Source organism: Culex pipiens, chromosome 3, assembly GCF_016801865.2.
Source record: "Culex pipiens pallens isolate TS chromosome 3, TS_CPP_V2, whole genome shotgun sequence".
NCBI classification, from domain to species: domain Eukaryota; kingdom Metazoa; phylum Arthropoda; class Insecta; order Diptera; family Culicidae; genus Culex; species Culex pipiens.
Window position 1 is genome coordinate 123,322,430 of NC_068939.1, and position 72,089 is coordinate 123,394,518.

The window sequence follows — 72,089 nt, forward strand, 5'->3', positions numbered from 1 at the left end:
TGAAGTGGAGATTTTCAAACATTTGGGTAGTTTTCGAGCAATTTTAACAAAAATATTAGAAAAATGATTTTTCGAGAGGTCATTTTTGGCCAAAAACGTACCCCAACTTTAGACATCTGCCAAAATAACAGGATTTGTTCTAGGAACGAGATTTTTTCAGCGAAGTCATCATAAGATGTCCCCTACACAACCCCTTTAACAGAATTCAGTTTCATTGAGAATAACCTGAAAAATGGTAAAATCCGTAAAAAATCACTTTGACCCAATCTCACCCCCCAGACCCAATGTCACCCCCATTGACGGTATATTAACTTTGGATACTGTCACTTTATTTTTTAACAGCTTTTAAATTTTTGCAGGACGTAGTTACATGAGTATTAAAAAGTGTACATTCAATAACAGGCTCAAAGTATTGATATGAATCTGCCGAAATATATACTTCAATATTGAATTGGAAAATATTATGACATTGAAATATAAGTAATAATTTTAAACACAATAATTGTATGGTTTTGAAGTGAAACAAAAAATGTATGCATGTAAGTAAATTCAAAGCGCGTATTTTTTGGTTTTTTTAAAGAAAAGATTTTTTTTAAATGCCACGTGGTCAGCCGTCGACCCCCCCCCCTCCCCCCCATGGCTTTTCATGGTTTTTTTCGGTCGGATTTCGGACTCCCTCCCCCCCCCCTAAGGAGACCACGTGGTTTATGCACGACCCCAACACCGTGAGGTTTTTCGGTGGACATGTTTTCGGTTACACCGGAAGGTTAAAATACTTTGTCCAACACCGTGAGGTTTTTCGGTGGACATGTTTTCGGTTACACCGGAAGGAAAATACTTTGTCCAACACCGTGAGGTTTTTTCGGTGGACATGTTTTCGGTTACACCGGAAGGAAAATACTTTGTCCAACACCGTGAGGTTTTCGGTGGACATGTTTTCGGTTACACCGGAAGGTTAAAATACTTTGTCCAACACCGTGAGGTTTTTCGGTGGACATGTTTACACCGGAAGGTAAAAATACTTTGTCCAACACCGTGAGGTCTTTCGGTGGACATGCTTTCGGTTACACCGGAAGGAAAATACTTTGTCCAACACCGTGAGGTTTTTTCGGTGGACATGTTTTCGGTTACACCGGAAGGAAAATACTTTGTCCAACACCGTGAGGTTTTTTCGGTGGACATGTTTTCGGTTACACCGGAAGGAAAATACTTTGTCCAATACCGTGAGGTTTTTCGGTGGACATGTTTTCGGTTACACCGGAAGGAAAATACTTTGTCCAACACCGTGAGGTTTTTCGGTGGACATGTTTTCGGTTACACCGGAAGGAAAATACTTTGTCCAACACCGTGAGGTTTTTTCGGTGGACATGTTTTCGGTTACACCGGAAGGAAAATACTTTGTCCAACACCGTGAGGTTTTTCGGTGGACATGTTTTCGGTTACACCGGAAGGAAAATACTTTGTCCAACACCGTGAGGTTTTTTCGGTGGACATGTTTTCGGTTACACCGGAAGGAAAATACTTTGTCCAACACCGTGAGGTTTTCGGTGGACATGTTTTCGGTTACACCGGAAGGTTAAAATACTTTGTCCAACACCGTGAGGTTTTTCGGTGGACATGTTTACACCGGAAGGTAAAAATACTTTGTCCAACACCGTGAGGTCTTTCGGTGGACATGCTTTCGGTTACACCGGAAGGAAAATACTTTGTCCAACACCGTGAGGTTTTTCGGTGGACATGTTTTCGGTTACACCGGAAGGAAAATACTTTGTCCAACACCGTGAGGTTTTTTCGGTGGACATGTTTTCGGTTACACCGGAAGGAAAATACTTTGTCCAATACCGTGAGGTTTTTCGGTGGACATGTTTTCGGTTACACCGGAAGGAAAATACTTTGTCCAACACCGTGAGGTTTTTCGGTGGACATGTTTTCGGTTACACCGGAAGGAAAATACTTTGTCCAACACCGTGAGGTTTTTTCGGTGGACATGTTTTCGGTTACACCGGAAGGAAAATACTTTGTCCAACACCGTGAGGTTTTTCGGTGGACATGTTTTCGGTTACACCGGAAGGAAAATACTTTGTCCAACACCGTGAGGTTTTTCGGTGGACATGTTTTCGGTTACACCGGAAGGAAAATACTTTGTCCAACACCGTGAGGTTTTTCGGTGGACATGTTTTCGGTTACACCGGAAGGAAAATACTTTGTCCAATACCGTGAGGTTTTTCGGTGGACATGTTTTCGGTTACACCGGAAGGAAAATACTTTGTCCAACACCGTGAGGTTTTTCGGTGGACATGTTTTCGGTTACACCGGAAGGAAAATACTTTGTCCAACACCGTGAGGTTTTTCGGTGGACATGTTTTCGGTTACACCGGAAGGAAAATACTTTGTCCAACACCGTGAGGTTTTTTCGGTGGACATGTTTTCGGTTACACCGGAAGGAAAATACTTTGTCCAACACCGTGAGGTTTTTCGGTGGACATGTTTTCGGTTACACCGGAAGAAAAATACTTTGTCCAACACCGTGAGGTTTTTCGGTGGACATGTTATCGGTTACACCGGAAGGTTAAAATACTTTGTCCAACACCGTGAGGTTTTTCGGTGGACATGTTTTCGGTTACACCGGAAGGAAAATACTTTGTCCAACACCGTGAGGTTTTTTCGGTGGACATGTTATCGGTTACACCGGAAGGTTAAAATACTTTGTCCAACACCGTGAGGTTTTTCGGTGGACATGTTTTCGGTTACACCGGAAGGAAAATACTTTGTCCAACACCGTGAGGTTTTTTCGGTGGACATGTTATCGGTTACACCGGAAGGTTAAAATACTTTGTCCAACACCGTGAGGTTTTTCGGTGGACATGTTTTCGGTTACACCGGAAGGAAAATACTTTGTCCAACACCGTGAGGTTTTTTCGGTGGACATGTTTTCGGTTACACCGGAAGGAAAATACTTTGTCCAACACCGTGAGGTTTTTCGGTGGACATGTTATCGGTTACACCGGAAGGTTAAAATACTTTGTCCAACACCGTGAGGTTTTTTCGGTGGACATGTTTTCGGTTACACCGGAAGGAAAATACTTTGTCCAACACCGTGAGGTTTTTCGGTGGACATGTTTTCGGTTACACCGGAAGGAAAATACTTTGTCCAATACCGTGAGGTTTTTCGGTGGACATGTTTTCGGTTACACCGGAAGGAAAATACTTTGTCCAACACCGTGAGGTTTTTCGGTGGACATGTTTTCGGTTACACCGGAAGGAAAATACTTTGTCCAACACCGTGAGGTTTTTCGGTGGACATGTTTTCGGTTACACCGGAAGGAAAATACTTTGTCCAACACCGTGAGGTTTTTTCGGTGGACATGTTTTCGGTTACACCGGAAGGAAAATACTTTGTCCAACACCGTGAGGTTTTTTCGGTGGACATGTTTTCGGTTACACCGGAAGGAAAATACTTTGTCCAACACCGTGAGGTTTTTCGGTGGACATGTTTTCGGTTACACCGGAAGAAAAATACTTTGTCCAACACCGTGAGGTTTTTCGGTGGACATGTTTTCGGTTACACCGGAAGGAAAATACTTTGTCCAATACCGTGAGGTTTTTCGGTGGACATGTTTTCGGTTACACCGGAAGGAAAATACTTTGTCCAACACCGTGAGGTTTTTCGGTGGACATGTTTTCGGTTACACCGGAAGGAAAATACTTTGTCCAACACCGTGAGGTTTTTCGGTGGACATGTTTTCGGTTACACCGGAAGGAAAATACTTTGTCCAACACCGTGAGGTTTTTCGGTGGACATGTTTTCGGTTACACCGGAAGGAAAATACTTTGTCTAACACCGTGAGGTTTTCGGTGGACATGTTTTCGGTTACACCGGAAGGTTAAAATACTTTGTCCAACACCGTGAGGTTTTTCGGTGGACATGTTTACACCGGAAGGTAAAAATACTTTGTCCAACACCGTGAGGTCTTTCGGTGGACATGCTTTCGGTTACACCGGAAGAAAAATACTTTGTCCAACACCGTGAGGTTTTTCGGTGGACATGTTTTCGGTTACACCGGAAGGAAAATACTTTGTCCAACACCGTGAGGTTTTTCGGTGGACATGTTTTCGGTTACACCGGAAGGAAAATACTTTGTCCAATACCGTGAGGTTTTTCGGTGGACATGTTTTCGGTTACACCGGAAGGAAAATACTTTGTCCAACACCGTGAGGTTTTTCGGTGGACATGTTTTCGGTTACACCGGAAGGAAAATACTTTGTCCAACACCGTGAGGTTTTTCGGTGGACATGTTTTCGGTTACACCGGAAGGAAAATACTTTGTCCAACACCGTGAGGTTTTTTCGGTGGACATGTTTTCGGTTACACCGGAAGGAAAATACTTTGTCCAACACCGTGAGGTTTTTTCGGTGGACATGTTTTCGGTTACACCGGAAGGAAAATACTTTGTCCAACACCGTGAGGTTTTTCGGTGGACATGTTTTCGGTTACACCGGAAGAAAAATACTTTGTCCAACACCGTGAGGTTTTTCGGTGGACATGTTTTCGGTTACACCGGAAGGAAAATACTTTGTCCAACACCGTGAGGTTTTTCGGTGGACATGTTTTCGGTTACACCGGAAGGAAAATACTTTGTCCAACACCGTGAGGTTTTTCGGTGGACATGTTTTCGGTTACACCGGAAGGAAAATACTTTGTCCAACACCGTGAGGTTTTTCGGTGGACATGTTTTCGGGCATTTCAGAATTTGAAAATTGAAAAAAATAAATAAATAAAGGAGAAGTCTAACATTTTGCTATTTACACAGGATGGAAAACAGCCGAATCAAACCGTTTGACGTGAACATCGAGGCAAGTCTACTGCCGGCTGAGTGGGACACCTGGAGACAAGACTTGGAATCGTACTTCGTCGTACATAAGATCAAAACCCAGCGAGACAAACGGGCGTATCTTGTCTATTTGGGTGGTCCTGGTTTGCAAGGTCTGCTCAAGTTGTTGCCAGCAGCGGACAAGGTACCGCACGTGAGCCGTGACCCACCTTTCTACGATGTGGCCGTCCAGGTTCTTACGGATCACTTTGAACCGTTTCGGCGTAAAACTTACGAACGCCATCTTTCCCATAAACTGGAACAAAAACCTGGCGAACGGTTTGCTGATTTTGTAATGCGACTTCGGAAGCAGATTGCACGGTGCGGCTACTCGGCAAAACATGCAGACGAACTTATCGCCGACCGGATTACTGCTGGATGCCACTCAGATGATCTGCGCAATAAATTGTTGCAGCAGGATCGGTCGTTGAAGGAAATCCTTGCTATGGGAAGCAGCACCGAAGAGGTTGGCAAGCATTCGAAGAAATGGACAAATGAGGTACGGCCGGCTGTGGTTCCTGACGTCTTCAAAATCGGCGCGCGGCCGTTGGGAAGGGAGAAGTTTCAGCAGAAGTCGTTCCGCGAACGGAACGCATCGGCGCCACGACCAGAACACCAACGATACCTGCAGGGACCGGGCCACGGGCAAAATACTTCACGACCAGGACAACAACGCCTCCAGCAAGTTCCGGGACAACAACGAATTCCGCAGGGTCCGGCCCACTGGCAGAACGTTTCGCACCCCAACCGGATGGCTCAACCGACGTGCCATCGCTGTGGCTATTTTGGACATACGCGTGGGGACGAACAGTGCCCGGCTTTCAATGATACGTGCGGCCTCTGCGGAAGAGTAGGGCACTGGGCAGTTCGTTGTTTCAGTCGAACTCGAGCTAAGAAACGGAGTCATGAGGAAGCAAGCGACCGGGCGGACACCAAACGGATTCGTGCAGTTACTGATGAGACAGAGAACCGTGAATCAAAGGATTACGTTTTCTACGCTATGGGCCGGAACGTTTTCACCTTCCAAGTGGGCGGAGTCGAGATTCCGATGATCATCGATTCTGGTGCCGATGCCAACATAATTTCGCAGACGGTTTGGGAGCAGATGAAGAAAGCTGACGTCAACGCGCTGAACGAAACCATCGAAGTCGACCGCATGCTGACCAGCTATGCCGTGAAGGAGCCGATGGACATAATTGGAATGTTCAGTGCGGAGATCGTGGCAGGACCGAACCGATCTTTTGCCAAGTTTTACGTCGTGAAGGGTGGACAACAGTGCCTCCTCGGAGACTACACGGCTAAAGACTTGAAGGTTCTTAAGGTGGGCTTTGATGTTGGCGCAGTCGAAGGAACTCAAGGCAAAGCTTTTCCCAAAATGCGAGATGTGTTGGTGGAGATTCCTATTGACCCAAACGTACAACCGGTGCAACAGCCGTATCGCAGGCCGCCAATTGCACTGGAGGAGAAAATCGAGGCAAAGCTGAAGTCACTCCTGGACAAGGACATCATCGAGCCAGTTAAGGGTCCATCATCATGGGTGTCTCCAATAGTGCCCGTGATCAAAGACAACGGGGACATACGTCTGTGTGTCGACATGAGGCGAGCTAACCAGGCTGTCATCCGGGAAACTCACCCACTACCACTGGTGGACGAACTTCTGGCTTCGGTAGATGGGGCAGTGCGGTTTTCTAAAATTGATATTAAAGACGCCTACCACCAGATCGAGATATCGGAGCGATCGCGTCCGATTACAACGTTCTTGACCAAAAAGGGACTCTACAGGTAGACAATTTGTATGACTCTGATTGATAATCAATAAAGACTAAATTCTGGCCAGTTTGGGTGCTTCAATAAATCAATGACTAGTGTAATTTTAGCCAGTAAAGTTTTCTAATACAAATTATTTTATCTTGTTAAACATAGGTACAAACGGTTGATGTTTGGCATTAGTGCTGCCCCAGAGTTGTTCCAGAAAATAATGGAGGCTTTGGTAGCCGGCTTGGATGGCGTCATAGTCTACCTTGACGATGTGGTTGTGTTTGGGACGACACAAGATGAGCATGACAAGCGTTTGACCGCCCTGTTGGAGCGTTTGGAAGAGCATGACGTTCTTCTCAATAAGGAGAAATGCCTTTTCAACGTTGAGACGCTTGAGTTCCTGGGACACGAGTTGTCTACCAAAGGGGTTCGACCGACAGAATCCAGAATCGAGGCAATTCAGAAGTTCCGAGAACCACAAAACACGGCTGAGCTACGGAGTTTTCTGGGGTTAGTCGGTTACGTGGGTCGGTTTATCCCGAATCTGGCAGGCAAGACGGAACCGCTTCGGCAGTTGCTACGACTACATGTGACATTCAGGTGGACCGACATAGAACGAGCAGCATTCAACGGGATCAAACAAGCGATGTGCAACGTTGATTATCTGGGGTTTTTCAATACAAAGGATCGTACTAAGCTCATCACGGACGCCAGTCCAGTCGGATTGGGAGCGATTTTACTGCAAGAAGATCAACAAGGCAAATCCCGGGTTATCGCGTACGCTAGCAAAGCACTGACAGAACTGGAAAAGAAGTACTTTCAGACCGAGCGTGAGGCATTGTCATTGGTGTGGGGAGTCGAGAAATTCCGCCACTACTTGCTGGGGATCAAGTTTCTGCTGCTGACGGATTGCAAGGCGTTGAAGTTTCTATTCAGTCCACGATCTCGGCCATGTGCCCGCATTGAGCGATGGGTCTTGAGGTTACAGGTGTACACATATGAAATCGATCACATTTCGGGCTCAGCAAACCTGGCAGATGTTTTGTCTCGAATGTCAATCTCTGATGATCCGCAGTTTGATAACGATACGGAGAATTACATACGTTTCGTAAGCATCCAGGCCGTACCGGAAGCCCTTACCTTCAAGGACGTCGTGAACGCAACAATCGATGACGAGAGCATCCAGCAAGCGCTTGAGTCACTACGTGGAAACCAACGGGAAACCATGCCGGCCGAGTTTAAACCATTTATGGACGAACTGTGCTCGGCTAACGGTGTGTTGCTTCGAGGAAATCGTTTGGTGGTCCCACAAACGTTGTGGAGCAAGGTGATCCAAATTGCGCATGAGGCTCATCCAGGGATTGAATCGATGAAACGGAGGCTGAGACAAAAGGTTTGGTGGCCAACAATGGATAAACAAGTGGCAACTGCAGTTAAACGGTGTAAATCGTGTATACTAGTTTCCAACCTTGGCTCGCCAGAACCATTGCAGCGTTCCAGGATGCCAGAGAAGGCCTGGACGGATGTGGCCATCGATTTCATGGGGCCGCTGCCCTCCGGCCATTCGCTCCTGGTTCTTGTTGACTATTTTAGTCGATTCACTGAAGTCGTGGTTATGAAGCAGATCACCGCAAAGCGTACTGTCGAAGTCTTGCACGAAATCTTCTGTAGATTTGGGATTCCAGAGTCGATCAAGGCGGACAATGGGCCACAATTCATAAGTGAGGAGATGAGCAGATTCTGTTCGGAGTATGGCATCGAGTTACGACGAACAACGCCATACTGGCCTCAGGCGAACGGTGAGGTGGAAAGGGCCAACAAGTCAATACTCAAGAATCTCAAGATTAGCCAAGAGTCGGGTGTGGGAGACTGGATTTGGGAGCTGCGGTCATTCTTGCTGATGTACAACTCAACACCACATACCACGACGGGAGTGGCACCGTCGTTCTTGATGTTCGGTCGAATACTTCGAGATAAGCTGCCCAGCATCAGCAACCAAACAGCGACGGCGAACGAGGAATCTGTCCGTGATCAGGATTGGTCGAAGAAACTCAAGGAGGCAGAGTACACCAACACAAAACGACGCGCCAAACCTACGGAACTCAAAGAAGGTGCGGTGGTGGTGGCTAAGCGAACAGTAAAGGAGAACAAGCTATCAACTACATTTGCACCAGAGGAGTTTATCATCACGGAGTTGAAGGGTTCAGACGCAACATTAAAATCAAATACAACAGGACGGATTCTGCACCGGAACGTGGCACATCTGAAACCATTGCTGGACCAGGACCAGGCGGAACCAGATAACGGGAACTCGGTGGAAACGAACTCTGTGGCGGAAGATGGACCAGATAATGGATATCCTGCGGACACGATATCTATGGCGGGAGATGAATCATCACCGGGTCGATCCCGGCCGTCTAGGCGGGCACGCAAGCCCGAGTATCTGCGAGACTACGAAACCTAGCTGATCACATTAAAGTAAGGGGGGAATGTAGAGATCTGTACTGGGAGTTTTGGCAACACGGAAAGGGGCACGGGAGAGAAAGACACCACGCGAGGCCGAGGTCGGACGTGTGTAGTGCGAGTGCGTGTCGAGTGCGACGAGTGCGGACAGAAGAAAGCTCGGAATAAAGAAGTGTTAAATATTAGTATACTGTGTTCATCATTACAACGAGAGAAACATAACACTTACCAAATTTCGATAAGTTTTTACCGGTTTCGGTCATTTTCAGTTTACCAATCTGTTCAACAGTTGAAGAGCGGCCGTGGCTGACTGGTTACGGTGTTCGCTTTGTAAGCGAATGGTCCTGGGTTCGATTCCCATCTGCTCCCAACGAGAAAGTATTGGAATTATAAATCTTGAAACTCTAAACATGAACGAAAAATCAAACTCGCTCGAGTCGGGGTTCGATCCCCCGTCCTTTGGATTGGTAAGCAAAAATGCTAACCACTAGGCCATCACGGCTTGGTGAGATATGACTGGAATTAGGAATACTGTTACTATCAACTATATACGCGCTGGGTCCTTGTCCATTTGGCAAGGGTTCGGAAGTTCTAAATAACGTTTGAACCCGATTGGTGCAAACGTTCTTCAGGGCGGGGCTTGTCGATAAAGCTGAAGTACCTCGCGCTCGGCAAGCCAGCGTAGAAATGGGTCACCGAAGCTCGGCAGAGCTAACACCTTCCAAATGCCTATGCGAGTTATTTGCATGTATAGAGTGTAGATCTAAAAATACATGGAAACAACTCAATTTGTAAGAAGTGACCGCGTGGTCCCGTTTGGTTGGTTGCACACACACACACACACACACCAATCTGTTCAACAGTTGAAAAATCAGTAAACTTTACCGAATGCGATAAAAAATCTACAGTATGTAAAAAAAGTATTTACACCCCTTGGGCACTATGCACATTTTGTGATGAAACATGTAAAAAATTTAAAGTTTGACAGGAACCTAGTACTACGTTTTGTTCAAAAACTCATGCCAAACATTTTGCTACAAAAATCTCATGAAAAGATGATTTCTATAAAAAGTTATATAACAAATACTATTACGAAAATAAAAAAGGTGCAAAAAAAGTATGTACACCTTTCGAAAAATTAACATAAATAATATTATTTGTTGACAAATCACCATAAATCCAGTCTCCCAACTCCAAATAGGCATCCTTGACTGATTAAAAAAAGAATTTGGATTGAATATAAAGTTTACTAACTACTTAGTATTTTTTTTTTTTATTGGGTTTAGAACCACTGCGACCATAGAGTTGATCTATTGCGGTGTACCCATTTTATTATCGCATATTTCAGGATGACACGTTACCATTGAGGGTAGCTGTCATTGGCTGATAATGCGGTATCTCCCAGTTTGGTGAGATTTCCAGAATGAAATCAACAACCTTGCTGGGGTTTTCATGCCAGATCTCAGCAGGACTTAAAATTGCCTGACTACTTAGTATAAAAGTTTATATAACTCTGGAAATTCTATATAAAACTTATCTAAACTTAATTTTGCAAACTTTTAATTCAACTAAATGTCAATATATTACCATATAATTGCTAAATAAACATTTTGGACTGGGTATAACACCGTTTTGGGGGTATTTGTATCGATAGAATAGAGTTTTTGTTGGAATTTCGTACCAACCCGGAATTACGTCGTAGGAAAATCCGCCGGCATCCGAACCGGTCCACGATTCACAAGTCAACCTATGTGGAATCGGAATGGGCATAAAATTTCCGATCTTTTGATACCCAAACATCTAGGTTTTCTTTAAAACCTACGTTTTTAAATACCTGGGCAAAAAGTAAGTTTGATCCACGAGAACAAAAATTACGAAATTCCATACATTTTTGGCAGGTTGCTCAAACGAAACCATAACAACGTTTTTGCTTAGGTATTTAAAAACGTAGGTTTTAAAGAAAACCTAGATGTATGGGTATCAAAAGATCGGAAATTTTATGCCCTTTCCGATTCCACATAGGTTGACTTGTGAATCGTGGACCGGTTCGGATGCCGGCGGATTTTCCTACGACGTAATTCCGGGTTGGTACGAAATTCCAACAAAAACTCTATTCTATCGATACAAATACCCCCAAAACGGTGTTATACCCAGTCCAAAATGTTTATTTAGCAATTATATGGTAATATATTGACATTTAGTTGAATTAAAAGTTTGCAAAATTAAGTTTAGATAAGTTTTATATAGAATTTCCAGAGTTATATAAACTTTTATACTAAGTAGTTAGTAAACTTTATATTCAATCCAAATTCTTTTTTTAATCAGTCAAGGGTGCCTATTTGGAGTTGGGAGACTGGATTTATGGTGATATGTCAACAAATAACATTATTTATGTTAATTTTTCGAATGGTGTGCAAACTTTTTTTGCACCTTTTTTATTTTCGTAATAGTATTTGTTATATAACTTTTTATAGAAATCATCTTTTCATGAGCTTTTTGCAGCAAAATTGCTTGAGTTTCTGAACAAAACGTAGTACTAGGTTCCCGCCAAACTTTAAATTTTTTACATGTTTCATCACAAAATGTGCATAGTGCCCAAGGGGTGTAAATACTTTTTTTACATACTGTAAGTGTGTATGTTTAGTATGTTTACTTGAAGTCTAGGATGTCAAATTAAGAAGTTAATTTTTTGAGTGATTTTATAACCTTTCCTTATTGAGGTGAGAAAGGCAAAAAGCATTCAATCAAATGTCTGCTGAATTTCATTAATCTGTAAGACAAAATTGACAATAAAAAAAATAAACACACCATAAGGCTCGTACAAATTTTATTTCAAGTTAATGTTCCCCCCCCCCCCTTCAAAATTTGGGCGAAAAATCAGGGGGCAAACATAATATTTTTTTCAAAACACTTCATAATTTCAATGGAAATTTAACTGCAATCATCTAAAATCAATTTAAAATGCATTCCCCTGCGTTTAGAATCACTTTTAAAATGTTTGGGTTAATTAAAAAACTTTTGAAGTTTTGAAAATTTTTGCTGTTTGGTACCACTTTTCGCTAAAACTTATGTTTTCATCAAATCTTACATTCTTTGAAAACTAATGATTGCAAAACAACTGAACTAGTGTAAAATGCATTTTAAAGCGCTTTTTCATTCAAATGTTGAAACTATGGGAACAAAAACTTTGAAAAATATTTGCATCAGCCTAATGAATAAAATAATAAATAAAACATTCAGAATTTATCAATTATTGTTTATTGCTTCAGGAAACGTTGGACAATATTTTTAATCCAATTAACATAATCATGTTTTTTGCTTTTTTTAAATTTTGTTTTTTCTTCTTTTCTTGTAGTAGGAAATTTATTCACTAGGGATGAATAAATGTGCAGTTTTTGGAGTTTTATGTCTTGAAAACACGTTTTGCCCAAAGCAAACGAATATAGTGAAACTCTTGAGTTAGGGATAAATTTAAAAAAAAACCCACAAAAAAAAACTTCATTTAAAACATAGAAAATTATACCGGTATCAAAATGTGATTGATAAAGTTTATTTGAAAACACTTTTAATGTTTAATTTATCTCAGTTTTAATACATGGAATAAAATGCTTTGCATCGTAGCAACTTATATTCTGATTCTCAAAGTCAAAATTTGAAAATTGTTGATAAATTCCTTAGCTATTTGTATTTTTTTTTTCAGATGTATTAGTATATCAACAAAGAAACTGTTTAAAAAAAATTAAAGTACTTGATCGATTTTAAATTTAGTTTACTCATGAAAACCATGTTTATAAACTTTTATGAACTTAATTTTCAATTTATTTGAGATTTTACAACTTTTTCAAATTTGTAAAGCTATGTGAAAGAAAAATCAATCTTATCATAAGCACAAAATTTACCTCTTTGGTCCCCTAAATCTTATAAAAAAGTTCAAATAATCCAAATGATCACATTGAACTTTATGAAAGATTATTCAAATCGATTAGGAAATTCCTTCCCAAGAAAATAATATTAAGTACCAGTTTTGTATGGATAGCTGCCAAAATTGTATGGGACTTGTAAAGGCAAACTAATGACGCAAAATGGCTTCCTTGGTTATAGGTATTACATTACTTCTTTTAAAAAAAGATCTGCTCATAAAATGAACATTTCATATTAGTAGGAAAAAATATCTAAATATTTTAAATCTTTCGACAGAATGAAATGACGGTCATCTGAGCGGTTCTCTAAATTTTCCAGTATTGACTTTTCATTGGGCAAAACAATATTATATCGTATTTTTCATTTTTGCATCATTAACATCAATTTTGAGTTCTTCGACCCATTTTGAATGTCACTCAAGTATCGGACTTACATTCCCATCCACTTCCCCGTGTCTTACCACTGGTCGTGGCTGGCGTTTGGTATTGATCAGCATGATAGGAACCTTTGAAAATTACGAAGGGGTGATGATTGGTTCCTACTTTACATCTGCGGTCCACGGAGCAATTTTTGGGGGTCCTGGTCAATAACGAAGTAGCAGCTACGGGTAGAAACCAATGCTATGCTATGTTATGCCATTTCGAATGTCAAATTTGTTTCAGATGCTGATGTATGGTCTGGACTATGAAAAGAGAATGAAATTTCGGATACAGTTGGCAACGTGTGTGGGCTTTCCCATTTTTATGGATTTTTTTTTCTCATGGTAGGTTAATCAAACAGCTCTTACTAAAGAAACAAATTATAAATCTTGATGAAAATTTAGGAGTATGTTGTTCGCGGGAAATGCAATCTTTGGGATATTAACACGATTTGCAAACGTCTGATCTCGACCCTATTTTCAATAAATTCGCTGAAAATCATCCCAAGTAGGGGAACAGCATCTAATTCCAGCGTGCCTCTAATGTTGGCAGGTCAGAACTTTGACATTCAATTAAAGCTAATTAAAAGCGTTTTCAACTGAAATCGAGTGATAAATAGCTCAATGAGAAGTGAGCAAGCAAGTTTCTATCAAAAGTTTTGCAAAATTAGTTGTTTAAATAGTGAAAATCAGCAAATTGGATGGAGTTAGGAGCGAGTGCTTAACCTGCCAAACATACGAGAATTTCCCCTACTCAAAAAAAAAAAATGAAAAGAAAAAAAAACACAACTTGGAAATATGGTAGCTGAGATCCAGGCGACACAAAATTTTACTTATTTTTACCACACACGGACATCACTTGATTTTCACGGGAAAAATAATCTAAAAATTCGAGAGATTTTTGCGACAAATTTGTCTTGATAAAATATTTTATTTACGTAAGTAGATGTTATGTCCAAGTCAAAAGTTGTCATTAAACATAAAAAAATGTCATCAAATGAAAATGTTTATTTATTATTTTTGCTTTATTTGACTTCTGACAATTACCAAAAAAAAACACACCAAAGTTTTGATTTAATTTATCTAAAAATTACTATAAATTCAGATGAACAAATTCGTTAAATATGAATCAAAATTTGTTCAGCTTGATTTCTCGAAAAAAGCTAAAAAATTGAAGTCAATTGGCATAACTGAGACTAATCGGATTCAAAACTTATCCTGCTGGAAAATCCTAAATGAAAATTTAATTTTAATTATTTTATACAAATATGAACCCACCTTATCCAACGGTACGACTCGCAGCTTAGAACGAAGTAAAAACCGGTAGCGTTTTACAAGATTTTGATCCGCAGATAAAAATCGCTCGAGGCTGCTGGGCTTCGGTGGCTGGTGCGGCATCAGGAATTTCGGACCGTTTTCATCCCGAGTCCATCCTCGGGAGATTATATAAATATTGATGCGATTTGTCTGCGCGCACATCTTAGTCGTTGCAGCTGCAGACACGGTGATTGACGGAGTCTGGTAAGGATCTCTGGTCTGTGGTTGGGGAGCAACAGACCGATATTGGCTGCGGAATATGAGTTCGACTCTTGATATTTTTTGTGGCGGATTTCGTATTAGAAATGGATCAACAGAATCTAAGAGTTAATCGTCAGAAGAAGAAGAAAATCCAGACTGAAATTAACACCAATAGCAATTAGTCTCTCAACGGCTTAATTGATCGAACTGCAGTCCAAACTCAGTCATTTCCGTTCCGTGAACTGCAAACCTGCAAACTGACCTTGGACCGGATCCATAAAATTTTACCACTGGAAAAAAAAAAGTTCTCAAACAACTCAAGTTCTGAAACAGAATCAGTTTGAAAAAATATCGTAATGAATGACCATGCCGCTGGCGAAACTTTCTTCCATTAGCGCAGGAGCGCCACCAAACCATTCACTCTTGTGGCCTGCCCGGATCGCTAATTGTCCGTCTTGGCCAAGTTCCCGACCACCGCCGCCGCCGAGAGGGCGTTTTTACGAGCGAAACATTTCATTAACTCATCTTCGCCTTCACGACGAGCAGCAACTACGTTGATGAGGATTCTCGGAGCGAACTTGGTTTAGGGGAGGAGGGCTTGTGTTGGGAAAACGAGGAAAACAAGAAGACGAGTGGATAAGAAGACAACAAGACAACAAGACAACAAGACAACAAGACAACAAGACAACAAGACAACAAGACAACAAGACAACAAGACAACAAGACAACAAGACAACAAGACAACAAGACAACAAGACAACAAGACAACAAGACAACAAGACAACAAGACAACAAGACAACAAGACAACAAGACAACAAGACAACAAGACAACAAGACAACAAGACAACAAGACAACAAGACAACAAGACAACAAGACAACAAGACAACAAGACAACAAGACAACAAGACAACAAGACAACAAGACAACAAGACAACAAAAACAAAAACAAAAACAAAAACAAAAACAAAAACAAAAACAAAAACAAAAACAAAAACAAAAACAAAAACAAAAACAAAAACAAAAACAAAAACAAAAACAAAAACAAAAACAAAAACAAAAACAAAAACAAAAACAAAAACAAAAACAAAAACAAAAACAAAAACAAAAACAAAAACAAAAACAAAAACAAAAACAAAAACAAAAACAAAAACAAAAACAAAAAACAAAAACAAAAACAAAAACAAAAACAAAAACAAAAACAAAAACAAAAACAAAAACAAAAACAAAAACAAAAACAAAAACAAAAACAAAAACAAAAACAAAAACAAAAACAAAAACAAAAACAAAAACAAAAACAAAAACAAAAACAAAAACAAAAACAAAAACAAAAAAACAAAAAAAAACAAAAACAAAAACAAAAACAAAAACAAAAACAAAAACAAAAACAAAAACAAAACAAAAACAAAAACAAAAACAAAAACAAAAACAAAAACAAAAACAAAAACAAAAACAAAAACAAAAACAAAAACAAAAACAAAAACAAAAACAAAAACAAAAACAAAAACAAAAACAAAAACAAAAACAAAAACAAAAACAAAAACAAAAACAAAAACAAAAACAAAAACAAAAACAAAAACAAAAACAAAAACAAAAACAAAAACAAAAACAAAAACAAAAACAAAAACAAAAACAAAAACAAAAACAAAAACAAAAACAAAAACAAAAACAAAAACAAAAACAAAAACAAAAACAAAAACAAAAACAAAAACAAAAACAAAAACAAAAACAAAAACAAAAACAAAAACAAAAACAAAAACAAAAACAAAAACAAAAACAAAAACAAAAACAAAAACAAAAACAAAAACAAAAACAAAAACAAAAACAAAAACAAAAACAAAAACAAAAACAAAAACAAAAACAAAAACAAAAACAAAAACAAAAACAAAAACAAAAACAAAAACAAAAACAAAAACAAAAACAAAAACAAAAACAAAAACAAAAACAAAAACAAAAACAAAAACAAAAACAAAAACAAAAACAAAAACAAAAACAAAAACAAAAACAAAAACAAAAACAAAAACAAAAACAAAAACAAAAACAAAAACAAAAACAAAAACAAAAACAAAAACAAAAACAAAAACAAAAACAAAAACAAAAACAAAAACAAAAACAAAAACAAAAACAAAAACAAAAACAAAAACAAAAACAAAAACAAAAACAAAAACAAAAACAAAAACAAAAACAAAAACAAAAACAAAAACAAAAACAAAAACAAAAACAAAAACAAAAACAAAAACAAAAACAAAAACAAAAACAAAAACAAAAACAAAAACAAAAACAAAAACAAAAACAAAAACAAAAACAAAAACAAAAACAAAAACAAAAACAAAAACAAAAACAAAACAAAAACAAAAACAAAAACAAAAACAAAAACAAAAACAAAAACAAAAACAAAAACAAAAACAAAAACAAAAACAAAAACAAAAACAAAAACAAAAACAAAAACAAAAACAAAAACAAAAACAAAAACAAAAACAAAAACAAAAACAAAAACAAAAACAAAAACAAAAACAAAAACAAAAACAAAAACAAAAACAAAAACAAAAACAAAAACAAGACATTGAAGACATTGAAGACATTGAAGACATTGAAGACATTGAAGACATTGAAGACATTGAAGACATTGAAGACATTGAAGACATTGAAGACATTGAAGACATTGAAGACATTGAAGACATTGAAGACATTGAAGACATTGAAGACATTGAAGACATTGAAGACATTGAAGACATTGAAGACATTGCAGACGTTGAAGATGTTGAAGACATTGCAGACGTTGAAGACATTGAAGTAATTGAAAACATTGATGACATTTTTTAAGTTTTTTAAGGGTTTTTGAAAGACTTTGAAGACAAAAGTGCCACTTCTGACTACTCTCCCCTACCCTGAACCGTGTCCGTGTCGTTTTTCGGAAGCCAAGCGAAAGGAACCAAATTTGCGCGAGTTCATTGCCTGAGGGATTTAATTGTTTCTCACCACATCGCGTGGCTTCTTTTGCGCGATGATGATGACCTTTCCTCCTCCTTACATTTTCCTGTTCCTGTTCGTTTTCTAATGTATGTTTCTCTAATTTGCTGCGCTTCGGTGGATGGAGTTTTGCACTGCCCGGGAAGTTTCGGCATGAGCTGATGGTGTGATGAAAAGTTTGAGGGGAAAACGGTTTTCATTGGTGTTTCAGTCTTTACTTTTGTTGAGTCACTGGAGTCGATGATCCGCGGATGAGTTGAAGTTGTGGTGGAAGTTTGTTGGTGACTATTGAGTTAGAAACTGTATTTGTTGAATTTTGTTACGTAGTTCAAAAAAAATTTTTTTTTTCATTGGTCCATTGAACTCTTCCAGGTCTGATATTTTCCAAAAACAACTCCATAAAAAAATCCCCAAAACTCAAAAGAAACCAACCAAATGAAGCTACCCTGCGTGATCCAGCATAGATCTTAGAAAAGTGATAGTGTCATTCTAACTTTCCTTTCCCCAAAAATCCTAACCGAACCCTGAAGTCTATCTATGGGTTCAACTATCTTTCCCGCGCCACCATCCCCCGAAAATCGTGCCGCAAACCACCAACTGTGCCAGTATCATTTTCCCGATGATTTGGTATTTTTAATGCCAAAAATTTGTCTTTAATAAGAAACGATATATCATTGCCGCTGGCAGTTTCGTTCCTTCCTCCCGTTTGGTGGCGTATAAATAATTTAGGTCGTCGTCTTTCCGCTTCATTTTCCGTTCTGCAAACGGATTTTCACCCTCTTCTTAGAGGTTGAGGGGGAAGGGAAACGCAGGAGAAAACTATCTTTGCCAGCCTCCCGCCGTGAATGAGCTGTGAAGTTTTCCGGAATTCTTTCGGATTCGTTGGGGGGAGCGAATTTTTCGTAACTTTAAGTAGTTATTGCGCCACTGTCGCGTGGCGCAAAAAGTTTTTCCTCCAAACTGACACCGGCAGCAGTCAGTGTTTGAGGGCTCTTTGGGGACTTGTAAAGTGGATATAAAATCGATTGCATTGAAGATGGCATGAAAAAAGTCAATTCGTTTGACGGAAAATCACACTTTAATTTGTTGGGGGTGGCACGTCGTTATGGTATCCTAAGAAGAAATGTTTGTGTGATTTGCTGAATGTTAAGGGGTTACATACATGTAGAAAATCAAAAAATTTCATATTACCGAAAATTTGTTAAATCCATTTGAGCAGTTCTCTACGGAATCGGTCTTTTTTCTTTAATTTTTTTTTTTGTATTTTTTAATCCAGCTGAAACTTTTTCGGTGCCTTCGGTATGCCCAAAGAAGCCATTTTGCATCATTAGTTTGTCCATATAATTTTCCATACAAATTTGGCAGCTGTCCATACAAAAATGATATGTGAATATTCAAAAATCTGTATCTTTTGAAGGAATTTTTTGATCGATTTGGTGTCTTCGGCAAAGTTGTAGGTATGGATATGGACTACACTGTAAAAAAATTATACACGGTAAAAAATTTTTGGTGATTTTTTGTTTAACTTTTTGTCACTAAAATTTGATTTGCAAAAAAACACTATTTTAATTTTTTTTTATTTTTTTATATGTTTTAGAGCACATAAAATGCCAACTTTTCAAAAATTTCCAGAATGGGCAAAAAATCTTTGACCGAGTTATGATTTTTTGAATCAATACAGATTTTTTCAAAAAATCGAAATATTGGTTGCAAAAATTTTTCAGCTTCATTTTTCGATGTAAAATCGAATTTGCAATCAAAACGTGCTTCAGTGAATTTTTGATAAAGTGCACCGTTTTCAAGTTATAACCATTTTTATGTAACTATTTTGAAAATAGTCTCAGTTTTTCATTTTTTAAAAATAGTGCCCATGTGTGCCCACTTTTGAAAAAAATATTTTTTAAAAGCTGAGAAAATTCTCTATATTTTGCTTTATTGGACTTTGTTGATACGACCCATAGTTGCTGAGATATTTGCCATGCAAAGGCTAAAAAACAGGAAAATTAATGTTTTCTAATTCTCACCCAAACAACCCGCTATTTTCTAATGTCGATATCTCAGCAACTATAAATCCGATTTACAATGTTAAAACATAAAACATTCGTAAAATTTTCCGATCTTTTCGAAAACAATATTTTTAAAAATTTAAAATCAAGACTAACATTTCAAACGGGCCAAACATTCAATATTAGGCTCAAATCGATCAAAAAATTCCTTCAAAAGATACAGATTTTTGAATATTCACATATCATTTTTGTATCGACAGCTGCCAAATTTGTATGGAAAATTATATGGACAAACTAATGATGCAAAATGGCTTCTTTGAGCATACCGAAGGCATCAAAAAAGTTTCAGCCGGATTAAAAAATACAAAAAAAATCGCATGACCGAAATCTCAGAGAATTGCTCATTTAAAAGATTAATTTCAATCACTCCTGAAAGTTTCATGAAGATATTTCATGATTTGACTGAGTTAGAGACGATTTAGGCTCAGAATTTTGCCATGCGCAAAGCAAACTGTCAAACTTTGTAACCGTTTTTTTCTAAACACTGAGTTGATTAACGGGTGCCACGATATCTCGACATGGGATGGACCAAATTGGCTGAAATTTTGGGTGAAGACTCCCAAGACATATCCCGTGTGCATGTCGAAGCACGATTTTGAAATTTTTAATTTTCAAAAAATACAAAAATCAAAAACTGTCCATTTATATAAGAAAAACAGAAAAATATTTTTATCTTTTTTTTAAATAAACTTTTTGAAAATCGGCCTTCGTCATGCACACGGGACCGGTTTAACGAGTCTTCACCAACATTTTGAATCGATTTGGTCAAAGCTATGTTGAGATATCGTGGCACCCGTTTTTTGATACTGCTTACTTCAAATAGCTATATCTCGGCAATGATACAACCAAATGTCTTCAAATTTGTTTTGTTAATAGATGAAAATGTATATTTTAATGCCCTGAAAACAGATTTTGGAAAAAGTTTTAGTGTGTGCTAAAACCAACCTCTGACATTTTTTTCCGTTTTACATGTTTTGTAACCCCTTAAGTTGCTTGATTTTAAGGGTAAAATCACTTAAAAAAGTTTGATTTTATGAAAAGATTGTTTCATAGAAAATATGATTATTTAGGAAAACATGACATCAATTTTTGTCCGAATTGCTGATTTCTCTTTTCAAACCATCTATTTTTCTTTTTGTCAACCATTTTGCATCATTGGTTTCTTTAAAGATGTATCCTAATAAAAATGATAAGCAAATATTTTATAATTTGTGCCTTGTGATGTGACTTTGTGATCTATTTGATGTCTTCGACAAAATTGTTAGTTTTTTTTTATGAGGAACCGAAGTTGACTTATAGCTGTCGGCCATTGTTGCTAGTACTAATCACTAGTGTCTTCCTGTTTACTGTAAGGAGATTTATAAAGTTTTGTTCTACCGGCCTGAAGCAGAATCTAAATAAATTGAAATATTCTAACGAGGAGTATTTCGTTTTATTTTCTAAAATTTTTGGACGGATTTTAAGCTGACAAAGCCTTGTAAGCGAATTGATCTTTAATGTGCCTTACGCTCATCAATATTGTGGGTCAGCTTTTCAATCTACTGTACTCATTGGAAAGGTATTTTGTTTACGCATCTAACGATGAGTCGCATGATTGATCCGGATATAATTTTCATTAATATATCTGGCTAAAAAAAGTGTACTATTGATTTTTAATAGCAATGACCATAATAGATTCGGACAACGTTTTCATCAAAATATTTGAGATCCGGCAAAAAAAAATTATAAATAACCCTTTAGTGCATATACCTTTTGATAGGGTTGTCAGAACCTCAATGTTATGGACTTGTTACGGATTTCCTTACAAAAATCATGCTTTTTACAATCTTACTTTACAAAATTTCATAATTTTCAATGGCAACTTATGGAATCTCAAGACGGATCGATTGAGTCCAAAACGGACAGAATCGGTTCAGCGAGTCCCGAGATAATCGAGTGCAATTATTTTAATCAACATCCCACCACACACACAGACATTTGCTCAGAACTTGATTCTGAGTCGATATGTATACGTGAAGGTGGGTCTAGGAGGTCTAATTAAGAAGTTCATTTTTCAAGTGATGTTATAGCCTTTATTCAGTTTGGCAGAAACATTTGTTATAACATATTTGAAGAGTAAATTCTTACCTTTAAAACAATTTTTGTAATGTGAAAATCCGTGTTGATTGTCGAATAAATTGCAATTTTGACACAATCATATTAAGGCTAATTTTTTTAATTACATACATGGTCTTAGAGGATCATGGTCTCTCGAAGTTCGCCAAAAAATAGATATTTTTATGATTATTTATTATAACGGGTTTACGAACTTTAAACAGGTTTTAAAGGTTAAAAAAATATCTACAAATCTGTTATAACAAATTATTTTTACGATCGCCAGGCCAGATAAATATTTGTGCAAAAAATCGATATATTTTAATAAATGTAATTTTATTGATAATTTTTTTTATATATACAGCTCCTAATTCAAGCCGATAAACACGACATTTTAAAATCAAAATTCTGTTTGAAGGAAAATAAATGTCCCTTCTGGTTTATTGCAGAATTGAATGGTACTTTAAATTTTCTATAAAATGACATTTCCCAATTTTTTGCCGATTTTAGCGTGACAGTTTAGTGTAATGTTCCGCAAAATGCCGCTTTAAATAATCTCTATTTTTATTTCATCAAACACTGGCATCTGGGGCAAATGAGGACAATGTGACTAATTAAGACAGCTATTCGAGCCAAATTTTTAGCATAATGTTTTGAATGACTTTGGTTTGAACAGAAACAGAAGAAAACAATTAAAACTAGATTTCCAAATTTATTGCTTTTAAAATCTCCTGCACCTGTTCAGACTGTAGACCCGATTTTCCCCAGTTGGCGGTAGTAACTCAAAGATGTTGTCGCTTATAAAATATGTTTGATATAATACAAGAAATACAAAACTTATCTAAAATTATACATTGGCTGGTATAATTTTATTTGCTGTCGCTTCTGTTTTTTAGCATTAATAATTGGACGCCTTAGGCTGCATATTATTGAAAAACACGTATTTTACGCATGATCAACCCTTTTTCATGAGATATCAAAAAATGGACCTCGGATTCATGATCAATAGGGTGGTTCAAATCCAGGCTTCCAGGGGCTACCCCTTGAAATCAAAGATTGACCCATTATTAGGCTAAATTCCAAATTTGAGCTCATTCCCTCCCTCTTATCGCTTGAAAAATCGTCAAAATGTATGGAGAAAAGCAACTGTTTTAGTTTTTTACTTGTGGAGGGCGCAATAGTTATCCAATTCTTACAATTTCTCGTATGTAGAACATTCATCAAATTTGGAAAAAAGATTCCCGAACACACCATATTTTCAGTATTTTTAGCTAAAAAAATATTATCAACCGAAAATGAACATTCCTGCACGGCCGGCTATAAGGGGCTACCTAGAAGCAATTGTGTTTTTAATCACGTGCGTGCTCACTAAGTATTGCCTGGCTGGTCGGCCGTCGAAAAAAAAAAAAATAAAAAAAATGGTATCTTCGGAAATTTAATGAAGATCTAAGTTCCAAGAAATGGTATGATTTGGATATCTGTTGCACCCTCCACAGGTAAAATCATTTGCAAGCTTTATACTTTGTCAGTTATTGGTGGAAGATTTCTAATTTGGAACCTTTAATTTTACCTCTAACTATATGTAAATTTGTATTTACTTATAAAACCAGTAAGTGTACTTAAAAGTTTGAAGTTGACTCTTCAAAAATCATTTCACCATCCATCACAAACCCAGTTTTCATCCCTGCAACTTTGATTCACGCCCTCGCGAAATATTTAATTGTTTATTAATGGGTCTTCCACAGCTGGCACCGTTCCCCGGCCCACCACCTCCACCTTCGCGAATTTCGCCCTCCCCTACTGACTGGCTGATAATGATGCTGCCGAAAAGGCCCGGGCATCATAATTCGCGCCCAGATTTGTTGCTCCCTAATTGGTTGGAAGGGGGAGGACGGTCTGGAAGAGGCAAATTTTGCGGTGAATGAAATGGCAATTTAATTGAAACGCGGACGTAATAATTTGAATTTGATTTGGGTATTGGGTGATGAGCGGTTTGTTCGCGGTAAGGTTGATTAGCCACTTTGACGCGGGCAACGAGAAGCAGATAAGAGGAGTGTTTGATTGAGTTCAGCGAATTGAGCAATATAACGATAATATGCTTAACTCAATCAAAGATAAGATTGAACCAGTTTCGTTTGAATTATGGGGCATTTTCTTATCAATGTTTGAAGAGATGTATTCAATTTAGCTTATTATCAACAAACTGTGTCGTTCTCATTTTTTTGTTCGGATTTTCTTGTATACTTTTTGATCTAATGGTCTAGACACAGAGTAAGACAGAGTTCCCACTGCTTCTTGATTTTTGGTTCAACTTGGTGGTAAATCGCAGGTCATCGCACGCCTGCTACCAGCTAAACCTTATGGAGCCAAAAAATTAAATTACATTTCTTCAGACTGGTCACTCTGGGTTACTCTGTGGTCTAGATAAGATAAGCTATCGAATATTTCCAGAGTACTTTTTCAAAACATTGAATGCGCCATGGGATTCCTATGTACATTGGACCATTTGAAAAAGTAAGCGAGATTTGAAAATGAGCTAGTTTTAAACAACCGAACTACTTCCCGAACAAACGTTATACAAAATTATTTAGGAATAAAGTCCTATTGTAAAAGTGAATCAGCGCATTTTCCTCTTCAACTGGGCGGTTTTACAAAAAAGTCAGATAAAATGGAAACCTTATGAGCAACTTTCATGAAAAAGTTCATTTTATTTTTTTTATTATGAACATTTTGTTGTTCAGTTTCTAGGTGATGTCTACATACCACAATAGTTTTCCATTAAACTAAAATTAGATTTATTCATTACTGTTTTTTTCTTGATTGAATAGAAATGTGTAGATACCATACACTACAGCTTTGTCAAGATTTTCTTGCTCTTTGGAAACATCAAACGAATTATGAATCTTAAATACAATCGCAAACCTTTTTTTAATATTTTTAATTTTCATTTGAAAATGTACCCGTATATTGACAACTTGAATAATATTATTAAACTGAAACTATTCCTATATTTCCAACCTAAACTCTGCTGTAAAACTCGACCGTTCGGCTATGCTTCTCGTTTGCTTTTTTAACGTTTACATCCCTTTCATCGTAATTTCTCAAATTCAGCACAGTTCTAGCATCACTTAACTGGCGATAAGTAACACCGGACTCAAAACGGTTAATGTTAAGCTTCATCTTGACCAGATCATCGTAGCAAAGCACCATCTCGTAGCTTCCCCGATTGTCCTTCCTGGCGGTTCGCCCCTTGATCTGCGTCTCCTCCTTGATGTCCAGGGAGTAGAAGGTTTGAATGACGTGAACTCCGCCGTTCTTTTCCACCGCCACACTCGACTTGTAATCAACGCCACGACCCATCTCGCGAGTAGCCAGCGTAATGGTTCTGCTAACGCCCGATTCGGTGATGAACTTTTCCTTTTCGTCCGGGTGTGTGTTGATGGTTAGGACGTTCAGCCGATCAAACTGAGCCGCAAACTGCTGCCGGAAGGTGTTGATCGTTTCCTCCGTATCGAAAATCACCAGCACGGACCGTTTGCTTTTGATAATCGTGTTGATCTGGCTGAAGATGGTGTTCAACCAGTCGGTTGCAGTTTTGCAACATGTGACGTCCTTGCTTTCGTCGAACACAAGGTTGGAAGTTCCGAAGAAGGATGGCATCACTGAAAAGTAAGTTATTTTGTAGTACTCTTTGATCACCTTATTCTCGTATTGACTCAGGGTTGTGAGCGTTCCAGTAACGCCGAGAATCAAGGGGTAACTTTCTGGTAGTTTCGCGTACGAGGTACATCCCAAGTCAAGTACCAAATAGCCATAATTTGCCTTGCCTCGCTCAAAGTCCGATCCCTTGAGGCGGAAATAAACAAAAGTGTTGTAATAACCGCAGTACGAATCTTCCGAGTACATTCCAAATGAAGCTTTGAGGGAAATGTTTCCTTGTTCACTTAGTCTGAAATTTTTCAGAAAATAATCACTTTCCTTAAGCTTGTGAACAATTTCTGCGGTTTTGATCATAAGATTGATATGATTCGACACCAGCACCGCGTTGTCGTAAGATTTTTCGTTCATCTGATCCGAGTGTTCTTCCAACATTTGGTAGGTCCCTGGTCGATTCAACATTGTCCGGAATTCCACAACCTCTTTGCTGTTATTTGTACTGATAAAAGTATTGATCGCTTGCCGTAGAGCGGGAGTATTCGATGTGACAAGCCTCCAAATTTCCCTTTGAATTACGTCCAGTCCAGTAATCACCGGCATTGTACCGAGCGCGAATATTGCGCCGTACAGATTCTCGTTGAAAAATACATCTACCTCGTCAATGAGCAAAACTGGGTTCTGCAGGTTGGCAACTTGACTCGTTTCCTCTTTAAATGGTATTCCCAAGCATTTGTGAATGTAAGCCTTTGCATTTCCAGAAACTCTAAGAAATTCATCCGTAGCTGCCTCACCGAATGTTTTGTATGAAATCATCGAGCGTACCGAGAAGTAGTTGTAAAAGTCGTCAAAGTCCTGCTCGTCCCGGGAGGCCAGATACTCACTGTAGCATAGAATGAGAACGGAATGACCACACAGCGCCAGGGTACACGCTGCCATCCCGAGAACAAGTGACTTGCCCTGTCCGGTTAAAATTTGCGCGAGATGCTTCTGAACGCCTTGGCTGTTGTTGTCCGTTCCCAAAAGGCGCAAAACGCCGACAACCTGAATGCAATGTGGCTTAAGATATTGTCCCGTGCTGGCCACGTCCTTCGAGGCGTGTAACGCCCAAACTGCTCCCATTGCGGCCAGCACTTCCGGCAGAACATTCTGCTTGAACTCGAAGCTCCAACTCGATGTGAGTTGATGCCACGCGGAAGCTTTCAGGTCTTTGATGATTTTATCAATTTTACACTCAGTATTCATTTCCTTGTTCTGTCCCATGTATAGCTCGAATTGATTACAGTACTTGGCGTACGCTGCCCGTAGATATTCCTCATTGTAGTTACCCTGGTTACTGCTTCTGAAAAGATCCAGCGCGGTTTCGATGGTGATGGCGTTGAGGTTGCGAATGTACCAAAACGATTCCTTGATCAGGAAAGCTCTCTTCTTAAAGTCTTCGAACGAAGTGCTCTCGTTGGAGACGGTCTCGAAGGGTTTTGAGTTTTCTTGTAGAAACTGGTCATAGTCGATGTAATCGGGTTGCTCGCACAGATACAGAAGACAGCTCCTGATAGACGAAATCATTAGTGCAGAACTGTTGATTTGTTCCGATTCCGAGAGCTTCTCTCCTCCATGCCAATGTTGTTTGATCATCATATTGTAAATGGAGTTCAACAGTAACTTGATAGTTTCCAGTACATAATGGCGAGGCATCTCGTCGTCGTCTGAAAGTCCCAAGTAGAGCATAACAAATTTCTCAACCTTGACCACCCGGTAACACTTGTGTTCGCTGTCTTGCCATTTGTTGTCCACCAGCTCCAAAGCTCCTTTCTTCATAATGGTCTCGTAGATTTTTCCATTGTCTGGTCTCACATACCAATCCAGCTGGAGATCAAGCAGGTCCACTAGGAGTTCCTCAAACGCCCGACAGAAGTTTATTAGCTCAGTCAGGTCCACTCGCTTCTTCAGTGCCTCACTCACACACTGAAACAAAATGTTTTGCAACTCTGTTGCACGATCCTTGAAGTAGTCCTCGGAGAGTTTAGCAGCGATTCCGATTGCAAATTCACTGCGTTGCTTCCAGTACTGAGCAAACACTTCCACCTGATCGCGAAAGTCCAGGAAGGAGGCTTGACCTGCGCCTGTCGTTCGGCTCATTGAATCGATCTGACCAAGCAAAATGTCCCCATCCAAGGAGAACTTTGAGTTCAAGAACGGCCCGGCAAGCGCCACAAATCGTATGGTATTATGGCTGATGACGCGCAGTGATTCCATGAAGTCCATCGTTGACGCTCCCGATGCGGAAAGGTTCTTGTAGAGGGTCAACAACGACGAGCACAGGCGCTTGATGTTCTTATCCTTGGAAAAAACCTGTGTAAAAGTATCGTCCAGGAGGCACAACCATACGTGCAACTCAATTGGTAGTTGGGAGTCAATGTTCTCAAACGTTCGAAACTTATGAGTGAAATGTTTATGAACAGTTTGCTTTCCAGGTTCAAAGTGGTTGATCATGTTCAATATCATTCGTAGCTCACACTCTAAACATCTGTCGAGTAAGGATGGTGATGCTGTCTTCCAACAAACAGGACCACCGAGCATCCACTGGTCCGTATCGTACTGAACGTTGATTACGTTCTTAGCTTTAGGTTTGACGTCCTCCAGCACGTCCCACAAACTTTTGAACAGATAAAAATAAATCCGGTTCGTAATTGGTTCCACTCTTGTCGTACTACTCGGTTCCAAGTTCCTTATAATGGTGCAGTACTTTTTCATCAATTTCGGCCAAAAGGTCCGGAAAACATCATTGTCCAATGCGATTACTAAATCCGAAAAAAGTTTCCAATCCCCCTTGGTGACGAAGAACACGTTACTCTCCGGAAGATTCACCAAGACATCCTTCATTTTCGGTGGGCTTTGCTCCTGCAGCTTTTGCCGGTGAGTGGCTGCCCCCTGCCGGACAGTTTCCTCCAGAATATGAACCCAACCGTGCGGTCCTGACCCTCCTGTACGGTTGAACAACTTTCCGAATAATCCCTGTCGCTTTTCCATGTTTTCACCGACCTTCACATGATGGCTAATGGTTTCCTTGGTTTCATCCGAAATTGTACTACTTTGCACGATGAGTTTGAGTAGTTCCTTAGGATTAGTGTTTCGATTGAAGTTCCGAAGTAGCATTCCCAGGTGATACAAGTCCTGAGCACACAGTGGATTCTCAAATGAGTTGGTCGTCAACTCGGTCATGTGCGTTTCGAATTCCTTGCTGCCCTCCTCGACCATCCGCAAATCATCGTCTAGTAAAACTTTCGAAACACGCAAGTTCTGCTCCAGAATGGCTTTTGCTTGCTTGAAATCCGTCGCATGATCAAGCTCCGCGATTCTTTTGATGTGCACCTTGGCCACGTAATTGTTCGACGTGGACATTAGCCCATGCTTCCAATGCAGTACCACGTTGAGGTGCCCGTTGTGGAACGAACCCGAGTATGGCAAATCGTCAGCGCTGTTCGATCCATCCAATGGGTGCAGTTTAATGTGTTCGGTTCCATCGGCACTATACAGCTCTTTGGTTTGATGCAGACTGCCCGTGTTCGAACCATTAGTCAATTTTCCCTTTGGAGCCTGCGCTGGTGGTGGTGTTTCACGAGCCTCGTCATCGGTTTCATATGCCACGCACTGAGTGGAGGCATGTTGCGAACCTTTTGTTCCGTATACCGATTTTGGGGTCTCAATTGAATCATTGTAGTTACGGTCATCATCGCTTGAATCATCATCAGAGTCAGCACGCGGTGATAGCCTTACTATTCTACCCTGCAAATTAAGAAGAAAATATATGTTATCAAACGGGTCAGCTGGATTAGGTGATAGCCTGGTATAAGGCATAGAACACTAAATGCAGAGGCCAGTGAGCTTAAAAGAACAGTAGATTTATACTGAAAGAAGTGAAGGACATTTTTAGAAGACTGCCTCTCTGGCTTTAAGGTACAATTCTACCATTTGGATTTGTCGAAAAAAAAAAAGGATTATGAAAGAGTCACTCCCCTACTTTTTTTCTTAAAAATCTTATAACTTTTGGTAGACTTTACCAAATTGGATGCTTCCGGCTGCAAAAGATTCAGATTTGTCTATATTTCGAACTGTCGGATGGAGGACAAATATAGTCCACTTTCACCGGAGATATTCCGGATTCCGTTGGGGTACCTCGGCCCTCCTATAGAGCAATTCCAGCTCAAATCAGGTATTTTTCAGGTACTTTTGTACCCGACCAGGGATGGAATAATCGCAAAAAAATCAATTTCGCTTGCGAACTTTCTTCACCCGCGAAAGAGAGAGGTGGCAAATCACGCAAAAGAAAATCGCTCCCGAAATTCCCCAAGAAAATCAATCTCCACCTCCGTGTACGCACGAGTGCAAGCAGCAGTCAAGTGCTCAGTGCTCCATCGTTTTTTCGAAATTTTTCGCCGTAATTTACCGTGATAAGCCGCGAGTTTGCTCCAGCAGCATGCCAAGGGCCGGCCGTGGCCGTGGCAGTTCGAGTGCGGCCTCAAAAAACCCGCGAAGTTCGTCTACCGGCCGTGTGCAAAAAGGTAAACAAACCAACGCCGTGTCGACCGCCATCGCGCAGGGGAGAGTGAGCGCAGAAGGCATCGACAAAAAGTTACTACATCCCGGATATGTTCCGAGATCACCAGTGCGAACCCGTTCCGGTACCTCCGGTGCCACGACCAGTGGCACATCAACATCCGCCAACATCCCCATCAGGAACGAGTTCCAGATGCTGAGCGACGATGAAGAAAACAACAACAACAACACCGACGGTAGCAGCACTACCGACGACGACGACGACGATGATGGTCGTGCACGGAAAAAAGTGCCGACGTCAAAAAAGAACAACTCTCCAGCGGAACGTAGACCACCTCCAATTTTTGTTTTGGACACGTTGGCGGACGATGTTGACGAGTTGCTGGAAGGCCTCGGATATTGTCTGAAAATCGGTAAGTCGGCAGTGCAAGTGATTACACTGAGCAAAAAAGATTTCGACCTGGTGCTTGAAGAACTGAAGCGTAGCAACTTCAACTTCTACACATACGACCCAGAGAAGCCCCCTGTTAAGGTCGTCTTGCAGGGTTACCAAGACCGTCCGATCGCCGACCTGAAGCGACACCTCTCGAACGCCGGAATAAAACCGCGGGAGATTAAAGTGCTCTCGCGCAAGACAACGGTCACGGGTGTGCACACTCTGTACCTGTTGTACTTCGACCGCGGCACCGTCAAGATCCAAGACCTGCGGCGGACTAAAACATTGGACGGTTTTTGGGTAAACTGGCGGTTTTACTCCAAAAACCCGACGGACGTAGCGCAATGCCACCGTTGCCAGAAATTCGGCCACGGCTCGCGGAACTGCAACCTCCGGCCCCGCTGCGTGAAGTGCGGTGAATCACACCTCTCCGAGGCGTGCGCACTGCCACGAAAGGCGGACTTGGGGGACAAGGCAGAACAAACCAAGCCGCGCGTAAAGTGCGCGAACTGTGACGGCAACCATACCGGCAATTACCGCGGATGCGTCGCGCGCAAGGCCTACCTCGAGGAGCAGGAAAAGAGGAAGAAGAAAGCCCACCCTCCTCAGCGAAGTACGAGCGCAGCCGTTCCTGCAGCTGGACAGCCTACGGTTCCAGCGGACAACCCAGCGATCCCTCCTGGATGGGGGCGTTCGTTTACCAGCGTGGTCGCTGCCGGTAGCGGCGATGCGGCCCAGCAAGGAGTCACCGGGGAAGATCTCTTTACCCTGCCGGAGTTCTTTGCTCTCGCGGGGGAGATGATGACGCGGTTTCGGAGCTGCCGTAACAAGGCGGAGCAATTTCTGGCCCTCGGGGAGCTGATGATCAAGCACATCTATAATTGATTATTTTTGTCTGTGATCTAGTTTTAAGCTTTCTCTTTATCTAATCTTCCCATTGCACTTTCTGTAAGTTTTTTGAAAACTTTTTCTTACTCTTGTCAATTCCATAGTTATAAGTAATAATTTTTCGATTGAATTACGATGTAAAACACAGCTGAAAGGAACACCAAAACTCTGTTATATACCTAAATGAACTCATTGTAACTTGGATAATTCACAAATAAAACCGAATTGAATTGAATTGAAAATCAATCTGCAGATGATTTTTTGTGAATTTCCTTGTCAGCACCACTCAAACATATTTATTCACTTTGTTTAAACACATTGCCCATCTACAAAATGTGACAGGTCATTTTTCGACGTGTGAAGTTACACTTGCAAGTGTAGTAGTGAAAAAGATCTTCCGTCGAATAATCAAGATGATGATTTTTTTAGATTCCTTTTACCGATCTTTCGTGCGCGAGAGAGGAGAGCCATCCTCCCTTCGAATTTTTTCTCTTGATGAACGTCCAATGATTTTCTTTTGATGATGATTATTCCATCGCTGTACCCGACCCTCTCCGATTTCAATGAAACTTTATAGACATGTTTTCCTAGGCCTATATAAGCAATTTTTGTGTATATGGAGACAATAGTACTCGAAAATAACATTTGAGAAAGGCGTAAGGTATTTAAATATTTTTGTATTTTGTAATTTAAAAATTACTGTATCTCGAAGCCGTTGCGTCGCATCAAAAAGTGGTCAAAGACAAACTTGTAGGAAATTGGACGGGCTTTCTGAAAAAATACACTAAAACAAAAATACACGCCACATCTATAAGATTTTTTAATTTTTAAGTCTAAAACATAAATTTAAAGGTGATGTCACGATTTTTTTTCGTTCAAAATTTTTGAGGAAATAGCCTTAAATGTTACCAAAAGACTGACGAAAAATGTAGGATGGTATGTCTCTCCTAAAAAAATGCAAAAATCATTTACTAAAACTGTTTTTTTGACAAGTGGTCTAAACGTCAAAATTTTTAAAAACCAGTAGTGGGAATCGATTCTCGAGACAATTTCACATAAAAGTCTTCATATTGACCATTGTCCTATGTCCAATCCTTGGGAAGATACAGCGGTTTAAAAAATAAAAATGTTGAAAAAACTTTTTTTGGTGGTTTTTGGCAATTTCTATATGACAGACTTGGTTATTCAGTCTCGTACATATTTTTACCGGAAAGCTCGTCCAATTTCCCATAAGTTTGCCTTAAACAGCATTTTAATTGGATGTAAGGGCTTGCAGATATAAGCTTAATTACATTTCTAATAACTTAAAATAGAATATTTTTTTCAGTGTGGTAGAAACCAGGATAGTAAATTTGCTTACGTAAATATAAAAACGAAAAAAGCCCAAAAAGGCAAACTTATGGGAAATTGGACGAGCTTTCCGGTAAAAATATGTACGAGACTGAATAACCTAGTCTGTCATATAGAAATTACCAAAAACCACCAAAAAACGATTTTTCAACATTTTTATTTTTTAAACCGCTGTATCTTCCCAAGGATTGGACATAGGACAATGGTCAATATGGAGACTTTTATGTAAAATTGTCTGGAGAATCGATTCCCACTACTGGTTTTTAAAAATTTTGACGTTTAGACCACTTTTCAAAAAAATAGTTTTAGTAAATGATTTTTGTATTTTTTTAGGAGAGACATACCATCCTGCATTTTTCGTTAGTCTTTTGGTAACATTTAAGGCTATTTCCTCAAAAATTTTGAACGAAAAAAAATCGTGACATCACCTTTAAATTTAAGTTTTAGACTTGAAAATCAAAAATCTAATAGATGTGGCGTGTATTTTTGTTTTAGTGTATTTTTTTCAGAAAGCCCGTCCAATTTCCTACAAGTTTGTCTTTGACCACTTTTTGATACGACGCAACGGCTTCGAGATACAGTAATTTTTAAATTACAAAATACAAAAATATTTAAATACCTTACGCCTTTCTCAAATGTTATTTTCGAGTACTATTGTCTCCATATACACAAAAATGGCTTATATAGGCCTAGGATAACATGTCTACAAAGTTTCATTGAAATCGGAGAGGGTCGGGTACAAAAGTACCAGAAAAATACCTGATTTGAGCTGGAATTGCTCTATATGGGTATCTGATCAATATTACAAAAAACTTTTCGACAGAACAATGTCGGAAATAATACCAAACTTCAAGGAAGCATCCTAATACATCATCCTGTATAGATACAAGACTAGTCAAGACCTTCGGACACCGGAACAGGTTCCAACCGGAAACGGTTCACTGAGCTGATGTCGATTGGTGCCCAACTGGAACCGGCTCCGGTGCCCCGTAGGACTTAACCATGTCAATTATTTTTGCAGGATGATGTATTAGAATGATGCCTTGAAGTTTTGCATCATTTCCGGCATTGTTCTGTGAAAGAGTTTTTGTTATATTGACCAATAACCCATATTGTAGGGCCGATGTACCCCAACGGAATCCGGAATATCTCCGGTAAAAGTGGACCATATTTGTCCCCCATCTGACCTTAAAAATATAGACAAGTCTGGAGTTTTTGCAACCGGAAGCATTCAAATTGGTTAATTCTACCAAAAGTTATGAGATTTCTAAGAAAAAAAATAATGGTCAAACGACTACCCGAGCGTTTGAGTGTTAAATTGTGCGCTAAAATGATGTCTCAAAGCAGATGCTTTCATTGAAAACCGAAAATTTTAAACTTGATTTGAAAAAAAAAAAATGAATGCCCCCTAAAAAATGACTTGAAATATTGTAAAATCATTTCCGTTTTTTCACTAACTGCAACTGCTGCACTAAAAAATGACATGAAAATACCAAATTTTGGTATTAATTTGCAAATTACTGCGACCAAAATGTGCCCTTGGTTGCCCAGTTATAGATGGTAAAATACCATAAAATAATACCAATATCATGTGTATGCAAGACCACAGGAATAACAAAATCTGATGTTCCAAGGGCGTGGGAATACCAAGATATAAAACGATGGCAATACCAAGTTTTGGTATTCAAGCAATGATCAATGCAATGTTGTGAGGTTCGATTGAGGAGCTGGTCGAGTTCGAATCGTCGTCGCGCGCTCTTGCCTTGTAACTTTTTTTCAGTGATTAATTTCGGCCGAATTGCTTGGTGACACGGATTGATCGATTCGGGGTCACTCCGGGAACGTCGTGGTGATCGAAGATTTGTTGGCTACCGTTTCGTAGTTACGAAAATCGCGTTTTTAAATCGTGATAATTCGGCGATTTAGTTGCTTTTCTCCACGCGTTGCATTTGCATGGTGATAGTATTAGTGAAAAGAAATTGTGTCTCACGCACACCAAATCATGCTTGATTAAAAAGTCTCTGTGTTTGAAGAGAACCTCTCTGTTTGTGATCGACGGCACTTGGGTTGCATTAGTGTGTGTGGCCCGAAAAGGGTGGTAAATGGGAGCCTTTGTGATGAGGAGGCCGGAAGAAGACCGAAGATGCTTTTGTGCGGTTCTGCTTCTTACTGTGGTTCGTGTGTGCGCTTTTTGGCTCGCCGATGACATGGCTCGGCGGCGCGCTGTTGCTGGTGGAACGCCACGAAATCGGGTGAGCCAATTCCAATAGGAATTTGTTATGTGAATGTAGATGTGTGAGCGTGAGTGCATGAGTGCAGGGTTGACAGGTTGCCAGATATATCTGGGAATGCCAGATTTTTCAAGTGTCAGCCAGAATAAACATTCACATATATGTTGCCAGATTTTCACTTTTTGTCCATTTTGAGCAACTTTATGACTAAAATTGGCAAATTTAATTGAAATTAAAAAAATAGAATGTAGTTTTCTTTGATAAAATGTAAATTCAATATCGTTGAGCACATTAATCCAGTTGAAACGTCTGAATTCTACAAACTTTTGAATTAATTAATATCCTCCTTCCCCTACACCATTAAGAATTGTTAGATTTTCATCTTTCAGATTTTTCCAGATTTAGAATTGATACTTTGCTAGATTGTTTTAAATTTTGTCCTGGTAACCCTGCATGAGTGAATGAGATTGAGCCAAAACAACAATTACTGATCCACACAACCATGTTTGAATGTGGTTGTAGATGTTGTTTAGAAAGTGTTGCCAATTATCATTCAATGTAATATTATTATTATTATTTTTGTGATTATTTACTTATTTTATTTTTATTTTTAATAACATGTTTGTTCAAGGTTGTTATTTCAAGAAGCTTTTTTTAAGTTTTCTTTTTTATGTTGTTTCGGCTCATAAGTGAACGGTTGCGTGAGAAAATCTGATAATAACTCTAATTTTCAGCTTCAAGGTTAAATAAGTATACAAAACATCACGACGCAAATTTAATTGGCATCGCGTTCACGGATACTCAGCAACGTGTTTTTCGGAGCCGTTTATTTGATATTTAATTTCCATAAGTCCTTCTTTCATCATCGTTGATTGGAAGGCACGCCGCCGGTTTAGTTCGTTTAAGTTATTGTTTTAATTTCATTACAATCGGTGTCCTCTTTTCTTTTCATTTATATTCGTTTATCGTAATAATTTACTCTAACTGGCAGTTTTAGTATTAACTCAACAAACTATTGATTTTATGAAGAGTAAAGCGTCTTTTATTTACTATTTTTGAAATTTGTTCGCGCTATCTAATTTGTACAAACAGTAAAAATATACTAATAAGTCCAGCCCATAGCACTACTGCTCGGTTGGCACGCGTCCGATTAAAAAACTTTTTAAATAATCAATTATTTATCTTTCCGCAGCCGGCTGCCTAAGATTTAAAATGTTCAACCGATAAACAAAATGCTCATGGTCACATCACTGCCACTCGTGAATCCTGACCTCATACCCATCTACTAACCCCCTCAAAACTCATGTGATACTTTGTCGGAGAAGCAGTCGATTGGGCGGTCTCTATCACTCAAGTATCGGACTAACATTCCCATCCACTTCCCCGTGACTCTACCACTGGTCGTGGCCGGCGCCGGTATTGATCAGCATGATAGGGGCCTTTGAGAAGTTGTGAAGCGAGGAAAGATAGCACCCACTCATCTTCCACGGCTCGTGGATGTAACTTCTGGAGGTCCTGGTCAATAACGGAGTAGCAACTGCGGGTGGGCACCTATGCTTATGCTTATGCTTATGCTTCAAGCAATGATCAATGCAATGTTGTTTTTTTTCAAAAATCCAGAATAGCTCAACTTAGTATTGAAATGGTTTTATTTTGTGGTATTATTTTACCCTTGGAATAACATGGTTTGGTATTGTTGTGGTCTTCTACATACAATATTTTTGTATGAATTTGTGGTATTTAACCATCTATAGCTGGGCACACATTTTGGTGCCTGTTATTTGCAAAAGTAATACAAAAATGTTGTATTCCTGCTCGGGAAGGGAAGAAATAGAGCAATTCCAGCTCAAATCAGGAATCTTCCTGGTACTTTTGTACCCGACCCTCTCCGGTTTCAATGAATCTTTGTAGACATGTTATCGTAGGCCTATATAAGCCATTTTGATGTATATGGAGCCAATTGTACTCAAAAATGATATTTGAGAAATATGTGTGTTATTTAAATAGTTTTGTATTTTTTTATTTAAATATTGCTGTATCTCGAAGCCGTTGCATCGTATCAAATATTGGTTAAAGACAAACTTGTAGGAATTTGGACGGGCCTTCTGAAAAAAAAAATACGCTGAAAGAAAAATACACGCCAATGCTTTGAGATTTTTAAAATTTTTAGTTTAAAAAATAAATTCTTAGGTGACGTCACGATTTTTTTTTTCAAAGTTTTTGAGGAATTAGCCTAAAATGTTACAAAAGACTCACGAAAAATGCAGATGAACTCACGAAAAAAAAGCAAAAATCATTTACTGAAACTGTTTTTTTGAAAAGTGGTATAAACGTCTAAATTTTCAAAAACTGACAGTGGGAATCGATTTCCCAGACAATTTTACATACAAGAATATTGACCACTGTCCTATGTCCAATACTTGTGAAGATACAGCGGTTTTAAAATTAAAAATGCTGAAAAAAAAGGTTTTTTTTGTGGTTTTTGGCAATTTCTATATGCCAGACTTGATTTTTCAGTCGCAAAAATATTTTTACCGAAAAGCTCGTCAAATTTCTCATCAGTTTGCCTTTGACACCATTTCAATTCGATGTATGGGCTTACAGATATAGGCTTAATTACATTGCTCATAACTGAAAATATTGTATTTTTTTCAGTGTGGTAGATACCTGGATAGTAAATAAGCTTACGTAAATATTAAAACGAGTCAAATTGAAATGATGTCAAAGACAAACTTATGGGAAATTGGTCGAGCTTTCCGGTAAAAATATTTTCGAGACTGAAAAATCTAGTCTGTCATATAGAAATCGCCAAAAACCACCAAAAAACCTATTTTTTCAACATTTTTATTTTTAAAACCGCTGTATCTTCACAAGGATTGGACATAGGACAGTGGTCAATATGGAGACTTTTATGTAAAGATGTCTGAGAAATTGATTCCCTTTGTCGGTTTTGGAAAATTTTGAGGTTTAGACTTCTTTTCAAAAAAACAGTTTTAGTAAATAAGTTTTATATTTTTTTAGGAGAGACATACAATCCTATAATTTTCATAAGTCTTTTTGTAACATCTTAGGCTAATTCTTCAAAAATTTTGACCGAAAAAAAATCGTGACATCACATTAAAATTTAACTTTTAAACTTAAAAATTGAAAAATCTCATAGAAATGCCGTGTACGATGCGTTGGCTTTGAGATACGGTCATTTTTAAATTACAAAAAAACAATAATATTTAAATAACATACACCCTTCTCAAATGTCATTTTTGAGCACAATCGGCTCCATATAAACAAAAATGGCTTATATAGGCCTAGGGTAACATGTCTAAAAAGTTTAATTGAAATCGGAGAGGGTCGGGTACAAAAGTACCAGAAACATTCCCGATTTGAGCTGGAATTGCTCAATATAGCTTTTCTTGCCCAATTTCTATTATCGGCTTATCAGAACTTTGATCATGAATTACAGCATTCATAACGTGATTTTTAATCATTCAAAGTAACAAAGAGCACATCTAACAGTGAGCATGCAACTCTTTTTTGTGAAGTATCTTGTGTAGCCGCAAACTACGTCCAGGAAATCACCAACCACGTGGGAGTGGTCACGGAACGCGACGTGCATCTTGACTGTTCGCTTGCTGAGATGCAACTGGCCGACTGCGACTGTTTAAATGTAACAGTCATTAGCCACCAACGGCGCCCGCCATGTCAGTTTGTAGATCTCGATTTTAAGGGACGGGAATGTTAGTTAGCGCAGCTTGCTACTAGGGCAGCTGGTTTGCCCTGTGCTTACACCCCACAAGCGCCAGGACCCTGAAAATTTGTTAGTAAGGTTGGGTATTTGGTCAAGATTCACCATAGAAGATGATGATGCGACCCAAAATCAAAGTGTTTGTTTAATGCGTTTATGTATTAATCTCAAGGCAAAAAATCGGATGCTGCGGATGAGACAATTCCCGTTTAACTGTTGTTAAATTTTTAATGAAATGGTTTAATCTTAGACAGCCGGCTGTGGAAAGATTTAGCCAAATAATGTATATTTATAGAATGAGGTGTTAAACGCAATGCTGCAATGATAGCGTGGTCTGATTTTTTATTATAGGGTAGGGTAGTCATCAATGAGACACTTTTGGTTTTTAACATTCAACGATTTTTGTATTTTTTTCATCAGCATGTTTTAATGAGCTTTTTGTTGCATTTACTTTCTTTTAATGTGTTCTAACATTGACCAAAATATGAGATCGATATTACGTCTACAGCCCGAGATATTCAACTGTCTCATTGTAGACGCACTTGGCAGGAACAATGAGACAGCTGGGGAACAATGAGACACTATACGAAAATCAATAATTTTCTAGTAAAATGTCATATTTTTGTATTGTTTCGTTGCAGGTAACTTGCATTAATTATTCTAAAGCAATTTTGTCAACATGAAACTTCAATTAACAAAAGTTATACTAAAAAGTATTAAAATTTTGTAAAATCCATATATTTTTACTAAATAACTTTATATGTTTTGTTAAATGGAGTAAAATCTCAAAAAATATGCCAAAAATCACTTTCAATTCATGTTTTGAAAGAATTACTTAGATTTTGAAAAGATTATTGAAGAAAAATCGAAGTGTCTCATTGTTACCCATGGGCTGAAAGGAGTGGGGAACAATGAGACAGCCCTAGATTTTGGGTTTATTCTTAATTTTGGTCAAACCTAATGAAAGGACTTTGTAGCCCAACTCATTCCCTATGAAACGTCGAAAGAAATTTGAAGAAATGTTTGTTTTGGTGTTAATGGCAGCCTAGGAGCGAAAAAGTAATTTTTGTCCGTAATTTACTTTTACACCCCAGAATCAAACATTTATGAATAACTTTTCAAGGGAGTGCCCATAACCAAAGCCACTATTATGGCAGACGTATATCCTATAGACACACCTTTCCCCAAAATTTGAGCCTGATTGGTTGAAACTACTACTTGTGAGAGCAATTTTATCATTGTTCCCCGTGTCTCATTGATGACTACTCTACCCTACAATCATTTAATTCAGCGATTCTCAACGGGGGTACCGGGCCTACTTGATTTACATGGCAGGGGGTACCAGCCTAGAAGAAGGTTGAGAATCGCTGATTTAATTCATAAATTTATTACGGAATAAACGCGACGAAATCAACCGTCAACGTTCCTTCCGATCTTCTTTCTGTTAGCCAGAAAATGTATAGGTTTTCGATGCCTCTCAAGCTACGATGCTATGGAGAGGGCTTGACACACAAACACCCGACGTCGAGCCCTCCGAGCTACGGAGCTATGGAAAGGTCTTTTTCAACACAAAAAAACACTCGCGCATCACACAACGTTCTTGCTGAATCAAAATAACTTTGTTACTCGATAAACCTAACGAACTTAACCGTTAAAGTGCCTTCCAATCAGCAATGATGAAGAAAGGGCTTTAAGGGGTTACATACATGTAGAAAATATCAATATTTCATATTTCCGAATATTTATTAAATCTTTTAAAAAGATGATTTCCAAACACTCCAGAAAGTTTCATGAAGATATTTCATGATTTAAGTGAGTAGAAGACGATTTAAGTTTAAAGTTTTGCCATGCGCAAAGCGAACTGTCAAACTTTGTGAGCGTTTTTCTAGAAATACAGAGTTGATTTACGGGTGCCACGATATCTCGATATTGAATGGACCAAATTGGCTGAAATTTGGGATGAAGAATCTCAAGACATATTCCGTGTGCATGACGAAGCCCGATTTAGAAATTTTGCCTTTTTAAAAAATGCAAAAATCAAAAACTGATGATTTTTATATGAAAAACACAAAAATATTTTTTTCTTTTTTTTAAATAAGTTTTTTTGAAAATCAGCCTTCGTCATGCACACAGCACCGGTTTAATGAGTCTTCACCAAAATGTTGAGCTGATTTGGTCAAGGCAGTGCTTAGATATCGTGGCACCCGTTTTTTGAAACGACTAACTTCAAATAGCTTTATCTCGGCAATGATACAACCAAATGTCTTCAAACTTGTTTTGATAATATTTGAAAGTGTATATTTTAATGCCCAAAAAACAGATTCTAAATAAAATTAAGTGTGTGCTCCCACCAACCTCTGACTTTTTTGTCGATTTACATGTATGTAACCCCTTAATATATTAATTTATTTATATTTAAAAAATAAAATTGGAATTTCATGTTTTATATAAAACATATTTTGCAAATTATCTTTAAGCCACTACCGTCAACTAGGGAAATCGGGACTACAGTCTGAATAAGTAAATGAGATTTTAGAGCAACACATTTTGAAATCGATGTACTAATAGTTTTGTTTTGTTCCTGCTTTAACCGAAATCCATAAAAAAATATCAAAACATTATGCAAAAAAAAAAAAATGGCTTAAACAGCTGCTTTAATTCGTTCAATTTGTCCTGATTTGCTACAGGTGCCGGAGTTGGATGAAAAATAATTAAATATGATATTTTTTAATGTTTTAAATCATAAATATATGGAATTATAATACCAAATTATAGTTAAAAATAAATATAATTAAATAGAAAATATTTAAGCGCTAGGCATTTTGCGGATCTGTATAAAATAAAATTTTAACAATTTTCTCTAATAAGCAAAATTAATGCTGATATATGCCTTATGTAAATTTTAATGCTTCAAATTCTTATCGATTACTAAGTATTCCATTGTTAATCTATTTCCACAACCAAATCTGAATTTCCAGACCAAAATTAGTTTTTTTTTCCAATTTCGGGAATTCCCGGGACAAAATAACAAAAATTCCGGGATTCGGGAATTCCCGGTTTTGGAAAATTTCCGGGAGTTTTGTCCTGTGAATTCTCGGGATTTTTTAATTTACATTTATCTTTTTTACTGCCCACCATTGAAAAAACGGCTAATATCCACTTTTGGCAAAAACGAGATATTAGCACCAGGTGGTAGAGGATGTTCCAACGCATCTTCTGAAGCTTCAATTTCATTGAAATAATGTTTAGACTTGGCTGCCGATGCGAAAAACCAAACGGCTAATATGCCACTCTTATGGGAAATTGCCCTGACGGATATTTTGTGACAAACACTAAAACGCGTTTTTCTCGGAATACTTGATTTGGCATAATAGCCGAATTTTCAATTATGGGCAGTTTAGTTTATGTTTGTTTTTGGTAGTATTTGGCCTTTTATACCACCTCCTGTCATTACATTTTGCCTATCTAATTTTTTCATGTTTTTTGTCACTTCTTAAATTGTTTGCTTGTTATTTATGTTTATTTATGGCATCATAATCATTTAAATTGTAAAAAAAAGAGTAGAGGCACAGTCTGGCACTTTTCAAAACTTACTGCATATTTCATTATCTTAAAATAATAGTAAAATAGTAGTTTATGCAACAAGTTGCAAAAAGAGGATTTTTTCAGCACGAGTCGTACATTTATCCAACGAGGTTCACCGAGTTGGATAAATACGAAAAGTGCTGAAAAAATCAAGTTTTGCAACGAGTTCCATACAACATTTTTTGCTATTCCGAAAAACACCCATTGAGTGAAATTTTAAGTCAAATTTTCATGTATTTTGTCAATAAATCGTTTAAATCAAAAAAATGTTGAAAAGTGTTACTTTTCAAAAAAGTGCTGAAAAGTTCAACTTTTCAGCACCCATTTCAGTGCTGAAAAGTAGAACTTTTCAGCATTTATTTTGAAAAGTGTTGCTATTCGATTCTGTTATTTTTGGTACAGAAAAGTAGCCTATTTCGTTGTCCAAGAATGACAGGAAAAGTAAGTAGTTTCACGATGGAATTGCAAAAAAAAAACAGTTAAAATTTACCCCCTTAAAAAAACACATTTTTGAAAACATTGCCATAGTCAAATAAAACAAGTCACACTTTCAACCTTAAAATATTCTTAATTTTTAAGAGTTCTTGAAAAATTGATTTTTGGTTGTAGAGTGGTAAAGCCTCTTGTTTCGAAAAGCTTTTTTTTTTGGACTTAAACCAGAGTCGAGGGACATAAACTTTGATTTTAGCTTACTTACATGGGGCATTTTGGCACGATACTTCACTATTAACACTTTTTACACGAATCTTTCCACTGTGGGCTCAGTGACCAGACAGACACGAAATATGACCCAACTGGGGTTTATATAGTGAGTGCTGCACTGCGCTACCTAATGTCTTATATAAACGCGCCTGAAAAGGTGGTTTCTTTACTGATAAACTGATAAACCGCTAAAAGCCAGTTTTTAAGAAGTTCTGCAGAAATCAACTGATACGCACGTAAATAAGCTGAATCATTTTTCTCAGGATTTGCTCGAGATAGCCAATTTTTTTTTCTTATCATATCTGATAAGCGCACCAAATTTGTCATAGCTTAAATAGCTGAACGAGTGAAATCAGTTCAGTTGTAGCGTAGCGTTGCAATCAGTAAGGTGTTTTCAGAGTGCGTTTTCAGTGGTCACTTTGAAGATGTCAAGATTTTATCAGGTGCGTAAAGGACAAAGTGTTAAATTACTTGTGTACGGCGCGTAGTTACTTAATTTTATTTTTTAAGAACATCGAAGAAAATTGCAATTTCTTTAACCACTCTAACATGACGTTGGTCACCACAATGGCAAAAAAGAGGAGGTCTAAATCATTTCAGCCAAGGAACAACCAAAGCCCTGTTCGATTTGCGTGAAACGTTGTCTTAAGGGCTAATTTTGATCCTCGATCATGAATCCGAGGTCCATTTTTCGTTATTTGGCGTCGTTTGTCGTCTTTGATTTGTCGTCCGTGTCTGTCGCGGGTGACTTTGAACGACGATGATCGACAGAACCAACTTTTTCAAAACTTGTTTTCCTAAAATCGCGATAACTAAAAAATGTAATTGTCTGCTCAATAGCTTTGTAGAACTTTTCTACACTCTAAAAAAATACCCTGCAAATTTATAAAAAAAAACTCAAAATGAAAAAAATATGCGCTGAGTAAATTCTGGGCTATTGCAGATCAGAAAAGTACATTGCTTTTCCTGTAAAATGACCTGTCCCAAGTTTTTTTAACAGTTGATCTCAGTTGAGAGATCATCATCTGACGCCCAAAATTTTACACCAAATTCCTATATCATCAGGCTGTAAATTATTGAAAAATATTTCTTTTTTCGAATGTTCAAAAATGGAAGGGGTCATACCGTGCCTCCGTCACTAGACATCGAAAAATGTTTCTCGGATTCGTGGTCACCCGAGCAGGGGTAAATAACACGGGAATACCAAATTTTGGAATTACTTGGGAAAATAACAGGGACCAAAATGTGCCCTTGGTTGCCCAGTAATAGATGGTAAAATACCATGAAATCATACCAAAGTCTTGTATGTGGAAGGGCACAACAATACCAAACCATGTTATTCCAAGGGTAAAATAATACCTCAAAATAAAACCATTTCAATACCAAGTTGAGGTCTTCTGGATTTTTGAACATTGCTTGAATACCAAAACTTGGTATTGCCGTGGTTTAATTTTCAGGTATTCCCGCGCACTTGGATAATCAGATTTTGGTATTTCTGTGGTCTTCCACAAACATGATTTTGGTATGATATCATGATATTTCACCATCTATTACTGGGCAACCAAGAGCACATTTTGGTCGCTGGTATTTGCACAAATAATACCAAAATTTAGTATTTTCATACCATTTTTAGTGCAGCAGTTGCAGTTAGTGAAAAAACGGTAAAGATCCATATGCAACAGCCAAATCTACTCACCTGATGATTCCATGTTGTTCTTAGTGATATTCTTCACCACATCGAATGCATTAGTTATAAAACGTCCATTATGAAAGGGTGGTTTTCTCTTGATTGATTACTCCAAAGTGTTCAGTTTGACTGTCCAAAACGTTCTGATTTTATTGTGATCGAAAAGTCCCCCAGAGCCTCACACACGAGGTACTAAGGTTTTGCTTACTGAGCATTAATCGAGCTACTTGCTTTAATCGCGGCGAGGTTAGCTTTGTTCGCAGTTTGGGTTACTGTTGTCGGCTGTGCTGACGATGTTGGTGGCGTCGATCAATTATGCGGAAAGCAATTTCCGTAACTCATTTGTCATTGATAAACGGCCTGTGCTTGAAGTTCTTGAAGATTCTAAAAAATAACAAGATTGAAAAATAAGTGTTATTAAATTGAAAACTGGATTGAAATTCACCAAAATTCAATAATATGTCGATTAACTCGTTTTTCAAAGTATTTGGTTATCCCAACTTAGAGAAATTTCAACGTTTTTAAAAAAAAAAATCTTAGTGGGTACATAAAAAAAAATAAAATCAGCTTTAACATTTTTGGATTCCAAGTCATTTTAGCGCAAAATTAATTATCTCATCAAAATTTATAAAAAAAACTCCCATAGTTTCAGAGGAATTTGATGAAACTTTTCAATACCAAAATAATACCAAAATGTGGCATCCTGACTTAGAAATTTTTCCACAATTTCAATTCATTTTTCGGGGGTAAATCAAAAATGTTTAAAATCAAGTTTGAAATTTCCGGTTTTCAATGAAAGCATTCGCTTTGAGACATCATTTTAGCGCAAAATTAATTATTTTGTCAAAATTGGTCAAAATTTCCCCATATTTTTGGAAGAATTTGATAAAATACTGTAATACCAAAAGAATACCAAAATGTGGTGTTCGACCATTGACAAATTCTGCAATTTTGCAATATCAAAACAATACCTTAAATTGGTATGATACCACATTTTGCTCTTTCATAATCCTTAAGACATATTTTAAAGGGTCCAGGAATACCAAAATTTGGTATTGATACCAGGGAAAGGTATTATTACGCATTTCCCTTGTTATTTACCCATGCTCGGGCAGGGACCAAAATTACCCCTTAGGAAAAAGTTTTACGAAACCTCGTTTAGAGGTCGGGGCAACTGATGTTCAGTTTGTGTTGTTTAGAAAAATTGCAGACGATTTTCTTCATTCTTCATTTTTCAGCGCCCAGATCACATAAGTGACGAGGAACTTTCAGAAGAAGGCTCTCTACACTCACTAGATAGTGCGGAAAATGGCGCGATGTCTCTCAGGACGCTAGAAGTAACGGGTAAACTGACAAGCACCGACGGATCTGAGTTTATCAAGTGGCGAAGTCCCAAAAGTGCTGGTTTGCCATATTCTGCCAAATTTCAAGATATACAACTGCATGGTTCAGCCAAACTATTGGTGTCACCGGATACATATGTGGCGCAAGTGAACATTTCGAGGCTGCCGGAGCTGGACAGATCGACCTCGTTCAAACAGGCTAAGGAGATTCTTTTGAAGAATTTAGACATTTGTAATGTACTCCTGAACAAGGTGCTTGAAGACTTCAAAAATATTCGCATAAAATTTGGAACACACGTGGAGGAGCTGGGCAAAAATTCAATAGACAATGTCATTCATGCTAAGGATTTGTATCATTTGCGAAAGATTTTGCTCAACCAAAAGAGTAATAAAAAAATAGATACAGCGATTGACAAAAATGCTCACATCACAGCAGAAACGAAACTTACCGTAACGAACTATGTGAAAATGTACAACGATATCCATGAAAATGATGACGTTTTGAAACGATCCTTCTTCGAAAATATTAACGTATTTCTGCAAGGTTTTTTCAAAGCATCGAAACTCAATGACGATTTGAAGCAAACAGTTGAGCATGGACTACAAATTCACAAGAGCAAATCTTTGGAATGGAGTCCATCTGTTATGAAGGACAAAATTTCCGAATTAAATGATGACTTCATACTTTTCGTAACGAAAGATGATTTGCTGTTCTTTTCAAACGTGCTGATCGCCTTAAACAATGACGTGTTTGAATCATTCTTACCTAAACTTACTAATCGATATATCGCGGCAATCGAAAATGTCAACAGCGAAAACTTGCAAGAGGAATTGCCTATTACCAACCAAATCTATGTATATCTATGTAAAAGTTTGACGGATGTTGTACATGAGATAAACAACAGAACAAGTATCAACATTGAAGTAAACCAAGATCAAAGCAAATGGTCAACGCAAGGAACTATCCAATGGAAGTCTTCACCATCACTGCTGGATAAATGCCTGGAATGGATGCTGCTAATGCTGTTGAACATGGTAAATCACTTTGAGCCAGGAAACCCTTCATCGCGAATGTACTTTCCATATAAGTTTCAAATTCTGGAAAATCCTGCCGTTGGTGATATCCGCTCAAAATTGCCCATTGAAGTCCATGTGTGGTTGTGCCTTCTGGATGACACCATTAACCATGTGTTCACCATTAACCACGAAATCAATAGATTATGTTCGTGCCTGTTGCCACTTTACACAAAATTTGCTAAGTTGGAGCATTCTTCAATGGACTTGACGGAGTCTGTTCGAGTCACAACCCACAACACTATTAATTTCCTGGCACTAACTGGACCGTTTTTTCACTCGGAATTCGAGTTGGACAGAAAAGTTCTACTGAAGCAGATCAATTACATTGTGCTGAATACTCTCGGGGACGAGGTTTCGTTTTTAGTTTACCGAGATTTGATCGAAGTGTTTGGTCAATACCTGAAGCAGCGAAATGAATTTTCCGTTGAAATCGCGCAGAAACTTCCGGGAAAGTATTTCCGCAAAAGTGTTACGGAAATTCAAAACCTTCTCCTTCAACTCATGGACGAAGCACTGGAGCGGAACGTTGATATGGCTGAGCTAATAAGCTTTTGCAGAGCTTACGACGAGTTGTTGGCTGACCTGCTCGATCTGAAGCTGGACTGGTTCGTGCGATCAGACAGCGGAGAAATCTACGACACTATCATGACTAAGGGAGTGCTAGAGTTGGTGCAGAACAAGTGGCAAGATAACCAACACAAGTGCTATCGAGTGACGAACGTTACAAAATTTTCACAACTTTATTTGGGGCTGTCGGATGACAACGAAATGCCACGCCATTACATACTGGAAACGATCAAACTTCTGCTAACGTCAATCTATAGAATGATGATGAAGCAATGCTGGAACGGCGGTCAGCCGTTGTCAGAATTGGAACAAATAAGCGGATCTAAATTGATGATTTTGTCAGTCAGAGGTTGCCTAATGTATCTCTGCGAGCAGCCAGATTACATCAACTATGACCAATTCCTGGAAGAAAACTCGAAACCTTTCGAAACCGTTACAGTTGAATGCGCTTCGTATGATGATTTCAAAAAGCGAGTCCATCTCATCAAGGAATCCTTCTGGTACCTCCGTAACCTTAATGCCATCGACATCAACACTGCTCTAGCTCTTTTTAAGGATTGCAACCAGGGCAAATACAACGAAGAATTCCTGCGGCTAGCCAACGCAAAGTACTGCGATCAGTTTGAAAAGTTCATGGGACAAAATCAACAAATGGAATTGGAAGAGAGAATCCACATGATAACCAGTCACGTAAAAATGCTCGCTGTTGATCAACTTGTTGAGGACTGGGACTTTGAGTTCAAACAACACACTCTCCTAGAGATATTGGCCGGATTGGGAGCGGTTTGGGCGTTGCATGCCTCAAAGGACGTGGCCAGCACCGGGCAATATCTGAAGCCACACTGCATCCAGGTTCTCGGTGTATTGCGACTGCTGAGTGCGGACGACAACAGGCAAGCAGTTCAGAATCATTTAGCGCAGGTGTTGACCGGGCAAGGAAAGTCGCTTGTTCTGGCAATGGCGGCTTGTGTTCTGGCCTTGTGCGGGCACTCGGTTGTGATCCTGTGCTACAGTGAGTATCTCGCCAGCAGGGATCAACAGGACTTTGAAGATTTCTACAACTATTTCTGGGTAAGAACGAGTATATCGTACAAAACGTTCAAAACTGCAGCCATGGATGAGTTCAATAGAGTTTCTGGGAATGCAGAACAGTACATTCACGAATGTTTGGGATTAAAGCAAAGTGTACGTAAAGCATCCAAACATCCATCAAATCCAGTGCTACTTATTGACGAAGTTGATGTATTTTTCAATGAAGAATTGTTTGGAAAAACTATTCATTTGGTAGCAGTGCTCTGTTTTCCAGGATTGCATCAAATACAAATGGAGATTTGGAAGCTGACTAAAATTGGAACGCAAAACATTTACGATGCTATCAACACATTCGTAGCGAACAGTAGTTGTGATGAGATAAAGCAGTTTAATACTTTACGGAACAGACAAGGATCATTCAAGTTTTTGAAGCAATCAAAAAAATCAATCGATGAGAAAGTAACCGACAACGCGAGATTAATCGAAATTCAGATAAAGGAAATGGTTCAGGTAGCAGAAAATGTTTTCAAAATGTCCGAATCTGATATTTCGAATAAATATCGCCTAACTGCTGAAGATAAACTTGCGATGAAGGGGGCCTTCGGATTTTACTCCGACTCAATCGTGAATGGCTATTATACGGCATTTGTTTACATTCGACTGAAAGAGCAGTCTTCCGATCTAAACAAATCTAACTACGGATATTTGGTCCATGACATGGGATGTGTTTCGTATGCAAAGCTTCCCCAAAGTTATCCGTTGATCCTCGGCGTTACTGGAACACTAACAACCCTGAGCAATTACGAGAAAATGGTGGTAAAAAAATCCTACAATATACATAAATCATCAGTAATGCCATCATTCTTCGGAACATCTAACTTGAATTTCAATGAAGCCAGTGACGTGACTTGTGTGAATACAGCATCAGACTGGATGAACACCATATACAGCAAAATCATCACGATGGTTAACGCCAAACGATCAGTTCTAATTATTTTCGACACAGAAGAAAACATCAACACCTTCCGGCAGCAGTACGCGGCTCAGTTCGATCGGTTGAACATCGTCACAGTCAACACTAGCCTGGAGGAAAAGGAAAAGTTCATCGCAGAAGCCGGAGTCAGCAGAACCATAACGCTGGCAACTCGCGAGATGGGCCGTGGCGTTGACTACAAATCCAGCGTCACAGTTGAGAAGAACGGCGGAGTTCACGTCATTCAAACCTTCTTCTCGCTGGACATCAAGGAGGAGACGCAGATCAAGGGCCGAACCGCCAGGAAGGATAATCGGGGAAGCTACGAGTTGATCTTGTGTTACGACGATCTTGTGAATTTAAAACTTAAGATAAGCAATTCTTACGCACAAGTAACGTATCGCCAGTTGTGCGATGCTAGGGATGCACTTAATTTGACAAACGATAGCAAAAAAGAGGAAATGGTTCAGGTAGCTAATGCAATGCATGAAAAAACTGTTGATTTCTACAAATATGTTTGATTTGTAATTTTAAATTGATTAAATAAGTAATTTAATTAGAAATAAATCAGTAAATAAGTTAAGAATCGAAACAAACAATTGAAATAACTTTGCTAATTTTTATTGAAACGGTATAAATAAATAAAGCAGGAAATGTTTGAAAATTCAGTAAAGTGGTTTTTTACTCATGAATCGTTTTAAAATGAAAAATCCTCCAAATATGTAAAAATATTATTTTAAACAACAACAGTTGAACTTATCTCTGTATTTGCTGCCCGGTCTTTCGTCTATTGCCCTCGTTAACCCAAATGAGAGCATCGAAGCGTAATGCTTCAACTGTGGTGGCGAACATTCGACGAAGAATCGGAGTTGCCCAAAACGAGCCGCATTGGCGTCATCAGGAGTGTGGGATCTGTTCGAGTGGTTTCAAAACTGCAGCCATAGCCGTTGAATCAGCGGCAAAAAGTTGGAGAGAATACAACACCTCCAGGCAGGGAAAACCAACCAGCATCAACGAATGAAGGCAATAGTGATCGAGATGACGACAACACTGCTTTGTTGCACAACTAATGAGGATCTTGGATCTAAAATACACTTGATAGTTTACTCGTTCTATTGATTAAGAATATTTTGATAAATTTAGTTTTAAGTTAGGATTAGTTTTTAAAGTGATTTTGTTTTCTTTTTTACTCAAATGTATTCTATTCAATGCAAAAAACTTACACGATTTGAAGTATATAAAATAGATGAGATCAGTTAATAATAAAACGAAAAGTAAAATCGAATTGAATTTAGACAAATTCCTTATTAAAATAATCTTAATAAATATGTTCATAACTTTACAAATTTAATAAAAACGACATATTTGGGATTTTCTTCACAGCATTTGATTCGGTTTTATATCAAGTTATGGTTGTATTTCTTGTAACAAAAACAGCTTTTGAATTCTTCAGGCAAAAACAAAACAACAGCGATAAAAAATATAATTTAAGCAGAATAATGCTTTTTAATCGACCTAGCTTCAATTTGTGAGGCAATTTTACAAAGTTGAGTGCAAAATTTTCGACCATTTTTATTTTTAGCTATAAAGTGTCTAAGAGACATTGAAGATTGGACCTCTGGATTGGAAATCGGCATTAAAAAATTGAGGGTTGTTTGCACAAACTCTACAAATGCTTCGAGTAATATATTGTTGAAAAAATTAGCTGGAGTTCAATACAGTGATGTATTCCAAGCATGCTTGGAATTAGTCATATGCATCCGTGGATGAGAACGTGAAAATTCACTAACCCCTACACATAACTAACTTAAGAGCGAGTTTTTCACCGATGTGAAACAGGTCGTATCGAGGTGCTCCGATTCGGATGAAACTTTCAGGGTTTGTTTGTCTATACATGAGATGAACTCATGCCAAATATGAGCCCTCTACGACAAAGGGAAGTGGGTTAAAACGGGCATTGAAGTTTGAGGTCCAAAAAACATGAAAAATCTTAAAATTGATCGCATTTCCGTAAAACTTCATCAATTCCAACTCTCTTAGATGCATTTGAATGGTCTTTTGAAGCACTTCAAAATGTGCTATAGGCATCCAGGATTGGTTTGACTTTTTCTCATAGCTTTTGCAAATTACTGTTAAAAATGGATTTTTTTAAAACCTTAATAACTTTTGCCAACAGCCTCCAACACCCATAGTCTCATAGGTCAAAAGTTAGGGAATTTCATGGACTAGAAGCCTACGGTAATAACTTTTTGGCCAATCGCAGTTTTTCTCATAGATTTTCGATTTTTCTTGAACAAACATTTTACAACAATAGTTTTTGCCTTGTAGGCCTCCATAGCGGCACTTTTTGGTCTCAATTCTGACTTATTCGGAATCCTCAGAAAATTTTACATTAGATTGAGGTGTTGTAATTTAGAATTTGATTGTAAAAAATGCCATTTAAAATTAATTAAAATATTATTTAGCATTTTATCGGATTAGGGGTAAAACAAGTTTTCGCCTACTTGATACAGCATTTGACGTATTGATCATAGGGTAAATAAGATCTATTTCTTTGTTCAAAAATGATTTATTTAATTAGCCGGGACCGTGGTGTAGGGGTAAGCGTGATTGCCTCTCACCCAGTCGGCCTGGGTTCGATCCCAGACGGTCCCGGTGGCATTTTTCGAGACGAGATTTGTCTGTTGGCCCCGGACTAACCTAAAGGTTAGGTCGTTAGCTCAGTCCAGGTGTAGGAGTCGTCTCCCTGGGTCCTGCCTCGGTTGAGTCGCTGGTAGGCAGTTGGACTAACAATCCAAAGGTCGTCAGTTCGAATCCCGGGGTGGATGGAAGCTATGGTGTGAAAAGAGGTTTGCAATTGCCTCAACAATCAAGCCTTCGAACACCTAGTTTCGAGTAGGAATCTCGTTATCGAGAACGCCAAGGCAATGCTGTAGAGCGAATAATTTGATTTTTTTGAATTATTTTTTAAAGCAATATTACAACTCCAATACTTCTAACTTACGTGAAATTGTCCGAGGATTCCGAATATGACATAATTGAGACCAAAAAGTCCCGTCTTCTTGGCCTGCAGGGCAAAAACTAACGTTGTAAAATGTTTGTTCTAGAAAAAGGTAAAACTATGAGAAAAACTGCGATTGGCCAAAAAGTTAATACCGTAGGCTTCTAGTCCATGAAATTCCCTAACTTTTGACCTATGGGAGTATGGGTGTTGGAGGCTGTTGGCAAAAGTTATTAAGGTTTTGAAAAAATCCATTTTTAACAGTAATTTGCAAAAGCTATGAGAAAAAGTCAAACCAATCCTGGATGTCTATAGCACATTTTGAAGTGCTTCAAAAGACCTTTCGAATGCATCTAAGAGAGTTGGAATTGATGAAGTTTTTCGGAAATGCGAGCAATTTTAATATTTTAATGTGTTTTGGACCTCAAACTTCAATGCCCGTTTTACCCCACTTCCCTTTGTCGTAGAGGGCTCATATTTGACATGAGTTCATCTCATGTATAAACAAACAAACCCTGAAAGTTTCATCCGAATCGGAGCACCTCGATACGACCTCTAGAACAAACCGAGCAGAATCTTGTAATACTGCCTCTTAAGCCGTAAAATTTTCAGCGAATTGATGACAAAAACAATCAGGCTTTTTATTCGCTGAAATGATACAATGCGCCAATGATAAGTGAATCAGTTCCGCGAATAGATACCATGTACTCATTTTTAGATTAACCATAATACCTGCACTGCTTTAGCGTTGCCATACGATAACTGTTGCTACCGCGTGAATTGCATCAACTCTTACGGAAAATTAACGTGGAATGCTTAAGACCATATAAATCCTTATCTTGAAATCCTCACGCCTAGATCTTTATTATTTTTCGTCTGAATTGTAAACTTTTTGATAATCATTTGCTCAGCAAACTAGAAATCGGTATGGCACCAATTTTGTCCAATTAGATGCAGCCTCAAAAAGGTAATCAACTGGATTGAGTACAAAATTTGAGACAAAGTTGCCTAGTTTTTTGATCTTTTAGATTATTTTTTTTAACTTCAAAATTTCAATGGAAACTTAAGTGCAATCCGCTGAAATCAATATAAAATGCTTTCATTTGCGTTTCATTTTTGGCTTTAAAAATCTTCTGAATTTGTGAAAAATTTTGAGAATTTGTGAAAATTTTCGATGTTTAGTATCGCATAAAGTTTTTTCGCTAATTTTTTTGTTTTCGTCAAATCTTAATCAATACAACTGAACTTGTGTAAAATGCATTTTAAAACATTTTTTGCATCCTAATGTTGAGACTATGGCTTGCTATTTAATTTTTTATATTTTTTTTATTTTTGTGCCCCCCTCTCGACCCCAGCCAGAACCGAGGTACACAAACTTTGAAAAATATTTGCATCGACCTAATTTTACCTCAATTAATCGATGCCTCTGTGCTCTCTTGTGCTTACTAGATAGGAAAACCAGCAAGCTTAGTACAATAGAGTACAGAGGCATCGTAATGTGGAAAAGTGACAACCCAAGTAACAAAAAGATTCAGGGGTTCTACAAGAGCTCTTCAGGGTAGCTACAGCATAGCAGTTTGAACCGAAAATTCAGGATAGAACTCTCTTCAAGTACTCTTCCAAACTCTTCAAGAAGGGTTGAAGGGATTTTTTTTCCTTCCGCGGTCCAAACTGCTATGCTGTAGCTATCCTGAAGAGCTCTTGTAGAGCTCCTGAAACTTTTTGTTACTTTGGAATGCTGTGAAATTACTAATTTTTAGATGCATTTTGCCTTCCTCACTGAGGTAAGGCTATAATCCTGCTCTAAAATTGAACTTTTTATTTAAAGCTCAAAAACCCACCTTGATGTATACATATCGACTCAGAATCGAAAACTGAACAAATGTCTGTGTGTATGTGTGTGTGTATGTGTGTGTATGTGTGTGTGTATGTGTGTGTATGTGTGTGTGTATGTGTGTGTGTATGTGACCAATAATGTCACGCAGTTTTCTCAGCACTGGCTGAACCGATTTTGACCAAACCAGTCGCATTCGACTTGTTTGAAGTTTCGATAATTAGTTCAAAAGTTATGTATAAAAATGTGTTTTCGCATATTTTCGGAAGTTGAATAAATGGCAGTACACTGAACCAAACATTATCATGTTATACATCGTTAGTTAGGTAATTTCCAACGAGTCCAAAACATTGATAATCTGGCAACCCTGTCTCGAGTTATAACCACTTAAGTGATAATTATGTACTTTTTTGTAGCTGGATCTCACTTAAATGTATGTAAACAATGTCCGGATCCATCATCCGACCCATCGTTGGTTAGGTAATCGAAAGACCATTCCAACGAGTCTAAAACATTGACGATCTGGCAACCCTGTCTCAAGCTATGACCACTTAAGTGATATTTATGTACTTTTTTGTAGCCGGATCTCACTTAAATGTATGTAAACAATGTCCGGATCCATCATCCGACCCATCGTTGGTTAGGTAATCGAAAGACCTTTCCAACGAGTCTAAAACATTGATGATCTGGCAACCCTGTCTCGAGTTCTGACCACTGAAATGATATTTATGTACTTTTTTGTAGCCGGATCTCACTTAAATGTATGTAAACTATGCCCGGATCCATCATCCGACCCATCGTTGGTTAGGTAATCAAAAGACCTTTCCAACGAGTCTAAAACATTGAAAATCTAGCAACCCTGTCTTAAGCTATGACCACTTAAGATGCCACTTATGAGCCCTTGAGTGATATGTGTGTTTTTTTTTGTATTCCGGAACTTAACGAAATCAGACGAAATTTGTGTCCAAACCCATCATGTCACTTATCACCCATTGTTGGAAAAGAGTGAGGAAGGCACCAACCACATAGGTGGATTAAGTTAGTTTTTTATTTTTCTGACACAACATCAGTTCACATCCGCAGATGAGCAGTTCACTACGGAATCGGTCTTTTTTCTTAAATTTATTTTTTGTATTTTTTAATCCGGCTGAAACTTTATTGGTGCCTTCGGTATGCCCAAAGAAGCCATTTTGCATCATTAGTTTGTTCATATATATTTCCATACAAATTTGGCAGCTGTCCATACAAAAATGATATGGGAAAATTCAAAAACTGTATCTTTTGAAGGAATTTTTTGATCGATTTGGTGTCTTCGGCAAAGTTGTAGGTATGGATATGTACTACACTGAAAAAAAAAAATATACACGGTAAAAAAAAATTGGTGATTTTTTATTTAACTTTTTGTCACTAAGACTTGATTTGCAAAAAAACACGATTTTTAATTTATTTTTTTATTTTTTATATGTTTTAGAGGACATCAAATGCCAACTTATCAGAAATTTCCAGAATGGGCAATAAATCTTTTACCGAGTTATGATTTTTTTAATCAATACAAATTTTTTCAAAAAATCGAAATATTGGCCGCAAATTTTTTTTAACTTCATTTTTCGATGTAAAATTGAATTTGCAATCAAAAAGTACTGCAGTGAAATTTTGATAAAGTGTACCGTTTTCAAGTTATAGCCATTTTTAGGGAACTTTTTTGAAAATGGTTGAAGTTTTTCATTTTTTTAAATTAGTGACCATGTTTGCCCACCTTTGAAAAAAATATGTTTGAAAAGCTGAGAAAATACTCTATATTTTGCTTTTTTGATTTTTGTTGATACGACCCTAAGTTGCTTTGATATTGCCATGCAAAAGTTTAAAAACAGGAAAATTGATGTTTTCTAAGTATCACCCAAACAACCCATCATTTTCTAATGTCGATATCTCAGCAACTAATGGACCGGATTACAATGTTAAAATATGAAACATTCGTGAAATTTTCCGATTTTCTCGAAAAAAAATATTTTTAAAATTTTTAAATCAAGACTAACATATCAAAAGGGCGTAATATTGAATGTTTGGTCTTTTTGAAATGTTAGTCTCGATTTAAAATTTTTGAAAATATTTTTTTCGAAAAGATCGAAAAATTTTACGAATGTTGCATATTTTAAGATTGTAAATCGGACTATTAGTTGCTGAGATATAGCTGGCTCCGTGGCTATATATTTTTTTCAAAAGTGGGCAAACATGGGCACTTATTTAAAAAAATGAATAACTGCGACAATTTTGAAAAAAGTTACCTAAAACTGGCTATAACTTGTGAACGGTGCACTTTATCAAATTTTCACTGAAGTACTTTTTGATTGCAAATTCAATTTTACATCGAAAAATGAAGTTAAAAAAATGTTGCTGCTAATATTTCGATTTTTTGAAATAATCTGTATTGATTCAAAAAATCATAACTCGGTCAAAGATTTATTGCCCATTCTGGAAATTTCTGATAAGTTGGCATTTGATGTCCTCTAAAACATATAAAAAATAAAAAAAAAATAAAAATCGTGTTTTTTTGCAAATCAAGTTTTAGTGACAAAAAGTTAAATAAAAAATCATTTTTTATTGGATCGGGCAACAATCGAACTGTCCAAGAATACATAATTGTCCATTGTGACACCCCCTACCGTGTGGTATAGACCCTTAATGCTATGCTAAATCTAAATCCATGTCCGCAAAAAAAAAGTCTAATTATATGGAAGCTTGTGTGCACAAGTCATAACCAGTTAAAGATGAAAAAATGCGAGCGTCCTGATAATTGCTCAGATTCCAAGAAAGAAAAAAAAATACTCGCGATAAGATAATGTTGCCGAAATGGTATTTAAGGTAAACTTATCGCGTTTATGATTTATTTCTTGGGTAGAGGTGTACCAAGATAGTTCACTAAAAAAAGATTATTTTGTTTTTTCGCAAATTATATAATTTGAACAGAAAGAAAAATAAAATGTTTGGTGGCAAACGCAGTGAGGATCCTTACACGTGTACCAACTGTGGCTTTGTGTGTCCCAACGGGGCTCGGTACGATACCTGTGTCCACCACGAGCACGGTTGCGACCAGGCTATTAAACGGCGCGAAGAACGCCGGCAGCAGGAACTACGGCAGCAAGCCGAACGGAAGAAGCAGGAAGACGAGCTGGCACGACAACGCTACGCCATCGCAGAAGCAAGCCGACGACAGCAGCAACAGCTTGCGAAACAGAAAAGGTTTGAAGACCAACGGAAAGCAGGGGTTCAAAAAAGACAGCAAGAGAAGCAGCAGCAAGAGGAGCTGGCAAGGCAGAGATTCGCAATTGCTGAGGCATCCCGGCGTCATCAAGAACAGCAACGGCTGGAAGAGCAGAAGCGGCTGGCGGAACAGAAAAGATTGGAGGAACTCAGGAGAGCAGAAGAACAGAAGCGCCTGGAGGAAGAGAAGAAATTGCGGCAGGAAAAAGAGTTGGAGGATATGTTGAAAAGGCAGCAAAGCAGCTTGACTAGAATGATTTGAAAATGTTGCAAATTTTGTGCAACCACACCCAAAATTCAGAATCGAGATAATCGTTCTCTCAAAATTTATTGAGTGCTCAGTGCCAAAATCGATAGAATAATGGTACCAACTCACACCATCATAACAAATGAGTTCATTCGTTAGTTGAATCAATAAATCTCCAACAAGTGTCATACATCGACTTCTGACTTCTCCTTGATCACCAAGCTGTGGTGGCCGAGGCAGCTAAGTCATTGGATTGGTTTGTCAAAGGTCTCTGGTTCGAATCCCGTTGTCGACACTTTTGGTTTTTTGTTTGACGGATGAACTTTTTTTGCAAATGAACCTCGAGAGAATAGTTCTATCGCCCATCTCGAGCTGTGTTCTCTGCGTCCGTGAATGGTACCACTATTCTCTCGACTCGAGACCATCATTCTCTCGGACTAGCGCTGCCAGTTTTGGGTGTAGGCAATATTTTCTGATCGATGTCGGTGTCGCGCAAAGCTATAGGTAAAGGTAGGAAGAATAAAAAATGGGTATTCTTTAAACATATTTCTTTTTTTATTTAACATATCACGAATAAATCAAAGTAAGTTGAAAAAATATTTACGATTATCTTTAATCGACAAAACAATCCTAAGCGATCTCTCTGATCTATTTAATGCGGTGATACATGAAAAATATTGCGAGTAACATGAGGATTCCCATTTAGATACTTCCCGGGCAGGTGGGAATTTAAACGAAACTTCTTAAGTTACGGCATTTACCTTAAAGGGGCTTCAAAAACTCGAGTCATGGTAACCAGGCCTGTTAGTAATTTTACTTCAACTATGGGAAATTTTCGACCAATTTTCCACAACCCAACTTTTTAAACATATTTTTTTTTATTTCGGTAAAATTTTGACTAATTTTGTCAAGGACGTTTTTATGGCCATGACACTTTTTAGTATTTTTTTACCTACTTTTTAATTTTCACAAATATTGTTTGATTTTTGCTTCAAGAAGCCAAGCAACTCCGAAAATGTATCTCGCAATCTCTTTGACGACCTATTTTATCACCAGCATCAACGCAAACCCTATAATACCAGTTTACTGAACGTATCAATAAAGGGTAAAGTTTTAGAGAAAAGTGATGTTCTAAGCACTTTTAGAGCGCTAAAGAACAAACATATTCGTTTGGAATAATTAGATTTGAGTTTAAGAGTCAATAGAGCAATTCTCAACCAAAACCAGAAATGGATTTTATTTGTATTTTTTGATTTGGCTCAAACTTTGTGGGGGCCTTCCCTATGACCAAAGAAGCAATGATTTTTTAATCAACTTTTTTTTCACAAGAACTCAATTTCCCAAAATACGTTTTTTTTGATTTTCGAGATTTTTTGATATGTTCCGCAACTTTTGAGCTATAGAGAAGTATGGTCAAAAAATCTGCCGCCGAGTTATGATTTTTGAAAAAAAAATCGAAATTTCATACAAAACAAAATTTGACCTAATTTTTTTTATGTAAAATAGAAAGTACTTAACAGATTTTTTGATAAAGGGCTCTGTTTTCAAGATATGGCCACCGAAAGTTTGATTTTAGCAAAATATTTGCAGTTTTCCGATTTTAGAAAAAAGTGACAGTGAATGACCATTTCTAAAAATATTTTTTTTTAATGTTCAGAAAATTTGCTCTAAAATTGTTTAAAAGACACTGAAGATTGGACCTCTGGTTGCTGAGATACAGCGGCTTCAAGAAAAAGAAACAGGAAACTTGATGTTTTCTTAGTCTCACCCAAACAACCCACATTTTTCTAATGTCGATATCTCCGCAACTAATGGTCCGATTTTCAATGTTAAAACATGAAACATTCTTGAAATTTTCCGATCTTCTCGAAAAAAATATTTTGAAAAATTAAATCAAAACTAGCATTTTAAATGGACGTAATATGCAATGTTTGGCCCTTTTAAAATGTTAGTCTTGATTTAAAAAATTTAAATTTTTTTTTTGAATGATCGAAAAATTTCACGACTGTTTCATATTTAAACATTGAAAAGCGGATCATTAGTTGCTAAGATATCGACATTAGAAAAAAGGTGAGTTGGTTGGGTGAGACTTAGAAAACTTCAATTTTCCTGTTTTTTTTTTCTTAAAGCGGCTCTATCTCAGCAACCCGAGGTCCAATTTTCAATGTCTCTTAGACAATTTTATAGCAAATTTTCTGAACTTTAAAAAAAAAATTATGGTATGGATGGTCACTCATGGTCACTAATTTTTAAAACGAAAAACTGCAAATATTTCGCTTAAATCAAACTTTCGGTGGCTATACTTTGAAAACAGAGCCCTTTATCAAAAAATCTGTAAAGTACTTTTCGATTGGAAATTCAATTTTACATTAAAAATTACGTCAAATTTGTTTTTGCATAAAATTTCGATTTTTTCCTAAAATCACTATTTTTTCAAAAATTCATAACTTGGCGACAGAGTTTTTGACCATATTTCTCTATAGCTCAAAAGTTGCGGGTTTCTGTCCTCTAAAACATATCAAAAAATCTCGAAAATCAAAAAATACGTATTTTGGGAATTGAGTTTTTGTGAAAAAAAAGTTGATTAAAAAATCTGCAATTTTTTTCCTTGTACCTATTTTTTCTCAATAGTCCTCAACAATACCTACAACTTTGCCGAAGACATCAAATTGATTAGAAAATTCACTCAAAAGTTACAGCTGTTTGAATATGTACGTACCATTTTTGTATGGACAGCAGCCAAAATTGTATGGAGACTTGTATGGGTAAACCAATGACACAAAATAGCTTCTTTGGTCATAGGGAAGGCCCTCACAAAGTTTGAGCCAAATCAAAACATACAAAAAATAAAAATGTTTGAAATCGGCCGATTTTGTAGAGAGTTGCTCAATAGTTAAAGCCATGTGAAGATGAAAAATAAATTCACTTTTCAAATTCAAATAACAATATCAACTTTCAACAAGAGTGTGATTGAGTGTTGTGTTTAGTTCCAAATAAAAACAACAAAAAGCAATTTCATAAACTATTCCTAAATACAAAATTAAAATATAATCCGCAAAATTTCCAACCATCACTTTTTCCAATCTTTCAAAATAGGGGAAATATACCCTTTCTAATCAAACACCTATCTTCATCATATGAAGAGTTTGATGCTCGATTAAAGCTCCAAAAATACAATCTAGGTTATAAACTTACCAGCAACAGCACCGCCTCAAGTAAGCACGCAAATTTAGGCCATTTACTGACAAAAAAGATCAAATTTAATGCACTATTGATCATAATTTCTATTTTGCGAGACCGTTTCTCATCATTTTGGTGGCACACACATCCACACGCAAGATGAGAACGAAAGTCGCCATCAACATCTTTTCACTTGCGCTAACGATTTCCAAGCGCTCAAGATTTAAAATTGCTTCAAACTACCGGCAACATGTTCTTTAGCACATTAGCTAGTCACTCACTTGAAAAATAATCCCGAAACATGTAAATAATTAACAAGCGCCATCAAAAAAACAAAAACGCGCCCAGTCTTTTGACGTTTGACTTTTGACGACCCATTCCAATCGAAGGCTGAAGAAAACTGAGCGAGGAGCGAAGGCAAATAAAGAACAAAGAGTGGCCACCAACACCACCACACTGAGCAAAACTCACAAGGCGCATCGAAGTGTTTCGCGCATGATCTGGCCCTGCTGTACAGAGAACTCAAATATCAATCGCAAAACACTTGAAATTACGGTGATTGACCATGAAATAATTTCAATAGCCAAACACTTAACAGCTTATTTGAGACCTAAAGCATGCCATCCACTAACATTTCAGTCCAAATTTGTGCGATTCATTAGTAAAATCGAGTGTCCGGAATTCGAATCAGCTTTTATCAGTGTCCGTGATTGGGCACTTTAATAAAACGTGTGGCGTATTTTCAGTGCAGCAGTGCCTGTTGGGGTGAGCCAGTGATGCCAGGTAATTTTCTCTATAAATGGTACTTTTCTTGAGTGTTCGCTTAAAATTTTATCAATATTGGCAGCACTAAGCAGACCCAAAAGAGCGCTGGAAGGAAAAAGAACTAAGATAAAAATAGGAAAATGGGCGTGGCCCAATGCACTCGACTGATTAGAATGCATTTGGGAAATATTTTGTTTAAATGCTTGTAAAAGGAATAGCATAATTTTTAATAAAAGTGAAAATAAACAGAAATGTTCACAAAATATCCCGCCCGTGTGGATCAATCTGACCGCGCACTGGCTCACAATCCAGAGGTTGCTGGTTCGAATCCCGCGGCGGGCGCTCTAAAATTCTTTGTGTAAATATGGGTATTCGGCGCCGTCGCTCCGTGCCATACTCTAGTACACTTAGGAGCCCAGGGCGGCGAAGTCCTTGTAGTTAAAAAGGAAGACACTAGTGGTTGGTACTAGCAATGGTGGCCGACAGCTATAAAGTCAACTTCGTTCACAAAAAGTTGCTCTTTTGGTTGGTGTACTTGGTTTTAGTAAGTTTGAAGGAACACTCCAGATTATCCAGCATCATTCAAACTCGACCGCTTATTAGGCTTAAAATGGGTATATTTCCCCTACTATTTTTTTCCTTCCTCAATGAGGCAAGACTAAAATCATGCTTCGAAAATGAATTTTTTTTACAGAAAGCTCTTAGACCCACCTTTATGTATATCTTTATGTGTCTTTATGTGTGTATGTGACGAACAATGTCACTCAGTTTTCTCAGCACTGAGCCGCTGAAGCTGAACCGATTTTAATCAAACCGGTTGCATTCGATTCGGTTTAAGTCCCATATGTAGCTATTGGATTTTTTTTGAAGATTGGTTAAGTAGTTCAAAAGTTATGTATAAATGTGTATTTTCGCATACATCCAGATGTTAGATAAGCTATCGAAAATCGTCTTACATTTCGTCTTGTTATGCATTATTGGATAGGTAATTGAAAACCCATTTGAAACGAATCTAAAAGATAAAAACGTTACTTAATCCACCTTTAGGTGGTTGGTGCCTTCCTCACATTAATGTTGTATTTACAAATTAATTTAAAAGTTTTTTTTAATATTTTTATTAATTTTTTTTTTAATTCTTTTTTATTCATTTATTTTTTTTAATAATTATTGTTTTTTACCAGAACAGCAATTTTCAATTCTTTTCCAACCAACTCTCCTAAATAAAGGAGAAGAGCCCCCCCCTGTAGTTGAATTTAAAAGTGCTGATATGCCAACACTAGGTGCAAGATGGAATTGCATGCTGTCCCTCTAGTCTTAGTAAACAATGTCTTATGAGTTATATATTTCAGGTAGTAATTTTTCTAGTGCCCCAGACTATGCCTCTACGCATTTATTTACAATTTAAATGATAATGGTTCCATTTTATAGCAGAAAATGTGAAAAACATGCAAAAAATTGAAAAAGTTACTGTAAAAACATGAAAAAATTAGATAGGCAAAATGTAATGATAGGAGGTGGTAGAGTAGGCCAAATACTACCAAAAACAAACATAAACTAAACAAGATAAATGCAAATTAAAATACTAAAAATGAAACAAGAAAAACATAAAACAAGAGAAGTAAAGCTTTTCGTAGAACAAAAGTTGCTCAAAATGACCTCCTGAACAAGGGAAAAATAAAAATTTTCGAAAAAAAAATTTGGGCAGTAGAGGGTTAAGCAATGTGGCAACCGGGCGATATGCATGCTGCGCGACTCTCGCGCGTAAGTAAAAAGACCCGGCCTTTGAGTTTATGCAAAAATCACCCTTTCTTGTAGCTACAAAAAAACTTTTTCATGGCATAACTTTAAAAGTACTTCACTAAACAGAATAAAATTTAATAGGGTCTTAGGGGACTCCAAAACGAACAGAATAAGGCGGATCCGGCCAAAATCGGTTCAGCCAGTTCTGAGATAATCGTGTGGAAAAAAAATCACGTCTACACACATCCACACAGAAATTTGCTCATAATTTGATTCTGAGTCGATAGGTATACTTGAAGATAGGAGGTGTATCTAAGAACTTCATTTTTCGAGTGATTTTACAGCGTTGCCTCAGTGAGGTGAGGAAGGCAAAAACTAGGCAACTCTGTCTCAAATTTTGTTCCTATAAGTAATATTGATGGAGCAGTGCGTGGCCGAATGGTTACGCTGTCCGCTTTGTAAGCGGATGATTCTGGGTTTGATTCCCATCTGCTCCAACCTTCCATCGGATGAGGAAGTAAAACGTCGGTCCCGGCCTTAGTTGTTGTTAGGCCGTTAAGTTATTCCAGGTGTAGGAGTCGTCTCCATGCCATAAGTACAAACAACACACCAAACCAAGCCTACTCTGGTGGAATCGCTGGCGGCGGTTGGACTCGCAATCCAAAGGTCGTCAGTCCAAACACTGGGGTGGAAGGTTCCTTGGAGTAGAAAGAGGTTTGGGTGCCCTCCCCATTCAAGCCTTCGGACTCCTAGGTTCGAGCAGAAACTTGCAATAGAGACCACAAAAGACCTGGGGGTCGTTAATGTGGATGGTTTGATTGATTGATTTTGATTGAAGTAATATTGATACACTTTTTGAGGCTAATTATCTAATGGGACAAAAAATCGTGCCATACAAAAGATCGAGTTTCCTGTGCAAATGGTTATCAAAAAGTTTACAATTCAGACGAAAAATAATAAAGATCTAGGCGTGAGGATTTCAAGATAAGGATTTATATGGTCATAAGCATTTCACGGTAATTTTGCGTAAGAGTTGATGCAATTAAAATGGTAGCAACAGTTATCATATGGCAAAGCTAAATGGAATCAGTGCAGGTACTATGGTTAATCTCATAACGAGTGAATGATATCTATTCGCGGAACTGATTTTCTTATCATTGGCGCGTTAAATATTTTCGGCGAAAAAGAAACGCCTGATTTTTTGTGAGTGTCGTGTGAGCAGCAGTGCTGGGAAGATGGATTTTTGTGGTGTTCTTTTTGTGCTGTATTCGTGATCGTGTTCATGTCATGCATGCGGTGAGGAGGGTCATTGTTCTAACTAATACACGGAGAGACTGTGCCCAGAAATTTTAACAATTGAAATTGTTGATTTTACTTTCGTAAATTTTAACAAAAACGTATTTGTTACTGCCAATATTCCGTTAAACTAACTAAAATTCAGTAATAATTTAATAACCTTTTTGTTGAAAATGCTAGAGGCAAAAAGCTAACAGATTTCCCGAACTCGAATGAACGTGCTCGACTGTTAGCTTTGGTTTTAGGAAAATCAAAAATTTTGTTGGTTGAATATAATTAACAATTGGTTGAATATTTAAAAGATGAACTTGGGTTTGTTTACGTCTGTCATTTGAAGTCAGGATTCGAACGAGAGCGGTCGATTTGTTGAGTTTGTGTTGTTAATTATGAAGTGAGAGGATGTGAAAGGTGAAAATTACACTATTTAGCTAATGTTGAAGTGGCAAATCAAAGTGTTGCAACTGGGGAGGTGGAATTGGTGAGTAGGTTTGTTGATGATTTCTTTGCAGGTGATAAACTATGAAAAGCAAGAGGACGACCTTCGCCATGAGGACCTTTAATTCGAGGGGACTTTATGATAATGTTTGGAGGAAAGAGAGGGGCAGTGGAAGGAAGAGGCGGACCAACTCTTGCACGACAATACTTGCACGGGCAAATTTAACAAAATGTTGGTTAATCTAAGTAAGTATGGGTTTAATTTTACACAACAATTTATCTATTGTGATTTTAATTAGAAAACTGGATCATCAGGAACCTTCGTGCTTACGATGGATACAATTTAAATGAACCATTATTTTTTCAGAATCATCAACCATAAAATACATGGAAATGCGTACACATTATATCAAAATAAAAATTCGATGGTGGGAAATGTCTAAAAAAAATAAAATTTATAAAAGATATACAAAAGAAGATATTAATATTTTAAAAATGCTGTTGAAAAAGACTGCTCAATAAACTGGTAAGTAAAACTCAAAATATTGTTTTCAGGAATCGGAGTACGTTGAATAAATTGAATCAAATGCAATGAAAGTGTTGCCAAAAGTAGTTGTTGAATTAGTGCAAACTTGGTAAGTAGCATTATTGATATTTCTTGTTAATAATTACATTTATTTACGTTCCTTTTATCAGTTTAGAGCCGAAATTATTTTTTTTATTAGATTAATAATAAATTTCATATGTCTATTTGCAGCAAAAGGTTCGCCTTGGTGTAAATTGTGTGTCCAACCACAAGAAAAATAACTAAACATGAGACCGTTGTAGATGATGACGACTTATCGTATGATTTCACAGTGATGGTAAGTGAATACAACGCTTAATTGTATACAACATAATAAAAATATAAGCTTAAAACTTGGTGAAAATTTTACTCGGTTTCTACTTTTAAGGAATTTACGAGAAATTAAACATCTTTTTTGAACATTTTTAACAAAACTTGTAAAATGCTTTTTTTATTATATTTTTTTAAAACATTAATCAAACTTAACATGTTTTATAATAACAATTAAAAAAATACAAATAATACAAGTACAACAAATTAATTTGTGAGGCATTATTACATAATTAACTGCAAATGCAATATAAATATTGCTAACAACAGCTAATTACTGACTACATGTACGAATATTTTTCTGTATTCAAGTAAGACATTGGTTAAAAATATAGCTAGAAATTCGGCCCAGCCTGTATCGTTAGATAATTAAAGAAAATATATATAGACACTAACATAAATTATGTTTAAATAAGAAATGTTTTGTTACAAACCACTAATAATTTGCTACATGCAAAAATATTTCAGTTGATACAACGAAAAAATATGTTAAAAAATAGTTGAATAATATTGTCCAGCCTGTTTTTTACAGAATATTTAACAATATTTCAGCTGAAAACAAAAAAAAAATAGTTAATTTTCTGAAAAAAAAATTCTAGCAGTCGACTGCTAGAAAAATTTTTCGGTCATTTAACCAACAAAAATGGCAATTCTAACTATTTTTTTAGTTACTTTTACCTACTGGTGGTCAGCAATTTCGAGTTAACAAAATCAACAATCGATTGTTGAAAAAAAGCTGTGTAAAAAATTAACCCATACTTTTAGTTAAATTAACGAAGAATTTCTTAGATTTGCCCTGGCCGGTCTCTCCGTGTATTATTGCGCGTCAGTATCGTGTGCCGGGAAGATGGTATTATTGTCGTGTACGTTTTGTAATGTATTTGTGTTAAAATCTAGCATGGTCCTTTGTTGTGATGGAATTGTTTTTGGTGGTGGTAGGGATGGTGTTAAACAAAAAAAAAAAAAAACATTCAATTTACTAACATTGAGTCCAAAACCTCCCTACAAACATCTATACCACTAGGTGACGTAGAGATCTCTGCGCATTCTAGATAGATGTTTACTAACATACCTTCCAATCCCCGAGGTTAGCAAGGTACCGGCCAGGAGCCCCTAATCTTACTGGATAGTATTACACGCTCATCTAATGATAAAAACATGGTATCTCCCGTGTTGGAATATTGTAACCGGATGAGAGTCTAGTGCTATCATTCGTTTAATTACAGTTAAACAGCAAGATAAGCGTTGTGCAGTCATCCGGAATTGTGCGACCTTTATTGCTAATGCTAATGCTAAAAGAAACGCCTGATTGTTTTTGTCATCAATTCGCTGAAAATTTTACGGCTTAAGTTAGTTATTTGTAGGGGTTAGTGAATTTTTACGTTCTCATCCAGGGATGCATAAGATCAATTCCAGGCATGCTTGCACATCACTGTAGTAAACTCTAGTGAAATTTTTCATCAATATTTTACTCGAAGAATTTGTAGAGTTTGTGTGACTCTACAAGATACAGTTTCCTTAAATAAACGAACAAACAACAGCAATAACCTACAAGATTGAGCAGGTTTGCTCACGAATAATTATAATTGAATACTGAGAGCTCCAGAGAGCAAAAAAAAAGTTAAATTGCTCAAGTGATCATGAATTGGTGACCATCATTTGAGCGACAACATTGTAGGGTTCCCCAAACTATACAAAAGCTTTTAATTGCTGATTGTTGAAAAGTGTAACTGGAGTTTACTATAGCGATGAGAAGTCAGCATGATCCATATATAGAGTTAAATAAACCGAGGATTACGTTTAATATTTTATGAGAAATAAATGAAATAACTGTGCAATTTTCAAAGCAGAGATTTACTTATTTCCACGCTTAAATTCCCTTTAAGTAAGTCAAATATTATTTGCTGATCGTATTAAAATGTTTTCACAGCAAAACAAACCCCACTGAAACCTACAACCCAGTTTGGACGAAACCAAACGAAACGCTACCGAGATGAGAATTTTAAAATTCAATGCAAAATGTCTGCATGCCAAGCGATTTTGTTTTTAAACTTTGAGTTTTTACAATCTCGCAACCCCTCGCTGGTCGAACTTTCGATTGTAATAAATTTTAAATTTCCTCTCTTTGGGTGGCACAGCACGTGGCCAAGCAAAAGGGTGCAGCGCAGATTGCCTTTGAGAGCGTAAAACATCATGTTGTTGATTTTCCACGTGGGGGGAATCACCACGTGAGACGAATCAAAGTTGCTGATTCGATAGAAGTTTTGAAAGAATTGGATTGGTTCAGTGAAACCCGTTCCTGGTTTTAAAGTTTTTTTTTAACTTTGCAACACACTTTAGTAGTAAACAGGATGTGTTGTGACAAAGTTTTGAAAGCAGAACTTTTTCCTCATTTTAAACTAGCTTTTTTTACCAACGGTAATCCCGATAACGTCCTTTTCCAGTTAGTAAACAAATCACTTTCAATTAATTAAACCATTTACCCTCCGGAGATGGTCCCAATTGTCCCTGATCCTAACACGATGATTATCGCCACTGCTGACCACTAGAATTCAAAGAATCCCACCCTCAACCTCCTTCCGGGGATGACGATTTAATTTTCTTCCGGTCAAGCCATTTAATCACCTTCCAAAGATTTCCCCGACAAGCTCCTTATCACGAAGGGACTTCCCTTAAGGGACCACCGTGATGGTCATCTCTTCGGTTGGTTACGGTCATTTAGACACACTCACTGTTTCAGTGTGGACATTAGGTAGCGCTTCTTCGATTGACCCTTTTTCACCCTCCTCTAGTTGCCCAAAACTGGGTTTGATAAATGTTTTTCGCATTTTTCACCCCTTTTTCCACCACCCACCTTTTGGGAGTCGGGTTGACCGGACGATAATCACTTTGGAAGATTTGCTGGTTTTTGGAATGTCCGCCCAGGGCCAAGGATTACAAGGTGGTCAAACGGGGCAGTAGTTTACATTGGATTTTGGCTAGCAAGATTGGGAGCTGGAGGGAGGGATTATTACGTTCGAAAAGTTGAAAGGTCTTACGCAGGAATCCTGTAATCTTTTTGAACTCGGTGATATGTGGGATATTCCATTAGTTTTGCCGAGGTTAGCCATGAGTTTTCTATTTTGAAACTCGGTTGGAATTTCGTTCAAATTTATTAACTTAAATCCAGAAACTCCTCATTTTGGATTTTATGAGAACTAAGGTAGTTACGCACCTCTACACAAAATAAAAAAAAATGGCGCTGATTGACAGATTGACAGCTTGACAAAACCTAGTACCGTCATCTGGGGCGAAACGGGACATATAGGGCGAATAGGGACAGCTGTTTTTGCCTTGTTACTGCACAATATTTCGAAAATGTTTGATTGGATTCGGATAGAACAGACACAGAACATCGTTCTGCCTATTTCAAGCTTTTAAGTGCTCGAAAAATTGCTGTCCCTATTCAGACTGTAATCCCGATTCGCCCTAGTAGACGGTACTACGTTTTGTTTAGAAATGTATGCCGAATGTTTTGCCACAGAAAGCTAATCAAAAGATTATTTCTATAAAAAGATCCATAACAAATACTTTTTAAAATGCAAAATATCGTGCCGAAATAGCTTGTACACCTTTGAAAATTTCAAAGAAAATCATGTTATTTGCAAATAAATCACCATAATTGGGGGTCCAAACTTAAAATAGTCATCCTTGACAAATTAAAAAAAAAATTGATTTACATATAAAGTATATAAACAACTAAGTGTAAAAGTTTATATAACTTTTGAAAATTTATTTAAAACTTATCTCAACATAATTTTGAAAACTTTTCGTGCAACTGATGTCTCGTGTACTTAAAATAAATAAAGAACGTAATTGGAAAACCTGAGACAAATTTGGTGAGGAAGACAATAATGTAAAAACTTTAATTAAAATATGCTCTGTATGTGAAACATACACTGACAAAAAAAATGATTTGAGGTTTTTAAGTTTTTTTAATATAAAAAATGAACACAACGAAAGAAACTCAGCTCTGCTCGCAAGCGCCACCAAGTGGTGACTTTGGGAACTAGCCTTTACTGTTTTATGATTGGTCATTCTGGTATTGTCTCTGACATTACCATTGAACTTTTTTTTTTTTCGCAAAAACATCGAAACTTTGGGGTGGTGACAAAAAGGAGAGGGTGGTCCGATTTGGACGAAAATCGAGATTCTTGCCCACCGAATTTGAGTTTGATCACAAAATGTTGATTTCAATTTTCCGCTTTTTTGTGCACGATTGAGGAGGCCCTCAAAATTTTCTTAACTGGTTATTTTGTGTAATAAAAAGTATTGTGTTGAACGTCTTGAGCAATTCTTGGTCATTCGATTTTTTTTTGTATTTTTTAATCCGGCTGAAACTCTTTTGGTGCCTTTGGTATGCCCAAAGAAACCATTTTGCATCATTAGTTTGTCCATATAATTTTCCATACAAATTTGACAGCTGTCCATACAAAAATGATATATGAAAATTCCAAAATCCGTATCTTTTGAAGGAATTTTTCGGTCGATTTGGTGGCTGGTGAAATTTTGATAAAGTGCACCGTTTTCAAGTTTTAGCCATCTTTATGGAACTTTTTTGAAAATAGTCGCAGTTATTTTTTTTTAATTAGTGGCTATGGTTTCCCACCTTTGAAAAAAATACTTAAAAAAGCTGAGAAAATTCTCTAAATTCTTTTTTTCATTTAGTTGCTGAGATATTGCCATGCAAAGGTTCAAAAACAGGTAAATTGATGTTTTCTGATTCTCACCCAAATAACCCACCTTTTTCTTTTGTCGATATCTCAGCAACTAATGGTCCGAACCGAATCTTAATGTTGAAATTTGAAACACTCGTGAAATTTTTCGATCTTTTCCAAATCAATATTTCAATTTCATTAAATCAAGACTAATATTTCAAAAGGGCCAAACATTCAATATTACGCCATTTTGAAATGTTGTTTCCAAAAAGATCGAATGTATCATATTTTGACATTGAAAATCAGATCATTATTTGCTAAGATATCGTCATCGACATCGACTAAAATCCCAATATATTGTCTTAATTTAAAAACAACTATAATCTAGTTAAGTGAATTTTGCAGTTATTATTTTCATTTACCTTTAATTGTATAAAGTGTTAGTCACAATTGTAATTCTGCTGATCCTGCAAAACCAGCCATGTACGGCATGTTTGTGTGCCACAGATGACACCCGGGGACAACTATAAATTTAGCTCTCAGATAAAGGGAGTAAGAAAAACAAAAGGCAAAAACCACACGCCTCAACGGCATTTTCCGACATTTCCTCACCTCACTGCGAGAAATATTTCCCTTGCGAGAGTAGGAGCAAAGGGGGAAATGGCTAAGGTGATATTCTGTCATGTTTAACATCGTGTTTATTTCAACCACTTTATTTATCTAGCAGCAATTTTCTCGCTGAGTGAAATTTGCGGTTTACTTAATTTTAGGCAATGAAGTTGAATTGAATTTGCATTGTGAAAAATTATCATCCCAAAAGGAAGAACGGAAAGCGA

At 37.6% G+C, this 72,089-nt stretch overlaps 3 protein-coding genes across 3 annotated transcripts in view; 2 read left to right on the forward strand and 1 right to left on the reverse strand.

Moving 5' to 3' along the window:
* The window catches only part of LOC120413017 (uncharacterized), a 12,013-nt gene extending 5,346 nt beyond the window's left edge, over window positions 1–6,667 (forward strand). Inside the window, exon 2 of the mRNA XM_039573676.2 lies at window positions 4,812–6,667. Within this exon, the coding sequence (XP_039429610.1) occupies window positions 4,813–6,657 (1,845 nt within the window). The 5' untranslated portion in view covers window position 4,812 and the 3' untranslated portion in view covers window positions 6,658–6,667. The remainder of the gene's footprint in view (window positions 1–4,811) is intronic.
* An 18,080-nt stretch (window positions 6,668–24,747) lies between these two features.
* LOC120412979 (uncharacterized) lies at window positions 24,748–43,345 on the reverse strand. Its single transcript, XM_039573629.2, has 2 exons — window positions 43,219–43,345; window positions 24,748–29,518 (listed from the first exon to the last, which is right to left on the reverse strand). The coding sequence occupies exons 1-2, from the start codon at window positions 43,225–43,227 to the stop codon at window positions 25,097–25,099; spliced, it is 4,431 nt and encodes a 1,476-aa protein (XP_039429563.1). The 5' UTR covers window positions 43,228–43,345; the 3' UTR covers window positions 24,748–25,096.
* A 212-nt stretch (window positions 43,346–43,557) lies between these two features.
* Window positions 43,558–50,564, forward strand: LOC120412980 (uncharacterized). Its single transcript, XM_039573630.2, has 2 exons — window positions 43,558–43,666; window positions 46,149–50,564. The coding sequence occupies exons 1-2, from the start codon at window positions 43,649–43,651 to the stop codon at window positions 50,421–50,423; spliced, it is 4,293 nt and encodes a 1,430-aa protein (XP_039429564.1). The 5' UTR covers window positions 43,558–43,648; the 3' UTR covers window positions 50,424–50,564.
* The last annotated feature ends 21,525 nt before the right edge of the window (window positions 50,565–72,089 follow it).